The 72,089-nt window shown below is 33.5% G+C and overlaps 1 protein-coding gene across 2 annotated transcripts; it reads left to right on the plus strand.

The window, feature by feature from the left end:
* The first annotated feature begins 13,637 nt into the window (after window positions 1–13,637).
* LOC120350041 (uncharacterized histidine-rich protein DDB_G0274557-like) lies at window positions 13,638–40,703 on the plus strand. 2 transcript variants are annotated; one of them, XM_039422069.1, is made up of 4 exons: window positions 13,638–13,815; window positions 20,684–20,777; window positions 29,895–29,932; window positions 40,158–40,703. In XM_039422069.1, the coding sequence occupies exons 3-4, from the start codon at window positions 29,906–29,908 to the stop codon at window positions 40,380–40,382; spliced, it is 252 nt and encodes an 83-aa protein (XP_039278003.1). In that variant the 5' UTR covers window positions 13,638–13,815; window positions 20,684–20,777; window positions 29,895–29,905; the 3' UTR covers window positions 40,383–40,703. The 2 variants fall into 2 exon arrangements, with proteins under 2 accessions (XP_039278003.1, XP_039278004.1); XM_039422070.1 differs by lacking the exon at window positions 13,638–13,815 and adding an exon at window positions 19,880–20,134.
* Window positions 40,704–72,089: the final 31,386 nt, after the last annotated feature.

Here is a 72,089-nt window from a genome sequence, read left to right on the forward strand (position 1 = left end):
AGCTACATAATTCAGATAGTGTTCGTATTGAGATTAGGCTTGAATAACTGTTATAGGGCTGCATCGCTCAGATTTTGAATTTTATTTGAATATTTTTCCCCATAGCGGTACAGCAACCATTCCGTTCATAAAAATTCAAGTTGATTTTCACCGATTGGATGTGCGTATACACCGGTTGTTCGACTAGGTAGCATAATGTCGGAATAAATCAGAACAGATACTGCTGTGAATGACCCCTCACGAATGTGCAGCCTTAGTTTTGATGAGAGGTTATGTTGACTGTCAATGGCCTTATCATCTCAGTCCGAGTAAGGAGGAGAAGAAAAATTACAAGAATGAAAGATGAAGAGGAGGTGAAGGATGAGGAGGAATAGGAGGAAGAGGAGGAAGAGGAGGGAGAGGAGGAGGAGGAGAAGGAGGAGGAGAAGAAGATGATGAAGAAAAGGAGATATAAGAGACCAACGTCATCTGGTAACAACGCCAGGTATTGCATTAACCATTATTCTGATGGCTGTTTCAATTAGTTTTGCTCCAGAATAGCCTATACAGAGCTAACTGATGATTGGCAAAAGAGATAAACGAGTCTGATTAATGGCTGCTTGTTTTTGCCATGTTGCAGCTAGAGACATTTGAATTTTCAATCTGATTGAATGACACTGGAACTTGACTGTTAACTTGCAGGTTTTTTGAAATTGAATGAAATTGAGAAATGGATTGGTTCGTTCTCCAATATTGTGAATTGGACTGAAACGATTGTTTCAACATTAACTATTCTTGCTGATTTGTGAGGTCAGGTGAGAGTCTACATTTCCTTATGTTGCAGCTACAAGCATTTGAATTTTCAATCTGATTGAATGCCATGAAACACTGCGCAATTTGCCTGTTGAACTTGCAGGTTTTTTGGAATTGAGAAATAAATTTGTTCGTCCTTCAATATCGTGAAATGGGTTAAAACGATTGTTAGTATCATTAACAATCCAGTTAATAATATTCCTGCTGATTTGTTGATTTGTGAGAGTTTGGTGAGAGTCTGGTTGAGAGAATAAATTATGGAGTTTGAGTGTTCAAATTGTCGAGACGAAAACTGTCCAACTAGAGTTCAAATGAAAAACATTTGAGTTTAAAGGAACTATGTGGTTAAGTATTGATAGCCAATACTAAAGGTAGTATTGCTTACAATCATAAACCCATACATTTTTTCGATCAAATCATGGACTTATAGTAGATTGTAGGGTATTCTGAAAAGAGAAATAATCTCTGTAGAACTCTATGGACCGGTTGCACAAAAGCCTGTTGAATTTCAATCATGGTTAAATGCCACGAGAACTAATCAGATAAGGCTTTTCCAAAAGAAGCCTTCTCTAATTGCTTCTCGTGGCATTTATTCACGATTAAAATTTAACAGGCTTTTGTGCAATCGGAGCCAAGTGATTTACTATCGTCATTGCTTCAGGCAGTGAACCACCAATCCAAACCGAAATGATTTCAATTAATTTAAATTCAATAATCTGAAGTTATTATCAGGCTACTGCTTTCCCGGTATACTCTTCTCCAACCACATTGATAGATTGGGTACTTATCAATACCAATATTTTAACTATTTGAATTGATCTTTCACGTCAAACTATACTACAATCAATCACCTACAAATTTTTAGTGGTTTTTCAATTCATCCTATTCAAATAAACTCGGTCAACAACAGTTTACTTATTATTAATTTGAAGCTCAGTTCTTGCATGCCGGACACAGCAATGTCTCCCGGCTACATAGGCCAAAGAAGTTATCGACTCTTTGAATGTTTTTAATTTTTGTATTGTCCTATGAGCGCATATGCATATATATCTAACGACAGTAATTTATTGCAATTATTACAACCGATAGGACGTAACTAGAGTGGGACCTATCGATACAGTACACCCCGTTATAGTGAATTTTTTCTTCAGTCCCTTGAAACGGCCATATACCGTAGCTTTGTACCTTCATAATATGGTAGAGAAAAGATATCATTATGTTATATTTTCTCTATGATAATATTGTACACCCCGATCCAGTACAGACCACGTTATATAGTAAATTTTTTGAGAGGTCCTTTGAGGTGTACTATATCAGTCCACTGTATTAATGCACCATCTCAGTTTCACAATCATCCAAATTTCAGCTTCAGTTATGATGAAAGTTGAGTTATGGATTATCAAACCTATTCCTTCTGACTCTATTCCTATACTTCTTTCTGAAGTTCTTACTTTCCTACACTGTTAGCAAAGAAATAGTAATATATTATTCACATCCACTTCAGGAAAGGGATAGTAACCCCTTCACATTTGAAACCTTATACTTCAAATCACTTTCACTACTTTAGAATTTTGACCCAAGACTGAGCAAACTTGAAAAAATCCTGTATTCGAACTTGAAGAAATGAATTTTCTTGACAAGTTAGGACTTTAAATATCACAACACGTGACGTATGTATCGTCTATGAATAAATAAATGAATAAGATAAAAACCAATGTGTTACAATGGGCAATGCATATAGAATAGAATTTATTGTTTCTCATGAACAACAGTACAATATTACAAGAAAAAACACAACAAAGATATTAAGTTATTAGCCAAGTTTATTGAATGCTATGGCTCAAAAATATAACAATGTAAGAATACAAAGAAATATTGCTCATTTAGACATCGCCATATGCAATCATAACAATATAACCAAAAGTCATTAGCCATATTTTCCAACTACTTATGCTCAAAAAACTGATATTAAAAATTAATATTTCTTTTAAAAAACGAAACAATACATATAATATTTCTATGTTACACAATATATATTACTACATAATTAGCCTACTATACTGTACAAGAACGTGGTCAATATACGTGAAGTGATGAATTTTTTCAACAAGCTAGCTCTTCAAATATCATAACACCAATGTGTTACAACGGGCAATGCTTATACGTGTACAGTACGCGTTGAACATAAGTACACTTATGTTAGTCTCACAGACAGTGAACGAATGCGATATGAATTTTGAATGCAGTAAAAGATTGTGACATTGTGAGTGCATTGCTGGTGCCAAGATCCGATCCTTGAACAGTGAAAGTATGCGACGTGAATTCTGATGTGAGCAACAAGAACGAGTGCACCGTTTTTAGACCTTCACAATTTATTTACTTTGTTCATGAACTTACGGTCATATCCGTTAGGCTAGTTGACTTTTTTGGGAGCCCTCTTCCTAAGAATTGTTTTTGAAACAACCTGACGATATCCATGTATTTTATAAATGCTCATGACAATGAAGAATGATTTATCAAAGTTGATTTTTGTCAAAATGAGTTTTGAGTTTGTCAAAATGATTTTTTAACAATGACAAAGTAGATTTGATTTGAACCCCTCAAAGAAATGACGCAGTCTTCGCCCCCCCCTTGTAAGCCCCCCTGCATAAATGAAATCTTCATTGTTATCCCTCACATGTATTAAGATTTGAGTTTAAATGGGATTGGAACCTAATACTGTATTACTGAACTATAATAACTCGTATAAATAACATACTGTAAATTACATACTGTAAATAGGATCATCACAGATCTCTAGCTTACCGATGTAAGAATCAATTGTAATCAGTCAAGATAGTACAAATAGTAAAAAATGTTCAATTCATAAATATATAATGTATTAGAATAGAATAGAATTCATTGTTTCTCATAAACAACAGTACTATATTACAAGAAAAAAACACGACAAAGATATTAAGTTATTAGCTAAATTTATAAAATGCTATGGCTGAAAATTATAACAATGTGAGAATACAAAAAATATTTCTCATTTACACATCACCATATGCAAACATAATAATATAACCAAAAGTAATTACCATATTTTCCAACTACTTATTCTCAGAAAATTGATTTTAAAAATTCATATTTCTTTTGAAAAACGAAACAATACATATAAAATTTCTATGTTAGGCAATTATATATTACTACATAATTATCCTACTATACTATATGGTACAAGAAAAGTAGTACAAGAACGTGCTCAATCCTATTATATTAAGCGAGCAATTTCTGTATATATATTTATATCTGGTTATTTTTATACATGGTTATCTGGATATTTATATGGTTAGTTATGTTCAACGGATCTCGAAAACGGCTTTAATGATTTTCACGAAATTCGGAAGATAGTAGATTTATGATGTGAAAATTCGATTGCACTTGGTCTCATCCCTGGGAAAACTCGCTGAAGAACATGAAAAGGATAATTCATCCTTGGAAAAACAGATGATAATTTCGTCGTCTGTCGATAACAGAAGATGCGTGTGCCTGTGTGGGAGATCAGCTGTCTAATCAATTAGCTTACCGTATCTCGCGAGAAATCTAGAAATTTTAATTGAATCTATCAAAATAATCTGATATGTTGACATGAGATGGTATATCATAATATTCAAAGTTAATCATAAAGCTGCGTTTACACCAAAGTTATTAACGAAATGTTAATAACTTAATCCTGATAGATTCCATCAGATTGAACTCAACTTATAATACATATGATGAACATTTATGTGTTTGTCAAGTTACGTTCAATCAAATAGAATCTATAAGGATTAAGTTATTAACATTTCGTTGATAACTTTGGTGTAAACCCAGCTTTATTTCACAGTTCTAAGTGATAAGTGAGTGTTATTTTGTTATTCTATTTGGTTTGTAAACAATCTAAATTAGAACTTTTATGTTTTCAAACATTTGGACTGAAAATTTGACCTGAATGAATTCAAGTGTATGGAACATAACCTACTTTTTGGAATATATTTATAGTGTATAAATCAAAATTCGGGGAAGAAACAGTTTTGGGCTGTACCTGTTAGTCCTTCCCCAATCATTTCATATAATTGAGTTCTGTTTATCAATAAATAAATAACGAGCGAAGCTCGGTGCCCCGATATTATACGTGAAGTGATGAATTTTTTCAACAAGCTAGCTCTTCAAATATCATAACACCAATGTGTTACAATGGGCAATGCTTATACGCGTACAGAACGCGTTGAACATAAGTACATTTGTTGTTAGTCTCACAGACAGTGAACGAATGCTATATGAATTTTGAATGCATTAAAAGATTGTGACATTGTGAGTGCATTGCTGGTGCCAAGATCCGATCCTTGAACAGTGAAAGTATGCGACGTGAATTCTGATGTGAGCAGCACTAACGAGTGCACCGTTTTTAGACCTTCACAATTATTATTTACTTTGTTCATGAACTTACGGTCATATCCGTTAGGCTAGTTGACTTTTTTGGGACCCGTCTTCCTAAGAATTGTTTTTGAAAGAACCTGACGATATCCATGCATTTTATAAATAATGCTCATGACAATGAAGAATGATTTATCAAAATTGATTTTAGTCGAAATGAGTTTTGAGTTTGTCTAATTAATTTTTCAAACAATGACAAAGAAGATTTGATTTGAACCCCTCAAAGAAATAACACAGTCTTCGCCCCCCCTTGAGCCACCCGCATAAATGAAAGCTTCATTGTTATCCCTTCATGTACTAAGATTTAAGTTTTAGGGCCGGTTTCCGAGCTCGGGATTTAGGTAAGTTTGAACAGCTGGAGTCAGAAAATTGGCTTCCCGAAACGGGGTGTAGTCGCAGTAAATAATAGTTGCAGCAAAACAAATCTTTATTTTCTCGTTTCTATAATATTGGTAAAGATTTTCCTCGACGAAATGAAACATTCCTAAATAATTCAAAATAGCGTAAACTTTAGCCTACACTATTTTTCTGTTTATTTCATTTTGTGTTCAATTTTCTAGTTTTTTCTAAATTTAATTGAAACGTGACTTTGACTGCGACTACGACGACCAAAATGTTTTGGAAAGCCAATTTTCTGACTCCTGCTGTTTAGAGTCTAGAACTTACCTGAATCCCGAGCTCGGAGACTGACCCTAAATGGAATTGGAACCTATTACTGTACTGAACTATAAACTCGTAAGCTTGAAGGAGAAATAACATACTATACATCTTGGATCATCACAGAGCTTACCGATGTAAGAATCAACTGTAATCACTCAACGTAGTACAAATAGTAAAAAAATGTTCTATTCATAAATATATTTGACCGAGCGAAGTGAGGTCTAAGATTCAAGTCGACGGTTTGGCAATTCTCTTAATGTTTGAATGTTTATATGTTTATATGTTGTGCATTTACGGCGAAACGCGGTAACAGATTTCCATGAAATTTGACAGGTATGTTCCTTTTTTAATTGCGTGTCGACGTATATACACGGTTTTTGGAAATTTTGCATTTCAAGGATAATATATAAGTAAAAAGGAGCCTCCTTCATACGCCAATATTAGAGTAAAAATCTGACTAGAATTATTCATCATAAATCAGCTGACAAGTGATTACACAGATGTGTGGAGAAGCCAGTCTATTGCTGTATTTCCATAAGGTCTATAGTTTCAATCAGGTACTTGTGGATGAGAATACTGCGTGAGGTCTACTGTTCACAGAACTACTAGTATGAATAATTATTATTAAACGAAAATCGAAATAAAATGCTGTAATTCACCCCGAAGACTTCTGCTACTGCAAATATTGACAACAGGGTAAACAGCTAGATGGAAATTCGATGAGCGCTACTATTCAAAAAATATTTGTCAGCCCGGGGAAATTCTGTGTCCATCAGTAAATAGGCTGTATTATGTATCACAACGATGGCTATTTTAAACTCGATTGATTGATTGATTCAGTACTTTATTTATGTAGATTACAATATATACTGGCTTATACACTTATATACAATAGCTTACAATACAGCAAATTATAGATGAATTTACATAATATAGACTAAGAAAATAATTATTGAACTGTATATGATATGAAAAAGCAATTTGTAATATAATAACTATAATAATTATATTGTTATGCATCTAAATAAATTGGCGGAGCTTTGGACATATCAATGTCCATTCTTCGGAAAGAATATTAAAAATATCCTCCCCACTAACTCTTACCAAATAGCCTGTCTAACTCGATAGCATGTCATGTAGCTTATGTAGTATCTTTATTATCAGATTTTCCATTTACATTTAGTATTGTAAGTGAACTATCGGTGAAGAACCCATTTGATTTTTGTAAGATTCATTTAATAACTCGTATAAATAACATACTGTAAATTAAGGATCATCACAGATCTCTAGCTTACCGATGTAATAGAATAGTATCTAATAGAAAAATCTGTTGTGGTACACTCACACAACTTTCCTTGCTCATATTTGATCAGACTTTTGTATATGTGTATATATAATTATTTTCAGAGTACTTTTTCCTTTGTGTAAATTGTGAAATTCGATGATTTTTTTCAGTCGTCATTTTTTTAAAGTCGTCAAAACAGCTGTTCTACAGATGAAATATCTCGACTATGTGTTCTTTTTATGAACTGCTCTACATACCTACCTCATGCACGAGAAGGAGGTTACTAAGGCCATTTCTCGAGGATGGGGTGGACCCCCCATTAGTTTCCCAGAAAGGAGACTCATGCCAGTTAATAGAGCTGATAAATAACTATACAGAGTATGAATTTGAAAAAAAACGGTCAAGTTATTTTGAGAAAATCGTGAAAAACATGGTTTTTTTAGTAATTATCCGCCATTTTTCTCAAGTATATTACGGAGCTCCTGCAATTTTCTCAGAAATGAGACTCATGTCAGTTGATAGGGCTTATAAATAGCTAGCTATCCATGGTATGAATTTAAAGAAAATCGTTAGAGCCGTTTTCGAGAAAACCGTGAATAACATGGTATTTTAGTGATTATCCGCCATTTTTCACAAAAATATTACGGAGCTCCTGCAATTTTCCCAGAAATGAGACTTATGTCAGTTGATAGGGCTTATAAATAGCTATTCATGGTGTAAATTTAAAGAAAATCGTTAGAGCCGTTTTCGAGAAAACCGTGAAAAACATGGTTTTTAAGTAATTATCCGCCATTTTTTTCCGCCATTTTGAATTCAATTTTATTGAATTTCTTATTGTCAGATCCTCATGGTATAAGGACCTTAAGTTTAAAATTTCAAGTCAATCGGTTGATTAGGAATGGAGTTATCGTGTTCACAGACATACACACATACACACATACACACACACACACACACACACACACACACAAACACACACACATACACACACACACAGACGAACACCCAAAAATCATGTTTTTGGACTCAGGGGACCTTGAAACGTATAGAAAACTTTAAATTAGGGTACCTTAATTTTTTTTGGGAAGCAATACTTTCCTTACCTATGGTAGTAGGGCAAGGAAAGTAATAAAACAGTATGTAGAATAGAATAGTATGTAAAATAGAATAGTAATAGTTTGTAATAGAATAGAGTAGAATTCATTGTTTCTCATAAACAACACAGTACGATATTACAAGAAAAAACAAAACGAAGATATTAAGTTAAACGGAAGCTATTTTAAACTCGATAGCCTGTTATGTAGTATCTTCATTATCAGATTTCCCATTTGCATTTAGTATTGTACGTGAGTTATCAGTGAAGAACCCATTTGATTTTTGTAAGATTCATTTAATAACTCTTTTTGAAATTTAGGCAACTGCATGCGATCAATACAGATGCTACCTGCTCAATCTATATACGGTACCTTTATGAAAACTAATCATAAATAAACACTGCACATACGCACACAGCACTTTGTACAAATGTCATACATGAATGGTATGATATTTATCTATAACATCATCATCTTTATATCATCTAAGGTTTATCATTCACGAGCTACACAAACTTGTAGGATACTCCTCGTACATGCATTCATTAGAAAATATTCTATTTGATATTTCAGACCAATACGATGGTCACTTGTGTTATTCACAATTCAATTGAAGAAAATTGTTGCTCTTTTGAATCTCTGTACTATTAGATTATAAATAGTCTATTTGCTTGGATGAAAACATATGAAACTTAAATTATTGTTACTGGGACGAGATTGATAAAAATACCTGTTTGCTGTTTGGCAAAGCTGAATCTTTAGCATGATTTTTTTGATAATTCGAAAATGGAAACTTTAGAGGAGGTATGGGGAGGAGAGGGGGGATTAGACAGCGCATTAGGATAACGGATTTGCTGTCTACCCACGTTCGATCAACTTGAACTTCAAGGTCGACTTCTTTATATCGAAATACGCAGCAGCCGCCGTCAGGTCCCAAGTAGAAGATTTTCGGAGGTTCGATTCAACGTCTTCAACTGCTATTATACGCATCTTATCTTAAACAGTTCTACCTACAATTCTGCCATGCTACTTTAGTAATGTTTTCCCATTACCTCTGGTTTCTTCAGCTATTATCAGCATCTTATCCCTATAGGGATAACAGTTATACCTATAATTCTACTATGTTATCGAAAAATGTTTTCTCATTACCTCTAGCCTCTTAAACTATAATCTGCATCTTATCCCAAACATTTATACCTATAATTCTGCTATGTTGTAGGAAAATGTTCTCTCATTACCTCTGGCCTCTTCAACTACTAATATCAACATCATATCCCAAACATTTCTATCTATAACTCTGTCATGTCATAGAAAAATGTTCTCTCATCATCTCTGGCCTCTTTAACTACTATTATCAACATCTTATCCCAAACAGTTCTATCTACAACTCTGTCATGTTATAGAAAAATGTTCTCTCATTACCTCTAGCTTCTTTAACTACTATTATCAACATCATATTTACCTATAAGTTACCTACAACATTTCTACCTATAACTCTGCCATGTTATAGAAAAATGTTTTCTCATTATCTCTGGCCTCTAACTATTATCAGCATCTTATCCCAAACAGTTCTACCTATAGCTCTGCCATGCTACTTTGGAAATGTTTCCTCGTTACCTTCCCTTTTTGTCACAAACATGTTCCAAATTTACATTCAATTTGAAATTACACGTTTCAAATGACTGATGCTGTGAGACCCTGCTAAACTAGTAGCCGAGCTGTAAAAAGTAAGATTGCTACAACTTTTGTTAGGTAGGCCTACTCTCAGTAGTCAGTACACAGTTTTCAATATCATCTGGTTCAATCCTTATCGATGTTCTTATACACATACTACTGTATTTTCATCATTTCATCGCCACAAAATAAATTCTTCAAGTATTAATTATCAAATTTTAAAAATATTCTCAAACAATATAATATGGATTTAAGAGATGGAATGACACTCTCGAGTTGTAAATGCAAATCGAAGTACCTAAGAATGTGACGATAGAGATTGAAAGATGAAAATATTTGTCAATATACGCATTTCGACTTCTTAGTCACAAGAGTATGAGATGAAGAATTTATGTGAAAGTAGGATGAAGAGAAAGACGCCTTTACTTATGAAGCTGAATCTGATGTGGATGAATATTGTGTAAAAAGTGTTAGCCAATGATAAAATGTGTGATTGGAACAGAACTGAGTGGGGATCAGCATAACACTTTGTAAAATCACTAAATTAGAGTTGCATAGGATAGGATGAGATCTATTATTCAGTTAAGTAGAACATACAAAGAGAGACGTCTACCTGATTGAAGTACCCGTACTTTTGTTGGTTTTCGAGTAGTGGTAGTTTTTTATTAGCAAAAACACTGTCATTTGCCGGAGAAATTAACTATTCAAACCATTTCCCCCATGAGAGAATATTGTATTTGTTTCGATTGAAGACTGACAAAGAATGAAATCGATTCATACTCCGTGCATCTTGGCTCCCTGAAGTCTTGTAGAGGAACTTGAATCTCTGGTGACATCACAAATTTATTTATTCAATCATGCAGAATTACACAACTTACAGAAAAGTACCACAGGCTAAAGGGTTATAACACTGAATTCTCTCAAATATAGGAGATAGAAAATAAAGTTAGAGCAATTTGGGCGAATGTCTAAATTGTATATTCAATATGAATAATCATTGACAAACATGAATCTATGAAATTTGAAATCACTGATGATTTTCACCAAGGAGAAAACAAGAGTATATTATTCATTCATTCATTCATTCAATTCATATACACAAGCTCGAAATTAAACCAATGATTGGAAGATAATCAACAAGATAAACCCGAGCATAAACCTATGAAATTTGAAATGACAGAGAAATTTCACCAAGGAGAAAACTGGAGTATATTCATTTATCTATTTATTTAGCGTATGGCAGATACACAAAACAAATAATGCTCATGAGTCTCAAATGCCTACATAAACACTGTATATTTCCAATATCTTGAGATGTTGTGTAGTTTTTGGTCAGGAGAACATAAGTTTGCATTATTCATTTATGTCATTCATCTACACAAGCTCAGAATCAAACCAATGATAGCTAGAGAATCAACAGAGGCTGAACTGAAAAGTTGAAGCTCTCAAGAAGGTATGGGGATGAAAGATAGCTAAATGTTTCATTAACCGCGTTCCTTGGTGGGTCTTGAAGCATGAAAGCAATAGTCCTGATGGGTGGAGATCGGCTTGAGAATGGTTTCTCGCGGAGTCCCCGACATGATTAAGGGTGGGCGGGCAGCCCAAGTGGAATAATAATGGAACTGGATGCTGGAAATGTGGGCACTACGTGGCAGAGAAAGCAGAATAGAAACCAGTCCGACTCTGCTTCTCTCTTCTCTCCGTATAAATTAACGTTGGATATGATTCTTTAGTATCCCAGTAAGATTGAAGACTGTTAGTTAGACCTGGTCACAGAGATTCAACTTCTAAAGACTGCCAGTTAATATCGTAAGACCTGGTCACAGCGATTCAACTTCCAATTTGAATGTAGGAGCTGATGAGATATTACACTACATGAGAATTTTCTTGTCAACCCAACTTCCTCGAGATCGGAGGATGAAAGTTATGTGGTTCCATCATCATAATTTACGACAGAAACACTCATTAGCTGCTATGCAAGTGGTAAGATGGGATCGAATGTAATGAGAGAATAATCCAAATACTTTACATGATACGTTTGAAGCCCACTGTAAACGATCTATCAATAACTATACTATAGTAATTGATCATACTCTCAAGTTATTGGTCTCCTTCTGTATCTCTCTTTCATCTCGAATCAAAATTGAGTTTCCATAATATGTCATTAATTCTAATAAAGTACTTCTTGGAAATGTTAGTAGGCCTACTATAATTTTCCAATAATGTTAATGTACTTGAGTAGTATGTAGAAGCAACTACCATCTACTTATAATTTCAAAGAAATACTTCTTGAAACAACTACATCTTGAAAGGCATGATTATTATAAACTAGCTGATCGCGAAAAGTAGGCTAGTTCACTTCACTCTTAATCGAAAGTGAGGTAAAGTCTGGCTCGATATCTCCAATCATATCTTTGATCATTCTTCTTGGCTCCTCCTTAGCTCCCTACGTCATATACTTTTGCGAAGTATGAGTTGATCGAAGCAAACATTTTCGGCATCCTTGCCACTTGACAGACACCTGGGCTAGTAGGGAGTTTGTAGAATTAGCACAAATCATGTGGTGTTATCGGATGGGCACGTTAAATTTTCGGTCCCGGCTGATAACAGTCGTGAGGCCCATTGATGTATCAAATTATATACTCAGACGAGGTGGAACTTCCGGCAGGGACTCTCCACCAATAAACGCCATATGAATATTTTTTATGTGGTACTGATAATAAATTATTGTTGCTTCTCGAAGAACGATATCTGATAGGAAAGTATACAGAATGATGTCTTTGATGAGATCGAAGATTTTTGTACACACATAAAGTTACTTACGATTCCTGTTAAACTTCATGGCTTGATTGCCTGATGCCGTGCTTCTCAACAAAGGCTTATGTTTTGAAGAACTTCAAATTTAGTAACATATTACGTTAATATTTAGTAAGAGAGATGATGCTTATTTTGTGGTATTGTGATTGAGATTTAGACCTATTAGTGAGCTGATGGGGATTCGAAATACTGTACTTTGCAGCCCAATTTTACTAGGTTTATCCTACTTTTATCCGTATTTTTCGGTTCCATCCTAAAATACTTTGGCATTCAGTTCACTCCGGATCCCTCCCGTGTTCTCGCTCACTGGATTCATGAGATTCCTCTTTCACTTCCACATGGATGTTCAATTGGTTTTGTTGAAACTAAAATAACTTCTTGCAAGAATCTTCACTACTTATCATGAATCTTCGATGAGTGTGCATGATCATATGGTGTTATGAATCACCAATGAGTGTGCGACTCCTCATCGCTGCGTCATGCGTCAATGGAATACCAGCGAGTGAATAAGTCTCATGGACTCTGTTGAGCCCAGCATCCAGTCAATGAAATAGCAGCGAGCGGCCAGTCTATCACCTTTTGCAGACGCTTAATGCTTTTTAAGGTAGTCAACTTCTGAGAGTTGGCAGGCTGAGTAATTGCTATTCTCACAGGTTTTCGCAAATCTCGAGCATAGAATAAACAATCCAGGTATAGATATAAACAATCTAGGTATAGATATAGGTTTTCTCTGCCTCAAGCTTTCAAATTGGGTGGAAAATGAGTAGTGGTGCTGAGGGGTTAGGTGGAACCGATGATGTGGAAGGCAGCAGCAGAAGAAAAAGGAGTGCAGAGTAGTGGTGGCGGTGGCTGAGTTTCTGTTTGCTGGTTGCCTAGCCAGTTGGATTGTGGTGGGGTGTGGAGGCTAGACAGTCTTGTGACGTCAGCAGCAGCAGCAGCAGCCAGGTCCCATGGGGCGTCACCCGTCCACAACATCTCGGCTCTCCGATGCGACCGCCGGGTCCAGTTGTGTTTCTAACTCCGCCACATCACAAGGTAAGAGCTCGCTCGCTTCACACACATTCCTTCTTACTAACAAACTCTAAACTCACAATTCAAATCAGAGACTAACGAATATAATATTATTTCCTCTCAGCTAGAATCGAACCCCTTGCGCACTATACATTTTCATACCTGTTGAAGTCACATGCGGTTCTACAAGATTGTCCCAACCAGGCACTTCTCACTAAAGTCGAAACTCCTTGAGTATAGATGGATAATTCCCCTCATTTTCTACACTTTAAAATATTTTAAGTGTTGTGGGCGAAGTTGAGGCAATAAGATTCCCCTCTTCCACTTAACTCAAAAGTTGAGTATCCTAAATATTCAACTCCTCTGTTGAAATCACCGTCGTTCCTGACGTTAAAGTCTCTCGATAGGGTGGCCTACACTACTGAAATCGGTCTCTATTCCACACAACTCTAAATAAATCTACTTCTTTTTTCAAATGATCTTAGTTTTTCTAAAGTGTAGGCCTAATCATTATTTGAAGAAAGCTCCAGGTAAGTTCTGATGAGGATGGAGATGTCCATATGTTTGGTTTCGGCGAGTTTTCCTTGTCTTCCCCAAGTGCGCGTCAAATGCTCTTGGAGCAAAGTTTTCTAATAACTAAATCTTGTATTTATATTCTGTTCATGAAAAGGCCATTAAACTTAAAGGATATGATTATTTCATATAAAAAATGTGCTATTGAAGAGTGTTATTGATGAGATCAAGGTGTTAATAATGGTTATAATATTTGTCTGTATGATTTTCTTCAGTTGGAATTCCCTGTTTCTTGACCCAATCCTGATTATACTCAGTATCTTCTAATTAGAAGTGAATAGCTGATACGAAATAAATCACGCTCAAGCTCAGTCTAGAGTGATAATTTTCTTGATAATTCATTTGAAAATAATACTGTTTAAAAGTAGTTCAAGCAATTCTCCACTATATTCTGTATGATGTGATATTTTTTAATTTCCATTTAATTTGGATATGCTTATTGAATGTATTGTTGGTTTACTGTAACATGCGTCTTGTGTTGATTAGCTAATTTTTTTTGTGTGTTCTGGAATGGGGTACGTCTTATTTCTATATTTTCCAATTTATCCTCCTGGTCGGATTACATTCCTACAAAATACGCTTCATGCATATTATTATAGAAAGGCATAATTTTCTCAAGTACTTCCTTTGACAGTTATTACCCAGTCTGTAAAGAGTTATTATTTCTCAATTGACAATCATGGGAAACTCCAACTTTTCACTATCATGTTTATCAGTACGCTACTGATAAATCTAATTTATCAACAATATTCCAACTCAATCAATTTTTCTCCTCAGAAACGTGTCTGAGAGCTATATTTCCTAGCACTGCATCAGTATTTCAAACTTTTCTTATTCCGTCATAACATTGATCTCAGTGCATTTCACGCAATATTATTCCCTTAAAAATATACAACCGAACTCATACTCATAATAAAATTTGAGGCCCATTTTCGGGTCCTTATAATGTTCTATGTTTGCACGATACAACGTGATTATAGAATAGATATTGAATTTCATATACTGTGTTGAAAAAATAGTCATTATAATTTCAATGACATTACAAGTCATCAAAAGACAATTTCAAAAAGAGTTAAGAGCTGCAAGAGAAGTTCCAAGTTTTAAAATAAAACCACAAATATTCAATATGATAACATAATTTATAATAATTGAGAGATTATGATTTCCTTGATTTAATCCCTATATTACTTGAACGTTTAAATTCATAGTCGAGTGAAATGTGCATGAAGGTGAAACCATGGAGTATCATACTCTAGTTACACAATAAATATTTTATTAAACATTTTCGAATCAACTATTTCACTTATCATCGAACTGAGTTAGGAAGAGTAGAAACAATATATCAAATAAGGATTTCTATTAAAACTAATTAATTTGATGACAAATAAATATCACCTCTTCTTCTATCTGCATAATCGTGAATATATTAGAAATGTTTGTATTTCTTCTCAAATCAAAATACAGTATGCCCATTCATTTTTTCTAAGGCATCTCTTCTCTTCTCATTTAAAAGGAATCTTGAACCAATCTTTTCTTGATCAATATCACATTAAGCTTTTTCTGGAGAAATCTTGATTTAGAAACGATCCTATTGACGTGAATAATAATTAACTGGAATTACCGATCTCCAAATTCCAACACCTGCGCTGCGGCATAGGCTATAAATTGAATGTGAAAGTGTAGGATGAATGTATTTGAACGGTAGAAAACGTTGTATTTCGGTCAACATATTCAGTAACAGCAGCAGCTTTCCTGTTCAGGCGTCAGCCGAATATATGGCCACTTTCTCTGATCTCTGGTGGTGCAACCATAGCCACTGCTTTCGATGTCTGTGTGATTCACTAAACGAAAACCAGTTTATAAATTAATCTTCACTTTCAAACTACAGCTCAGGTAACTTACACAAGATTTTTTCATTTTTCCTATATAAACCAACATAGTTTATTTTTATTTATAAACCAACATAAAACAAAATGTCAATAATTAATTTTCTTATATTGTTTTTGAATGATCATTATTGTTCATATGGTAGTTATGATTGGTACAATTTATTGAAGCCTCCAAAAGTATTGCTTTAAGCCTATATGTTGGTGGAGAAACGCTTTCGAGTAGCTCCACCTCACCTTTTGCACCATTTAATGAAAAATATGAACATCCTAGTGAACATTCAAATGGACACCAAGCTATACCGGTCGGAAAATACAAAGTTGAAAGCCAGAACTTATATCCCAACCGTCACCCAAGCCTCATATTTAAATCATTTTCCAGCACCCATAATTTTTTAATGCATTCGCATTCAAATAAATTAATTGTTTCCAATGGAAATATAACGTTGGCCTTGTGTAATTATTTTAGCAGCTATCAGTATTCTAATAAGTTGGGTTAGGTATTTCCACAACCTTTCCACATTTTGTTAGTTTTCTTTGTAAGTATTATTCTACTTGGTAGAGAGGAATTTTCTCGAGGAGTCCGATGTTTGAATTATATGGCTTCTATTGCTCCTTGAACTTTTGGAAATTATAAATTCGATCTTCAGCCGATTCATATCTTGACGAATAGGATATGATTTCTCCAAATCCACGGAAATGTATTGTAAAAACTTGGGAAAAGATTGTTTGTTAGATTGACCTAGACCTTACGCCGGTATATGAGTAAAAAGTGAATAGATGAGGTGATGAGTCGATAAGGGAGCCATCAGGCACTTAACACCATTACAGAGTTGGCCTTCATGACCTTGCAATGTCATGCTCGAAGTTCTGTCAATAGTTACTTAGTCACGGTTGGGCCTAAATCGTCCATATTATTTTTATGCCTCAACTAATCTATTTACAGTAGCGCTAGATCTTATCATTTACTGATGAAATAACTTGTTCTGATAAGAGAGCATTCTTGAACAAGAATTCTCACTCTTCCATAAAATTTCAATACGGTACTTATCGTATTTCATATTATAGCACTTCAATTTCTTAGTAATTTATACAAGGAAAGATCTTATACGAGGTCTGTAAGAATGAATGATTATTAAGTCATACTTATTTCCAATTCCATTGACGTAGAGTATTTCATGGCATTGTTTTATGAATGAATGCGCAGTATGAATTACCTGTTAATTCTCGCAATACTCAACTTCCCAGCTCTAGGTACTTCTTTGTATCACTTTGTCATTGATCAAAATTCAGTTCGTGGAAGGGTGAAAATCTTCCAAACAGTTCTGATTAGCAATCATAACACTCAGACTCCCTCCCACTGCTCCAATCACTTCTTAATTGCGATAGGTTATGAGTTGTGAGGACTCAATTTGAGGCTCCTGGACTTCATCCTGTAAAAATAATATCGCCCTACAGAAAAAATATAAAAATATAGCCCTACAAATTGTAAAAATATAGCCCTACGGTTTGTAGGGCTTGAAATTCAGAAAAATATTAATAACTTGTTTCTTCCATAGATTCATTTTAATAATACTATATCAAAAATCAAATAGAATGTTATCTCTTCAAAAATAAAAGTTCACAAAATAATTAAAAATATAGTACCGTACATAACACACAAAATAGACAGATTTTCTATCCTGTCGTCTGATTAGAACTGATATGAGTTTACGAAATTTTTAGGTGATATGAGTTTCACGAATTTACAATATGTTTTTTGGAAGCTTCTAAGCGAGTATAGAAAGCATTTGAAAAGCTCATCAGTTTCAGACTGACCTTAGTGGAGAGCTTTTAAAGACAAAGGCAATAACTCATAGATACATAAAATGAGAGGTCGATTGCGGGAACAAGCATAGGTTATCCATTTTCCACCTCTAAACCCCCCCACCCTTCATCACAGTCTCTCACATTCTCTCCCTCACCCTCTCACTCTCTCTCCTCTTGGACAGTAAAAGCGGCGATTGCCGGAGGCGGACCTCCAATGTTTCAAAAACTAAAAAGGAGTAAAAGGAGAGGAAGAAATAGAAAAAGAAGGAGAAGAGTTATACTCCAGCATCCTTTATACCGGCAAAGCCTTTACCGACAACCATCAACTTAAATCAATCTTTATGACTGTTTTATAGCCCTGTCATTAAGCTGTCCCACAGGATCTGCTAATTTCACCAGCCTATTTCTTCTGTTTCTTACATATATAATATGTGTAGCAGCTAGTATGGTTTGATACAACGAAATTAGTTTTCTGTCAAGTCTCTGTTGGCAACTGAGCCCTATAAGTTAGACACAAACATCTTATTCTAAATAGCGTACTCTCGGTGGGCCAATTATTCTATTCATTATAATAATTATTTATCTTCAACATCAGAATTGAAATCTTTACAGTAAAATCATACTTCAGCAGTTGTATAATTTCTAAATGGAAAAACTGTGTTCATTTCAAGGTAAATTTTCAAAATTTTACTTCCAATCAATCCACTGTTAGTGATGAGTGGATAATAATGTGGATTTATACTGTAGCCTACTTTTGAGAGAATGTCGTAATTCTAACCGGAATTCTTTGAAATTATTTGCTGGGGATATCTGAGTATCCTACTGTTTATTCTAATTTTTAAAGCTTTAATTCAATTACCGTTATTGGAATAAATTAGAAGCAGAGACAAATGATTTAATCATTATTAAACAATATAATTAATCTTCACTCTATGTTAGAAGTTCCTGTTATGTCAAAAATACAGATTGTCTTCTGTCTCACCGCTTAGATAGTGAAGTATACTTTGTTTTGTTGATTCGCTAGTGCCTGGTGAATACTTTCGCAAACTAATTTTTGCTCAACGTGAATGTGTTGACTAGGTCACGTGACTAGACTTTTCGACTAGCACTTCATTAGTGATTCCTTGTACATGCATGCATTCTACCAAGCTGCCTCAATCTACTCTGTGCAAATACACGTGGCTGTATATCTTTCTTCTTTTTATCAAGTCATTTATATAGATGTACCAGTATATCAGCAATGGGATATGTGCGTACTACGTACATCCTTTTTTGTAGGATAGGTAGTCTTTGAAACAAAAGTCATGATAAACAATATTTTATCAGTCAATATTGTTATCAGAAAATATAATAGTTACTCTGCAATGAAATATAGGTTTTTCTGATTTGTATAAATTGTATCATTCCAAAGTTTACAAGACCCTATCCCATGAAGTTCAATAATTTGTGATAATAGATTTAATTAATACAATCTTCAATGGAGACTGCTAAACTTATCTTGAATTCCAATTATTCAGAATATTGCATTGCTGACGCAAACTCCTGGTGGACTTTTCTAGAATTTTGAATTTTGGCGCCGTTTGTTAGCATTATCATCTTTCTGTAATCCCGATACACTGTATTTCCGAATATTGATGTTTATCAGCTTTCTTCAAGAATATAGAATATCATTCATTCTTATTACCCATTCTCATCATTCATTCTTTTCTAAAATAATTCCTGAATAAAAATAGTTTTGCTTGAAAAGTGATTTTCTGAATATTCTCACTGCAACGTTGGCAATGATTCGAACATATGGAAGGAACGTTCGACTCTGAACGTTACTTTTACTTTGAGGTTATGTCTCTGGTTTCTGGTTTGCAACACGTGCTCATGCAGTTTTTAAAACTATTACTCCTGATTAATTAATTGTTTGACAATAACTCTTTGCATAAGGTTTACTATTTTGAATTAAATAATTTCGGCATTGGTATGAATAATATTTTTTCAGTATGCTCAATGTAAACTTTAAATGCTATTTTGCTCAACATTAGCTTGAACATAATATGCCGTTATGCAATAATTTGTAGACTATCGTGAGTATTTTTGCGAACTTCCTCCAATAACAGATTAGTTCTATTATATTTATTGTTCATTCTATAATTTTTAATTTTACAATGCCTGTGAATTTTGTTGAAAAAAATCTGCGTACATGCAGATTTTTTATTTTAAAAATGTACGGTAGTCTATTGTCAACTTACCAACTTTTTTCTTCTTTCATTCTATTACTATTCACCAAATCAATAAAATCACACGATTGTGTGACATCAGTTGTCATGTAACGAAACTATCAATATTAACAGCCTAACCTATCTAAACTTATGAAAAAATATTTTAATTTTATTCAATAACATTCATACATGGTGCCTTGCCTATGTAATCTTTTGGAAATCCACCATATCAAGTGAGGAGAAATTAACAGTAATCGGTAAACTACCTTTTATAGGTGATCAAAAGTTTTTTGTGGCTAAATAATATAACTATGACTAAGGTACTTAGGCCTATAGATAAAAAGAATCAATCCATGGTTCTCATTATTGATTATAAGCTACAGTATAATAAATAAATAATGTTTTTCCTTGCAGATAAAACTTGGATGACCACGTGGCGAACTTCTTTCCATTCTAGAAGGAATCACAAGTAAACCATCCATAGAAACAGCATGGTGTTGTTGACCAGGTAAGAAACTATCAATTCATTTTGAAATTCTTTGTATTCTACCTGAACTCAAAACCCCTCAGTCCATCCCAATTTTTTTGAAACCCACTCTCTTCTGCGAAACGTTCTATTTTTACTCCTAATGGCAGGGTAATAAATGGTTAGAGGTTTTTTGTTATTCGAAAGGGTCAGTTGTGTTGGAATAGTTCTCAATGGAAACCTTGAAGAGAAACCTTATGAATTGGTATAGAACAAAATGGAAAGTTCCCAATTTGGGTTCTGTCTATTCTAAACTTGGTAGGGTACCTTTAGCTTAGTATTATTTTGAAATAGGTATGTGCCAGTTTAAACTAAATTTCACTTCAAACCTCAAGTCTTGTTTGTTGTATTGTAATTCATTTCAATTTTAAGCCACTAGTCTACCTGCTACATTTTTCTTGCTCTTATAAAAAGTTTTTCATGTTAGAAATTTTAAACTCTGGTAAACCTACCCATATTTAAAAGCAATTCATGGCTTTGAATAAGTTCACTGTTACTATTGTCAACCGCATTCCATGCCTCATTTTCTTGTCTCATGTCTCAAAATCATCCCTGTTAAAAAAGAAAATAATTGAATAATCACTTAAAATAAACTAAGTCAATTATTTATTATTGTTTTATCACATGAATTATGAAATATATTCCCTCTAGGTCTCCAATTTTTTTTGCAAAACATGTGCACTGTAGTAGTCTACCTAACCTGTACCTTTGCTTCTAACATAAATCCAATATTATAAACAAATATTACATCATAACTGTATCAAGTAACTTTAAAGCATAATCTGTGATTGAAAAATTTCTTCAATTACACAAATTTAGTCCTTATTCCTCTTTTTTCAATCCAAAAATTATTCATTTTATAAGAAAGATTACTGCATTGGAAAGATTTCTTTCTCCCCACCAATACTTGAAATCTTGCTTGCATCGAATCACTTGTAAGTTATATTGATCGATAAGTCAAATTTTCGAACGTTTGCAGTTGATCTGCAAACTAATTTGGCTAGCTGAGGCCTATTTTTCCCTGATACACGTTATTATTAGGCCCTATGATGGTATTCATTATTTTCTCTCATAACTGCGAACAAGCTTGAATAAACTGAAGAACGCAATTTTGAAATGTCATTCGTCAGTGGCTGGACATGACTCAATGGTACGTGTTCAAACAAGAGTAATTGAAACCATGATGTTGCACTTGGCTGATCCAGTTCTTAATGATTGAGTTGAGAGTGTACAAAAGTGCTATTTAGTCTGCAGCGGCTTCAAGCTTACATTTAGCCAGAACAAGTTGCAACATTACAATGTAATTGCAACATAGCTGCAGTGTAATGGGCATGAAAGCGATCTGGTCATAAATACACCCCTCATAAATTAGATTGCGAGTGAGTAATGAAGGTGGCTTGGTTGAAGAGTGACAGAGAGGGATGATTGTTTAGGAAGGAGTAGTGAGAGTGGGGGTAAGGGCACGCGCCACACCGGAAGTTGGTCGATCGATGGTCGCGCGTCGGAAAAGCAACTTGTTTCATGCTTCGTCGACCGTTTCATCGACTACTTACCATGTAAATGCTCTCCATATTATTATTTTCCCACATCAATCAACCCAGGTGTTTCTCGCTCATTGTTACGACTAGAATATTTTCGATTCTTGTGGGTCATACGAATTAATTTATTAGAGATGATTTATATAGATTTAATTCAACATCCATTGATATTGTTCCTTGCTACGACTAGGCTTGTCGATTAACGTTTTGCAGTACGCTATGGCCCGGTTGCACAACAGCCGGTTAAATTTTAACCGTGATTAATTTCACGAGAAACAATCAGGGAAGGCGTTTTTGAAAAGATGGCTTCTCTGATTGGCTCTAGTGGTATTAATAACTGTTAAAATTTTACCGGCTGTTGTGCAACCGGCACTATATATTTTTAAAATTTGTCATAGAATCTTTCTAGCATGATACTATTTATGAATATTACTTGAATTTATATATTCAGAGATCATAAAATGTTGATAAATAAATGTAAATCTCGATGTTATTTAAAAATTGAAGTTTTTATTTTCATTGTTAGTCACTATGAATCGCTCTCACTATCTGTGCTGTTCATGGTCTATTTCAGATTGAAGATTTGTTTAGAAATGTTCTATAAAGATACTCTCATTCCATTATCCGATAATTCTAATTCATCTATTTAAATTTGAATCCTCTGTTCAGTCCACTAATGATAATACCCAAATCTTAATCATAAAGATGATTTTCCAAATTACAAAGAAAATCCAAAATTACCGAAATTATCAATAGTTACTAGAGTTACCTAATCACAGCCACTATTGACATTATATTAAGCTGTCCCTTGATTGTTATAAATGGTGGATAGTCGAGCTATTTCGATGATTCTAATATTTACTGTCAACGCCCGGGTGAAGCTTGAATTACTGTAGGTAGGCCTATGGTGAAACTGTAAACCGAGAACTTCATAAATAGATATTTCATGTGTCATCTTTACATCTTGTAGAGTCATATTTACAGTTTCTAGCTCCAAAATAGATCCTTGTCTTTTCAAAGTTTTATTTATTTATTTGCATAAATACACATGGAGACAACAGGTTATACCCTTATATGTCTCCTTGAAACATTACAACATTCTTCATTCAAAAAAAATTGATTTAAAATAAATAACAAGCTAAGAGTAAAACAAAATGAATTAAATAACAAAAACAAAGCGCCTTAACAATAGAAATATGGGGTTTTCTGTAAAAAAAATGAGTTAGTAAGCGTACAGTAAACTGCGGGAAAGAAGCATCTTTTGAGAATTGTTCATTCTCGAGATTGAAGTGCATTCAATTTTTCAAACCTGTTGCCACTACTATTATTTGGTAGCGGTTGACATTTAGAATCGACTGCTTGTCAAACATTGAAACAAGTTTAGGAGTCAAAGATCTTGTGCAATCTTTAGGCTATTCATCGTCGGCTCAAGGTTGTTATGTGGTAGACCAGCATACTTGACTAAATCATTGCTACACCAATACTAATATATTAACTACTTCATTACTGTTGATGAATTGTGTTTCATAAATATCACAGAAACATTCCTATTTAAATATAAAGGAACTTCGAATTGGACATATATTTTTCGTCGTCAATGTGTTATTTTCTGCCACTTTATTAATATCAGGATCAATAAATAAATGGCTTTTTACATTGGTCAGTTTGGTCTGGTCTCAATGCCATACTGTTTTAAATATATGAAAAAAACAGAAGGTTATTTGTCTTGATTTTTCGTAAATCATTCTTCTCCCAGCTAGGTATAAAATTACATTGAGAGCCCTTGTAGCTGGTAGCTTCATGCTCAATTAATTTTGATAAATTAATAATTACAAAAATAATGGTTTTCCCAGAATTGAAGCAAGATTGATTCCCAATCCAAAGGTCGTGTATCGAAAAAGGACATCTTGAAACAGTTTTTTTATTCAGCTTCTAAAATTTGAAATTCTCTTTCCTTTTTCACTAATAGCAATTTATCTCAAAATTCTTGAGATCGCATAACAATTAAAGGAGAAAAATTGAGAGTATTAAAAATGTTTTATTCTCTCTTTGTTTTGCGTTTTATCTTGGAAAGTTTGTGGAATTCCCTTTATCGACAAAATTATATTTTCATAGTTGAATATGTAAATTTGTAGACTGATCTATTTCAAATATCAGTGTAGATTGATCTGTTTATTTGATCGAATTCATTTATTGTTTGATGAAAGTGTAGTGTTGTGTTCCATGTAACAAGTAGGCAGCTGGGTGTGTGCCATGTAATGGATTATTGCACCTATCGTTCTCTATTTTTATTCTTATTCTTTGACTGTTGCTTTGAATTTGAAGACCAGTGAGTAGTGAGTGACTGTTGTGAAAGAGCACGAGAGAGTGAGTGAGTGAGACCACGCCTGGTGTGGCTCTTGCCGTCTGGCGTCTCTTCGTCATGATGTCTGTCAACCCACTCAACTTTCTCTCACGTGATTCAAGATGGCGTCGTTGACGCAACACATTGTAGCAGCCTCACTAACTAAACTGCTATTAAATACATTTTGAAATATTCAAATAGAGACGATCATATTCCTCAATAATTAATAGGTTATGTAGTTTTATCTTGCAATTAGTAGCCTATCCCAAGAATAGTATATATAGAGAGAATTATATACTATCCTTGGCCCATCCCAGTTATTCAGTTCAGTTTGTGGCTCTCATTAGCTTAATGGTTCAATTTTATTTTTCTCTCCGAATTCGATTGTGTTGAACTCATTCAAATAATAAATAATTCCAACTAATAGTATGACTGCATGAAGCTCAATACCGTACTTGTATCATTTATACTCTACTAGTACAGAACTATCGACTGCTAAAATATCAGTAATGAATTCAATTATTGTCGAAGTTATTTTAAGCTTTTATTTTCTATCGATTTAATAGAAGCTTAAGAAAGCTATATAAAAGTGGGAAATAATTTGTAATGTGTGTTTAATCAACTTACGGTTGACTTGGTTGGATCAGAGAAGCGACTTTTAGATAAAGATACATGCTGCCTATTTTTCATGCAAGAACTCTCCCCCATTCACAGACGTATAGTCTTCTTGGGGGAATTCCACGCCACTGTATAGTAACATTAATGTAATAATGTATCATTTCATATTTAAATCAATGTATTCTATTTATAATTGAATTTATGTAATTTTACATGATTATTAATTGTAATGCTGTGTGAAAAATAAATTTATTTTATTTTTTTTAATTTTCTATTTTGCTAGAAAACATAGAATTGAACAGTGCAAATATGGTATCTATTAGTTAGAAGTTACCTCAAGATGCATTACACATTGTATCATTATCACACAACGTAGGTATGATGACTTATCATGTTACTCCGTGAATAATATATATTTAAGAGAATTATTCTTAATCCTCCCAAAATTTTTAATTCTTTTCCACTGTAGTTTGTGATTTTACATTTAAAGCCAATGCAGTAGTAGGCCTATACATATAGAAAATGCTTTTAATTGTATCATAGATTAGTGATTATATCATTTACTTCACAAACTTGAAACATTGATACTTGAGGCTAATATATTTTAAATCTACAACCTCATTAGTCGAATCCAGTACTCATCAGTTCGGTCATTCTATGCATGTGTTCGGTCATTTTCTATTATACATCGTTTCTGTCCTATTACTGTTTTTTCTTTTGTTGTCCACCTTTCGTAGGTGGACATCCTACGGGTGTCCTCCATTCTATGAACTCCGATAATTAACAATAATCTTTTGTTATTCTTTGCATTTTCGAATAGAACACCATAGCTCTCACAAAGCATGTGGAAGTATGGTGAAAGCTTTGCATAGAAAGCCCTTTGAGAATAGTCTTGAAAACACCAATCATGCTGAGGCTGTCAGAGCTCTCACAAAAGACATTTCACCTGCAATCTTTTGAAGGGACAGTCCCAGTTTTTGGGGGGACTATTCTGTGTGTGAACAACCCTCATACATTCGAGAAATTCTCACGCCACGTTAACTTCTTCAATTTGTATGGAATTCAATGACCGAAGTTAATGGACCTTCACTGTCTACGGGCAGGTAACTTTTCACAACAGCACCTGACAATAATGCACTTGTCCTGTGGATCCATCTACAGTAACTGTTCTTCACCCCTCGAGATTTCATCGACAGTGCTCAGTCTCACTAGACGAGCAGATCGCAAACAAGAACGTGAAGTAGGCATAACCAAAATTCCAATTCTGGAGTCAGGAGTTCCGTATGAACTTACAGTATCACTTTTGCATCAGGAGTATAAACTTACCGAACCGATTTTGCCTCTATCATCCACTTATAGTAAGTTGTAATCATATTATCAATATAGGTAGTTACAGTTATTTTTAAATTTATTTACTTAATTCTCTTGGCCTATCCCAGTTATTCAGTTCAGTTTGAGGCTCTCATTAGCTTATTGGTTAAATTGTATTTTTCTCTCCCAATTCGATTTTGTTGAACTTATTCAATAAATAAATAATTCCAACTAATAGCATGACTGCATGAAGCTTAATACCGTACTTGTTGTATAATTTATCACACTGTACTTGTAGTATGGAATGCTAAAACATCAGTAATGAATTCAATTATTGACGAAGTTATTTCAAGATTTTATTTTCTATTGATTCAGTAGCATTGAACTGAACTGTTTATCAAACAACTGAATAACTGGGATATGCTACTAATTTCATGATAACTACATAACCTATTAATTATTGAAGAATAAGATCGTCTCTATTTGAATATTTAGGGGCCGGTTTCCGAGCTCGGGATTTAGCTAAGTCCTAGACTTTAAACAGCTGGAGTCAGAAAATTGGCTTTTCAAAACGGGGCGTAGTCGCAGTCATTGTCATAGTCACGTTTGAATTAAATTTCAAAAAAACTAGAAAATTATATACGAAATAAAATAAAGAGAAAATAGAGTAAAGTTTCAACTATTTTGAATTATTTAGAAATGTTTAATTTTGTCAAGGAAAAACGTTTCCAATTATAGAAATGAGAAAATAAAACTGCACCGTTTTGGAAAGCCAATTTTCTGACTCCAGCTGTTAAAAGTCTAGAACTTAGCTAAATCCCGAGCTCGGAACCCGGCCCTGAATATTGATTTAATAGCTTATAAAACCTATAAAAAAGTAGGAAATAATTTACAACGTGTGTTTTACTTATATAGACTTGGTTGATCAGAGAATAGGCTATTAATTTCTATTTTTGCTAAAAAAACGTAGAATTTATCGAGATGGAAGAACAGTGCAAATACGGTATTTATGGAGAAATTGGGATGTACGATCTCACTAGGCGTCAAATCTGCAAAACTGTAGAAATAATCTGAAAAAATGCAATAACTAATAATATTCTACATCTATTTCGAGTTAGAAGTTACCTCAAGATGCATTGCACATTGTATCAATCACACACCGTAGATATAATTACCAACCACTAAAGCTACCTTATCTTTGTTAATAATGGCCCAATCTCAAAACATCTGGTACCAATCGATAGGCAATTAAATTCACTAAAAACAGTTATTCTTGTAAAGTTTCTGTAAAACCAACGGTTTCTGAGTTATTTAAGAAACAACATTTTAAATGGCCGCCATTTTGTTTTATGAATTTCAAAAATTATAATTTTTTTCTAGCTTTGTCTAGTTGCTATAAATAATCGTGCAAAGTTCCAATTTCGTATGTTTAACCATTATTCAGATAGAAAATAATGAGTGAAAAAAGCAAAATGGCCGCTGTGTGAGTAACTGAAGACTTCAGGACAATTTAAATATGATATTTAGATATGTTTTTTACCCAGGAACAATGTCCTAGAGTATTGGTAGGGAGCTCGTAAACACCCTGTATATTTAAGAGAATTATTCTCAATCCTCCTAAACTTTTTGATTCTTTTCCACTGTAGTTTGTGATTTTACATTTTAAGCCAATGCAGTAGTAAGCCTATACTTATAGAAAATGCTTTGAATATTTGTCATAGATTAGTAAAAGGAAAATTACTGAGGCATTATAGTAGTATTTATTTCATTTTGTTCAGCTTTATTGATGTATTTGTTCTTTATGTAGCAGGTTCTTTATTTATTTTTTCTTTCTTTGTTTGGTTTCCAATGATAATTGTTTTCACAAAATTTCGAATTTCTTTTGTTTTTGTAGAATACGCCTACCAACTCTGGCAGACAACCTTTATGGTTATGTCAAGTTTTTTGTCTCGTGTTTTTTATTTAGCACAATCATTATCTTAATTATATAATTTTAATTGTTTATTTTGTAACATGATTGTAGTCTTATTATTTTTATTTATATTGAATCTATAAATTTTCTATCTATCTATCTATCTAGATTAGTAATATTATATCAGTTACTCCACAAACTTGAAAAATTGAAACGTGAGGCTAATATATTTTTAAAGTCTTTAACCTCATTAGTCGAATCCAGTACTCATCAGTCCAGTCATTCTATGCATGTGTGAATTGATTTTCTATTATACATAGTTTCTGTCCTATTACTGTTTTTTCTTTTGTTGTCCACCTTTCGTAGGTGGATATCCTACGGGTGTCCTCCATTCTCCGAACTCCGATAATTAACAATAATCTTTTGTTATTCTTTGCATTTTCGAATAGAACACCATAGCTCTCACAAAGCAAGTGGAAGTACGGTGAAAGCTTTGCATAGAAAGCCCTTGGAGAATAGTCTTGAAAGCACCAATCATGCTGAGGCTGTCAGAGCATTCACAAAAGACATTTCACCTGCAATCTTTTCAAGGGGCAGTCCCAGTTTTTGGGGGGACTATTCTGTGTGTGAACAACCCTCCTACATTTGAGAAATTCTCACGCCACGTTAACTTCTTCAATTTGTATGGAATTCAATGACCGAAGTTAATGGACCTTCACTGTCTACGGGCAGGTAACTTTTCACAACAGGACCTGACAATAATGCACTTGTCCTGTGGATCCATCTACAGTAACTGTTCTTCACCCCTCGAGTTTTCATCGTCAGTGCTCACTAGACGAGCAGATCGCAAACAAGAACGTGAAGTAGGCATACCAAAAATCCAATTGGAATTAGGAGTACCGTATGAACTTACAGTATCACTTTTGCATCAGGAGTATAAACTTACCGAACCAATCTTGCCTCTCTATCATTTACAGTAAGTTCTAATCATATTATCAATATAGTTTGTTAAAGTTATGTTTGAAGCTGTAATTTACTGTCTTTGAAGGAAATTGAAACTAATGAGATGACTGTGAAATAAATGTTTTCAATCATGAAGCGTTTCAAATCACTCATCAGTTGAATAAGTTTGCTATTCATTGCCAGCAACTTCTCTTTGAAAATAAACCATATTCCAATAACGTGGAAGGTCCATTTCACTAATATCATAAATCGCTTTTTGTGTAGTTGAGAAGTTGATATTGTGTTAATTATTCATATTAAATGAAAAAGACTAAGAAATTGTCAAAAAACCACAGATTTAAATCTTGACAATTTCTTAGTCTTTTTCATTTAATCGTGTATATCATTTCTAATAGATTTCATTTATTTTTCAGATGAGAATAACATGCTGTTATTTGGTGCAACTTGCAATGTGAGTCTCATTCATTTTCGATCATAGTTTTATTTTGTCAGATTTTGTAACTGGTTCTCCGTATTCTTAAGGTGCGTACAGATATACGCGCCGCGAACATGAGCAATTCACTTTAAATCAACTGATGCCAAGCTTTTTATAACTGTATCTTACCGTTTCTGTAAAAATACAGATATAGTCAGCTGATTAAAAGTGAATTGCTCATGTTCGCGGCGCGTATATCTGTAAGCACCTTTATATACCATTTTCTATTTACTGGAAAGCTAGTTTATTCAATTTCATCAAACTTGTTGAATTCAGTGTTCAAGTGAAAGAAGTCAAGTACACTATGCTTGTCATATAACTCAAATTCAAAAGTGGCATATATTTCTAATTATTTTAGAATAGTTTTATCTTTGTTCTTTACTTTGTTTCATAGTTAGTAGAACGTCGAGCTACTTTCCTTGTATATTCAATAGGTATCTGTTACTAACAAAAAGCTATGAGGTTTTATTAATTTTATTTAATCATTTAGTATTACACAACTTACAGAAAAGGATTGAGTGATTGTGCTCAAATACTAGTCACTTTAATTACTGAGTTTTTTATATATTGATTACTTTATTTCTGATACCTGCTGTAGGTTATTTATTGAACGAGTTTTCATGAAATTGTGTTGGTTTTCTGTTTTGTTGATATTCTCAATATCTTGAATTAGTTAGAAGTGGTACAAAATTCACATTCTATTTATTCAGTCAATTTGATAATACAGTGAACGTCTCAAATAGTTCATAATAAATAACATTCTTTGAAACTAGGTATCAATATATTTTTATTAATCTCAATATGGCATTGGGTCAATATCGTATGATAGTCTTATCCTGCTTAATGTCCTTAATATTCATTCAAGTTCTAATAATATTTAAAATAATTAGTTCTATACATTAACTTATTCTCATTACAATTTCATATTTATAATCACGCCCTGCATTAATTTCATCGGTCGATTGAAAGAATAATGTTTAATACTATTTCTCATGTTATTACTTCTGTGAAATCTTTTTATATTATATTACTGTTTATTTCACAATAATTTCATAATACAATATAGATGTAACAATATAGATACAATATAGATGTATCATGCCTCATGCTATTATAACTTCCTTTTTCAATTATTTATTTTTATTATACCATAAGTCATAAATTAAATCAAGTGTGTTTCGTAATATGTATAATTAACTTAGTAAATTATTATCATTGATAGTGAAAGGTGTGATTGATTTAATTTTATTTTCAGATTTTTCTTAAGTACCGTACTGTCATTAGTCATTAGTGAGACATTTGATAGATATACATAAACTGTATGGATAGGCCTTCATCTATATCATAATATTTCTTACATTGCGTGTTACATTTCTATTGGTGAAACTTAGTTCAGTCCATGTGGAAGTTTAGTTTATTCTGTTGAAAACAATGAATAGTTTTTGTATTTTCATGCATTTTCAACAATTTTGATCATCATTCATATTTTCTTTAAAAAAATATGGAAATCTCCCCTTCAACTCAGGCTCATGCCTAAGAAGGGATACATCCTGTAACTTTAAAGTAATGTAAAATTTTTCGTATTTATCTCTAAAGGAAATAGACTGATTCTGATTTGATTTGTTACTACTGCCCAATAATTGTGTGATGTGAATCTATTCATATTATACACTAATAATTCGCTCTCATTCTTTTTCAAACTATTCGTTAACTCGATTACAAAGTATAGTACGTTGGTATTAAACTTATCAACTTCAACCAGTTGCTATTATTCTAAATTATGCGATTCATGATAATTCAATCATATTTATAATTTTCGAATATTGAATTGATTATCGCACGGGAGAAATCAGTATATATTTTTTATTGATTGAAACAATACGTACATCATCAAAATGATAGGAAGAGAAAAAATAAGATAACCTTGTGCTAGTTCTCTCCCAAATTTAGATAAGGTTACACATAGTCCGAAATATTACAGTAACTTTATTAATAATTATTACTTTATTTGTAATTGTATCTACTAATAAATAAATATTACATCAATATCAGTAGCTCCATTAATATCTGCGATAGTAGACTTTGATATCATCATGGCGATGGCTGAAGAAAACGACTGAATCCTTCAATCTTCAAGAAGGTGCTGACGCTTTCTTTGGTTATCTAGCTGTATGAACGTTCGATATCATAAAGCTAGGTTACCGAAGTTATTATCAGCATCTGATCTCTGCTCTACACTCACACAGCGACTTCCTTCTTCCAATCAGGTCACACCAGAGGATTTTTATTATTTAATTACCGATTTTGTAATTACTAGTAGACCAGTTATCAATATTGAAATTGTATCTTGCTTTGTTCAGCATCACGATTCAATAGCATAATTCAATATTTTAAATTATTCATTATATTCAATTATATCTTCATCCAAGAAGAAAATTTGTTCTAATTATAATGATTGTGAATGGCATGAAACTTTGACTAGATAATAAATACTCTTAGCAATTTTGAAATAATTTGTAAACCAGTTATCAGTTTATATCATATCATGCTTATATTATTCAGCATCACTGTGAAAAAATTTTACGTTTAATCATTATATTCAATCATATCTTCATTCAATAAGAAATGATTTGTTCCAATTACAGTGATTGTAAGTGGCATAAAACTTTTACTAGATGACATAGGCTAATAGAATTCATTGTAGTCTTAGGTTCGGTTGCACAAGAGCCGGTTAAATTTTAATCGTGATTAATTCTAGGACACCCAATCAGAGAAGCCTTCTCATCAAAAAGGCCTTCTCTGATTGGTTCTCAACTAATCACGGTTAAAATTTAACCGGCTTTTGTGCAACCGGGCCTCAATCTTACATATTATTTTATTATTACCTTAATAATTGTTCATACCTCAATCTATTTAATTATTAGTGTCAATAAAAAAGTGTATCATGTAGTTAACTATTGTAAACTCATTGTGACTGAAGTTGAAAGTAATCTCTTTGTAGTTAAAAGTAACTCATTGTACTCAATTTCATAGCTAGGCTTTGAATGTTTTTTAAATTATGCTCAAGTAATATCATGTTGTTGAAGAATTGTTATTCATCTATCTAGCTTTTGGAATTTGAATCTCATTTATATAATCTACTGTATATTTGTATGATTAGCCTTTAATTATTTTAAGTCACATTCATACAATAATCTTACTCCGATTTTTATAGGCGTATTTATAGGAAACTTATAACTTGCAAATTTAGAATGTTGTTCCGACCTGTACTTTTAGCTGTAAGGAATATGTAATATAACTAATTTACCTAATTTACTAAGTTTTTTTTTTAAATAATTTTAAATTATAATTTATATTTTATGTTTTCAACACACAAAGGAAGGATGTAACTAACATACATGCACTTAACATAATATTTTTATGAACTTCAAATACGAGTTATACGAGATGTTATTGGTAAATGAGTGTAGTTTATCTTCTTGAAATGTATGAATTCAGGGCTACTTTCTTGTATTTATAAAATAGGATTATAGTACCCTTTGAAATCAATGAAATAGAATAAGAATACAAATTATAACTATAATTCCGGTGATCACACTATCGTCAGGTTATAAAATAAATGAGTAAACATTTATTTGATATTTATTTTTACAACCTGACGATGACCGAAACTAGTAGTTATAATTTGTATTCTTATTCTATTTATTAATTTCAAAGGGAACTATAATTCTATTTTATGAATAGAGTGTAGCTTAGATGAAAGTTACGAGTAAATACAAGCATTTATTGGGATTTATTTAATGACTTTATATAATGTAGCCTGATGAAAAATATGGAGGTAGTTGGACTAATAATTTATTACAGTTCCTCGCAGTTACTCTATTCTATTTTTATGAGTTATCATTTTTATACTTTATGCTACACTGAACCACATACTGCTCAAATTATCCTTTGCTAATTATTATTTTTTATCTTATTGTACTAATTATTAATCAGATAGTAAATGAAACAAACTGCCTGATGATAATTTTGATCTTGCAGAAACATTTTGATCTTTGACAATCATCCTTTATAGGCCTAGGATTAGTTCAGTAACCCTAGTGTTAGTTCAAAAATTCTTTGCACACATTAAAAATTGATTCAAGGAATACTGTTTAGATTACATTACCAAGTATGAATTCTATGTCTCTTCTAGTGGAGAGTGCTCTACTGATATATCACTATTTCATAATTTGTCTTTCTTTTTCTTAGCCTGAACACAAGTTTAGCTCGCACGGTACTGTATTCTCAATTTCAAGCTAACTGTTGTAGTTCTGTTATCAATGCAAATTAGTGAAGCGGCTTTTACATTAGTCAAGTTTCTTTGAATTCAAGAACCGAAACTTGAATCCACTATACCAATGTAGACCCTTCATCAGTTCGTTAATCCCAGTTTTCTTGATTCAAGTAGGCCTACAAGTAATGTTGAACATGTTCGCCTTTTAGGCTCAGCTCACACTACCTCGACTCGAATCGTACGACTCCAGTGGAGGATACTCCAGTCTCTCGACCTTACGACTTTTTCGCTTATCGTCACTACTTCAGTTCCATGCTACTCGATTTCTAACCTCACATTATTAAAAATATGAGATCCAATTCGTCATTTCTGCGCAAGTGACAAATTTTATAATAGAATATAAATCGTCTTATCTAATTCTCATTATTGTCTTATCTAAAATGATAAAACACCACTTTCATAAAACATAACCTCACTCTCATTAAAAATGCACGGTACTATGCAACTCAAGTCGAGGCTCGACCAACATGTCGAGTCGACGCTCCACTCAGTTTCAAAGTCGTGAGGTCGCGGAGACTAGAGTCGACTGGTCTGAGTGACACAATTTGAAAACACATGCTGCGTCGAGAAGAGACTAGAGTCGCAGTATCTTCTCGACTTGAGTCGCGTAATTGTGAGTTGAGCCTAACATTCAACTTGAATCATGAAGGTACAATCCATACTACAAATGGGAAAATGAGAAAAAAAACATTTGTCAGTCATTTAGAATATTTGAAAACAACAAAATAAAAAGATTACCTACCATGCAGATGAATTTTTAAATTAGATTTTTAGTTTTGAGGTTATGAAAACTTGACTTCAAGTTTGCAAAAATTGTTCATTCTACTCAAACGCTTTTTCTACTCAAAAGTTGATTAAAGTTAACTAATGTAAACGTAATCGGCGATAAAGTACATTTCAGGGGCAAGATAGACTACCCTGGTTATGCGATAGTGTAATAAAAATAATGTTTTATCCCATAGTATAATAGTTATCCACCACAATACAGCATTTTCATAGGCATACTGAGCTATAGCCTACTTCTAATAGAATACTGAATTTTTCAAATGATATAATTAATAATTGTGCCAATGCAAAGTCCTCAGTCCTCATTAAAACCATCTGAATAATACCAGTTAGATTATTTAAATGGTCGTCCATAATTCCTGTAATTTCCCAATATTCTGTAATGTCAAGCTCTTGTAATTTATAGAAGAATTCTTTTCATTTTGAATTAACAAGTTACAGTTGAAAATTTATTGAGCGATTAGGCTGGTATCTCATTCCTCAGATTAGATAATATACGAGTTCATGATCGGTTTCTTATTTCTGTATTACAAAATCATTTTCCAGTGTATTGGAACCTACTAAAAACTCTGGGCTCATCACAACTTCGTTTATTAATGCACAAGTGTAGGATTTATGTGTCGTCCGATGAGCGATCGGGGAAAAAATAGTCCACTGAGCGATCCATTGTTCACAATAACAATAAGGATAGACAGACGCTATGAATTAGGTGTCAATAATCATCAGGGACAGTGACGGAGGAAGGCCACAAGCGTATGTGTATATTCTGATGATGATTGAATCAGTACACCTACCACCCCCCATAAAAATGAATCATTCGTTGAAGAATAATTGTATCCAATAAACAATATTTTAACAAACTTACAAACTGTAAAAAAAATCGATTTGGGTTTTATAAATTTATCAAAATGAAAAAAAAACTCGGGAAATTTTTTAAATTATTAATTTTTGAGATTTGAGTGCCTAAGTTTAAATGTAGATTTTGAACTCTGTTGTGGAATCTGTTATTTGAATAAAATATAGGAGCCATTTTGCTTTTATATACTAATTATAACGATTGTAGATTGGCATGAGACTAAAATTTGTTATTGCTTGTAGATGTAGATTGCTTCAGATGTTGATCTTAAATCTTCTTGATATCTGTGAGATACTTTATCGCTTGTAGCCTTTCTCTGTCACTGTCCCTGATTATTCATGCCACTCAAGTTCTCCCATTCATAGCGTCTGCCTATCCTTATTGTTATTGTGAACAATGGGTCGCTCAGTGCACTGCTAACCCCCAAAATCGCTCAACGGAGATCGCTCATCGGACGTAACCTAGGATTTATGTAAACTTCACTTACGGCCCTTTTCATTAGTTTATGTTATTTTCATCTATATCAAGACCTTGCATTGATTTTTTCCAATTATAAAATTGGCAATGAATAGCTTTGCCAATTCTCTGCCTTGTCACTGCCTTCTATAGAGGATTGCTGATATCTGCATATCTGATGTGATATTAACTGTTCATTCTTATTGAAAATATTATAATATTCATCAAGAAAATATTATTTTATATGTTTTAATAATAACTTTCCATAATTGGATTTGAAAATTTACTCAATTATAATTATAATTACTCAATTTTATTTTGTTCAACATTGTAGAAAAACGATCTGGCAAAGTAGCGGAGCTAGAAAATGATAGCGCTATTTGCCAAATGATAGACAAGGCTAACAAGACCAATTTTAATCAAATACTGCCATTACAACGTGGACCTCACCAAAGTTGATTTTGAGCATTAAATTACTTGGTTTCATAACCTATCAAAATTTGTCTTGTTACACGTTTCTTTACATAATTGAACAGGAGATTAGTTGGTATTAATACTAGTTAACATGCATGTTATCATCCTATCAAAAACGTGATCAAAGTCTTTATTATTATTCCAATTGCTGAATAGTCGTGAATGTAGCTAATTTATACTTTTGACCTTTCGAGTTATTGTTAATCCAGCAAGAGGAAACTTGTTTGAAACGTTAAGCTGTAAGCTGTAACTTTCTCTTTCATACGAGTGAGATTTGAAATACTTCATTCCACGTTCTACAGCCTCCAGGTGTTCTAAAATTGTAACAAACAACTCTCTATCAAGCTATTCACTTAACCATAAAGGCTGAATTGTTAGAGTTTAGGTACAGGTGATAAATAATATTGGTTTCTTTACAATAAATTATGGACCGAACTTAGTGAGGTCTATGTTTTAACTCGGATTTTCTTTTGTCTGTCTGTATGTTATGCGATTACGGCCAAACGCGTTGATAGAATTCGATGAGATTTGGCCGGAATATTCTTTTTGCAACTGCGCGTCACATGTATAGGCCTACACAAGGTTTTTTGGAGTTTTGCATTTTAAGGATAATATGAAAAGAAAAGGAATTTCTCCATACTCTGATATCACTATATATATATAGTACATAGTTCTATTTATCAATAACTAATTAACTGATGCCCCACAGCTCCGTTTCATAAAAAGAAAAATTTCTCATATAGTAATGATAATAATAAAAATAATAATAATAAAAAAATAAAACAAAATATTAAATTTGTTAATAACAATGAAAAAATAAATAAAAATGAATAGCGAGCATCTGCGATCTGTAAGGAAGCTGTATTGCAAACGATGTTTATAGTAATACAGTATTACGGTAATTTTATGGTTTTTGCTGATGAATGCGAGAGTCAATCAGTCAGTCATGATCAGTTTTTATAATTTATATAAATAGATTTTACGCTTACCCTAGTATATGCTGTGTTGTTTATTGTAGTGCAACAATATATGGTTTCTTTGTTAGACTGATATGTGTTGTACTGTAGTTTTATATTGTTCTAGTTTCTAATACTTTTGTAATATTCTTCTCTCTTAAAGTATAGTATTCTCTCTTATAGTATATTCTCTCTTAAAGTATATTCTCTAGTATAAAGTATATTCTCTCTATAAGTATAAAATGCTTATTTTAAGTAACAATATAGGCTATTATGCCTATATTTAAATAGTATTGGCTATTTTAACAGACTCCATGTACCACACACAGGCTCTGGCCTAAGTGGTTGTGATGCATAATATTTTTAGAATTTGTTCTGCCTAAAGTATACACTGTTTGTAAAATTATGTTATGTTATTGAGTTATAAGTTTTTTCTTGTATTTTTGTTATATGCAAAATAAAAGCCAATTTGATTTGATTTGATTTGATATATATATCATCTACTTTGAAGATAGGATTAATCAGGCTATAGAATTATTCATAATAATTAATCAGCTGACAAGTAGATTATTCATTGCATGCATTACACAGAATATGTCTGGCGGTGTCTATTTCTATAAGGTAGGGTTTCAATATTTTTACTGATGCGTGATCTTCAGTATCATTATTCTCACATTTCAAAAACAAATTTAATAGGTGATTGAAAATAAAATAAAAAATTATTGAATGAACTAAATAATGCTGAAGAAATTACAATATTCTTGATTGAAAAAAAAAATTTGAAATGGCTGAGAAATCTATATAAATATAAAATCGAAATGGCACTCACTGACTGACTCACTCACTCACTCGTCACTCGCTGAACTAAAAATCTACCGGACCAAAAACGTTCAAATTTGGTAGGTATGTTCAGTTGGCCCTTTAGAGGCGCACTAAGAACGGATTTGAAAAAATTTTCAAAGATACGCCCAAAATCTGCGTTTTCCAGCGTTTTTTTCTTTTTGCTTTTTCTAAGATTTATCGAGAACAAATGAACAGAAATTGTTCAAATTTAGTACAGAAGCTAAGCTAGGGTGTAATAATGTTGTGTTAGAAGGAATTCGAAATAACGCCAAAGAAACGCACAAAATGAGCGTTTTTTTGCGTTTTCTCAGTTCTTTCATCAAGTAATGGACAGAAAATGTTCAAAATTCGTACAGAGGTTTAGCTAGGGTCTAAAAATTTTGTGATGAAGTGACTTTAATATTTCATCAAAGATACGCCCAAAATCAGCGTTTTTCTTAGCTTTTCTGCATTTTCTCAGTACTTTGACTTTCTGATGGAATGAAGCATGCTCAAATGAAAAATGCAGGCGAGCGAAGCGAGCCCACTGATCTCATTTTTGGACGATCCAGTCGGGGTCCAGGGGGCGGAGCTCTAGCATGACGGCTAGTATTTTTATAAAATGGAAAGATTATCACGGAACTGGATAAATTATCATATGGGATACAAATTCAAACGTAATCTGAGATTATTAACATAAGTGAGTTTTTGATCTTGGGGAAAACAAATAATAGTTTTAAAGAGTAAAATTATGATTCAACTGTGAATTGTGATTTAACTGAATCAACTAGAACAGGTGACATCAGATACTTGTGGATGAGAAAACTGCGTGAGGTCTACTGTTCACAGAACTACTAGATTCAACAAAAACAACAGTAATTAAAATGTTTCATGTTTCAAGTAATGCATAGGCATTCACATTCCATTGTAAGTTTTTCTCATAGAAATTTGATATAAATGACTTAGAACCAACATTAACTGAATGAAATAAAGTGTAACAGACTCTAACTCAGTCACAAGTCCAAGGATCGGTTTGTAATGGCCACTTCACCCCTTTTTTTCTCATGAAAATAAGAATTGTTCTGTAATAATCAAATTATAATAAATTGACAATAATTAAATTTGAAAAATTGAAAAAAAACAAATTTGACCAACTTCTAAACATCTGTGTTTGCAATCTGCTCTCATTACACTCTTGGATAATACCCAAGTTTCGCTCTCATATAGTATTGTAGGAGCCACAGAATTTATTCTTGTTTCTTTTTTTTGGTAATATTCTTAGGAGTTATATATATATGATTATATGTATATTATATATATATATATATATATATATAATATATATATATATATATATATGTGTGTATGATTATATGTATATAATATATAACTCTTAAGAATTATTGGAATAGTATTTTTAAACCATTTTTTCCATTGTTTATTTCATTTGGGACATAATTATTAGTTAGTAATATTTTCTAATAATTCTGAAATAACATTTTGTTTTTTTCTCAGGAAAATGGAGCCCACGACCAACAACACCACCACCACCAACACCACCACACCCCCGCCGACACCACCACCCGGTGCCTGAGGAGGCCCTGGGCTTCAACTGTACGTGAAATGTTTGTTCCTCAGGCACCCCACCCCACCGAGAAAAAGAAGACTCCCCCGCCTACCCATTCACTTCTACCACAGTCACATCATCACCACCACCACCACCACCACCCCCACCGTTGAACACTCTATATGAATCCCTGGATTCATTACCAGGGATTCTCACACCAAACCCCCCTCCACCCCTGCCACTATGTTTTATAAGATCCCCCCTATCATCCTCCATCCTTTACACAACTCCCACCAACAACACCACCAACATAGTGATAATGGTGGAGCTCCACCACTATCACCATTACCCCCATCCACCTTAGTGATGATGATGGGGGTAATGTTGTGAATATTGTATAGTCTAAGTTATATATAGTTTTCTCCAATAATTTTTTTTTATACAGAAAAAATTGTTGTTTCTTTGATATTTTATTCCAATGAAATATAATTTGATGTTGTTCGTTTTTTATTCTATCCCAAAAAAATGAAATTCAACACATACGAGGTTTCCCTAAAAAAAAAACCAGTGACAATAAAAATTACTATAGAATTATTTACAGATAGTAACTATTCAGCAGGTTGTAGGGCTTGGCACATAGGAGGTTTGCAAGACCAACGACACAATGTTAGTAAGTAAAAAAAAAATAAATAAAAAACAATCCACATTCCACATCTCATCTATACACATCAAGTTCTAAACACACTGATCACACACACACACACACCACTTGTATCATTAATTATGTTTCCTATTCCTATTCTATGAGATTAGTCTTGAAAGTATGTTTGCATTCCTGGTTCATGTTGTGATAAATAAGGTACTGACAGTATCGTACTATAAATATTTACTGTATTACATCGTACTTGCTAACTTCTAAAAAACAATACGTCAACTCTTATCTCATCATTAATATAGTACTTGTTACTCATGACTGTAATTCGTTGGGTCTTTCTATAATGTAATATTATTAAAAATATCACATCGAAATTGGAAGTGTTGGAATTTTAATGAGAAAATGATGATCTCTTCTGATAGAATGGATGTTTCAGAAAGTAAGTTATCAGTCTTAAAATCAGAGTGCTACTTAGTTTATTGAATGGGAGGGATGGAAAATCGAACGTGGAGTCTGACAAACTTACTTCTTGGCTCTACAACCCATTGAGGGTTTTGGCCACACGCAGTATGTCTCTCCATACATCACGATTATATGCTTTTCTTCTTCATCCTCTGATGCCATCTGTCTCAAGTGGAATCTGTCAGACTTCCACTAAAATGATGGTTCATTATTTCAAATTATTGTAATGTTAGTAATGATAATGGTACAAGAGATTGCAATAGATAAATATTGCTATTCAGAAGATGATAATTAATTAAACTTGATTCCAATGTTTTAAACTGAATCTCCTGTTTAATTACTGAACCAAATATTCTATTCATCAAGTTATAAGTCACTGATTGAACACACTTATCTATCGTGAATGAATCAATAGAATTGTAGGGAATCGATTTTTTATCGATCGAAAAAATCAATTTTTCGATGGTTTCTCAAAATTGGAATCATTTTTAACTTTTTATGATGCTCTGTCACAAGGACGCCCTAAAGGTGGGTTATACCCAGTGAGTATGGAATATAACATAATTACTTTCTCTGATGGTTATACCTATATCAGCGGGTTTTGGTCGGTCCATAGGTGTTTGGACGCAGACTGCGTCCTTGAAATTCTTGGGGGAAACTGAAAATCATATCTCAAGGGGTCCCAAAAACCAATCCAGTAGTGATTTATGACTACTGACGACATTTTCCATTTTTTGGGTTCCAAATTCACGGGAGTGGGATAAGAGCTGATTTTTTTTTTTTCAAAAAATGAACGGGGTGTGCGTCCATGAGCTTGGGGTGGGTGGCACCCCTGCTTATACCCCTATATGTACTATTCTTGGGTCTATCTACCAAAATCCTGATTCAGGATCAAATTTGACTTCAATTGAACACAGTTTTGAATAATATGTTTTAAAGTTCCCAACTATACTGCCATCCCCAATTTGAACTCCTATCCTTTGATACTATAAAGTAATATCTCAATATCTTTTCAGGATTTACTAAGAAAGTTGGAAGAAGGATACCAAATGATTTAGAAGGTTAAGATGATGAATTATAATTCTTAATTTCAAATATTCCTAGTTTGCCAAATGTTGATCATTTATCTGATGTTAAAATGGATCACAAAATCTATAAAAATAGGCTACTAAAGCCTGCATGCAAGGGAGATTTTTGCGTGACGTTTAACGTGCGATGTTCTCAATAATTCAAAGTATTTTTATTTTATCATTTATGGGTAGCGCATGAGATGGGAGATTTATGAGATATGATTTATGATACCTATGAGATTTATGGGTATCATGTAGGTAACGAAATGGCCCCCGGATGCAAACTGAAACTATGAAAACCATGGACCATCTCGTTGTGCTCTACCGGACTGTATCAATAATATCCAACCATAAGTCATCAAGGGGGCCTAAGAAGGTTCTATAACAATTAACAAATAGCAAAATATTAACATGAACCTATTATTTAGGAAATTCATCAGAATATCTCCGGTTCAAACTTAGATAATGTTTGTCTTACTGAAAAATATACTGAATAGGCAATAAGCTGAGGTTAGTAGAGTTTTGACATACTATACTCAATACTACTAATTTTTTTTTTTTTTTTTTTACTTTATTCATTTAGGCCTATTCAATCATGAACAAAACACAACTTTGAGGAAAGTAGCCTACCACAGGCTTAAGTTCAAACTTTCAGAAAAGTACCACAGTACATATAAAAGGACAAATAAATTATGCATATTCCCATTGATATTTCCCTTTAGTTTTCTCAATTTTTACTTTCCTTGCCCTATTACCATAGGTAAGGAAAGTATTGCTTTCCGAAAAAAATTAAGGTACCCAAATTTCTATACGTTTCATGGTCCCCTGAGTCCAAAAAAGTGGTTTCTGGGTATTGGTCTGTATGTGTATGAGTGTATGTGCGTCTGTGTACACGATATCTCATCTCCCAATTAACGGAATGACTTGAAATTTGGAACTTAAGGTCCTCACACTATAAGGATCCGACACGAACAATTTCGATCAAATGCGATTCAAGATGGCGGCGAAAATGTTGTCAAAAACAGGGGTTTTCGCGATTTTCTCGAAAACGGCTCCAACGATTTTGATTAAAGTTATACCTAGAATAGTCATCGATAAGCTCTATCAACTGCCACAAGTCTCATATCTGTGAAAATTTCAGGAGCTCCGCCCCATCTATGCAAAGTTTGATTTTAGATTCTCAGTTATAAGGCTTCAGATACAATTTAAACAAAAAATTTCGAGTGGAAAAGATTGAGCATGAGAATCTCTACAATTAATGTTTTGTAACATTTTCACCTAAAATTAAAAATAAGCTCGAAATTCGAGAAAATGTGATTATACAATTATTGCAAACTGTTGGCAACTGTTGATTCTATTAAATGATTCACTATGATGAGATAGCAGACCTCGTGTCTCCAGCGTTATTGCCCTGTCACCAGCTGGCTCAAATCTTTGAATAGTAGACTTGAGATGCGCGGGAACACTAGCGTCAGGTGATCAATTTTCATAACGGCGAGGAAAGTTGTGTGAGTGCGCCACACCAGATTTTTCCTGTGATAAACCAACTATAGTTTACATAGTAACTAAAGATGATTCACATTCATTTCTTCTCATATTATCCTCCTCAAGAAAATAAAACCTTATTGGAATCGTATTTTAAAGCTTCGGAAATGAGCTAGCCATCATATCGCGTCCATGCCAAAGATTCATCCTCCATTTCCATTATGATAATGCCAAGGTGGAAAAGCATCCTTTGCCGAGATTTATGGCATTGCGTTTTGCAATTCACGTTCCACTATTTTATTTTAAATTGAACTGAGGATTTATAGTTCCAATTACTGCTAGGAGGGAGTCAGTCGGCGATGTCGAGTGTTACAGCTGTTTCTATCAAAATGAAAATAATAGCAATGGCCGAGGGCAAGCAAACCAGCAGTGCAGTCTCAGAGATTTACCTACAATCTGCACTAGATATATAACTATATCTAGAGAGATATAAATACAGTCTGCACTGGAGATATAACTATATCTAGAGAGATATAACTACAGTCTGCACTGCGCAATTCCGATATAAGGAGCAACATTCTATATAAAGACTGGCTCGAGACTTTTTCGCTCTTATTATAGAACAAACTTGTTTCTAGATATTGCGAAACATGCGATCAGCTCTGGAAAAGTGTGAATTGCTTCATTCAGAATAGTCTGTCCATCCTTATCCTGTCACACAGCGAAGTTTTATTGGGAAATTCAAAAACATTTTTGTTGCTTTTCAGAAACGAATTTAGTATTTACTAATTCACGATTATCAATGACTAATAAGCTGTTCACGATGTAGAAGGGCGTGATTCGTATGAATGATTACATGGTACAGGGTAAGGCGTGTGTAGCCCATAAAATTATATGAAATGATAGTATTTTAATAATGTAACTCTTTGTAAAATCATACAATTAAATGCTTAAGATTTTTGTGGTTGAATAGTGAGAGTTGATAATGGTTATTGATAATAATTAATATTTGAGTAACACTACTTCAACCCTCTATTCTACTTAAAACCTCTTACTTAAAGCCTCGGTACTTCTTACCTCTTCTAGTCCAATATTTGGAATTAAGAATTTTGAAGGCATATTTTCCCTATTCAATTGTTTTTTTTCAAAGATTTATACCTTTATTCCTTTTGAGAGTTCTGAGTATAAAATTATAAATTAATTGATTTAATTTTTTTCATTTTAATCATTGATTTTGGATTTTCAAATGCTTCTCGCTGTGAAAATTTTACAGGATTCTTGAACTCAGCAATCAATCTTTCCAAAATGAGGATAAAATGATAATATTCTTGTTTAAAAGATTTGCTCTAAACATTCCAAATCTCATATCATTATTCGTTATTTGTTCTCTATCGTAGTGGAGGATTAAATCTTTGAAATCAGTTGTCGAAAATTTGGATGTAATTCTCCCTTACAAACAGAAGTGTTTAGTAGTGTTAATGTTTTCAACACTACATAAATCAGTATTATATTTTGTAAGCAGTGAGAGTTTCCCAACCTTGACTCTAGATTTATATCTTGGACATAAATTAATTCTAAATCATAACTCAAATTTTACCAAATAAAACTGCTTGTATGCTAATGATTTCTTTTGAAGGGAGCTTGGAATGAATCCAAATTATATCCAGTTTTACCTTGAGAGCTGTTGAACCTTTCATTCTTTCAAGCATACTATTCTTAGTTTTCCTCTTTCTCCAAGGCTGCTCGACCCAAAGTGAAACCTGTTTTAGAAATGAATCTTTCCTATTCGGTAAAATGTAAATGAGATCTCAAATTTCATGTGACAGATATTTCTCAAGCAATCAGAATGACCACAAACATTGAAGAAGATAATCTTCCAAGTTTACCTTTATTGGATTTAAGTTGATGTTTGAGTCATGCTTATATGCTTGAGACAATCTCTTGTAACATGTCATTAGAGGCTTATTAATTCACCAGACTGTCACTAAACGTAATCAGCTGATTAGTTTCATTTGATCTTCGGACACACGGGCAGTCGAAGATCAACTGAAATATTGTTTCATGGATAAGTTACGTTATTGTCCATATCAAATTGATGTTGAAATTGAAATCCTGCAATGTGTAAATCCTGCAACGTCCCAAGCAGAGACAGATTTACCTTTTTGATGCTTCTAGACCCAATAGTTTTTGCCATTCCCCAATAACTTCGAGAAATTACTCAAGAACGTTCATTGAAGAATTTCTGTAACTATATAGTAATATAACATGAATAAAAATATTATAAACTCAAGTACCCTTTTAAAATTGTTCAATCACGACATGTTTCGGGTAATTTAAAAAGGGTACATGGATTTCTAATTTTTATTTTAGAGTAGCCCTAAAGAAAAAAGATAATATAACATGCTATAAAGGTATAATATATTTTTTGCTCCACACATTGCTAACACACCACTCTCCGATTTTATTAGATTATTGATGTTATCTCGTGGATGAGATCAATTTTTATGATTATCCTTTTGATTTTATCAAATCAATCACTTGAACAGCATTTTTACTCTCACAAAAATATTTACTACTGTCAATCTACTTTCACTGTCCCATTCAGCTATTTCTTACCAAGAAGCTGTTCTTTCAAACCTGATTATTCAATTATTGAACAGATGTAATGATTATTAAATCAATAGAAAGTGGTTGTGATACGTTCAAGACATCTTATTCAATTATAACAGTATTTTGCAAATGCTAGAATGAAGCTAGACGCTTGTGATTGGTGGAAGAGTTGTTGAGCATATTTGGACGTAATATTGGACTTGTCCGGTAGATGGAAGTTGATTCGATGAATTTGTTATGTTCTACAAAAAGTGTACCGTGATTGATTTTGTTTATCGAATTACTGTACATATCCTATTTCTAGTTGCAAATACTGTTTTATAATTTAATTTAATATCGTAAATTAAGCTCAATACTTCAAAATTTCAATTTTTCTGATTTGATTCTGAATCTGGAACAATGACATTCTCTCAATTATCTTTAAAGTTAATTGGAAAATAGTTTCACACTCTTTACCAGCAATAGATTGATTGTTCCAATGAACTTCAAAATTTGAATGCTGTATTAGCCTGATTTTTCAATCAATAAAATTTGAAAATATGCCAAGTTATGATTATTTATTTTTATTTATAAATATTTTTATCTTTGCTGTGCGCCCGCTGGGAGTCTGTGCTCACAGGCCCGGGCATACCCGGCACTATTGGAAAATTGAGCCCTGGTCCTAAGGAATTCCAGATTTGAAAATGGATCTACTAACTCCAAGTCAATGATTAGGTACTTCAATGAATTCATTGGTTGCAATTATTTGAGAAAGCAGATCGTTCATGATGTCAGAGGTTGGCTTGCACTTGTTTTATAAATAGACCTTGTTTTATTAAAGATCCTGCTTATTATCATTTTTTTATAGTTTGAATGAAGCAAATTGATTTAAGGACAGAGAATAATTTTGTAAAAGTATCGAGACTGACTTTATAACGTGAATCTCACTATAGATCTAAGTTTGCAACTTAGTATAGTACTGGAAGGTCAAGTCTCGGAAGAAGGGAACCACTACTCCGTTTTCTCTACTCCGTGGTTAAGTGTAAGGGGGTCGACTGCACTCTAGCTTCGCCGTCCTATGCATAAAATGAGGGCAGTCATTCAATTCAATATGTACTCATCATGCTAATAGTCCATAGCTAGAAAATAATTCAATAATTTGAACAATAATATTTTTCCAAAGAGAATTCTTCAAAAGCATCATTCCAATTTCAATATGACTGTAATACTATAAGTAGAAATAAAATTACTGTTGAAATACAGTACTAAAGCCCAAGCCAAAACCGTATTCACAAGTAAGTTCAGTATCGAAGCATACTGCGATCACAAAAGTCAGTTTGGAATGCATTTCAAATTATTCTAATGAAGAGAGGAGCACATATAGACGAGTGTATTTTCAGCAATAGAAATTTTTCAGACTGGAGAAAGACGACGGGGTGCCTTCTTGTAGCCTGTGCTCTGATCTGAGCCTTGTGGCCGGTATTGTAATCTGATGGGTGGCGTGGTGGTGGGGGGGAAGAGGAGGCCAACTAGTTTTGCTGCCTATCAAGAAAAAAATTAGAAGATGGAGGAGGAGGAGAAGAGGAGCAAAAAGAAGTTGAATAAAGAGAGAAAATTGATCAGATAGTATGTAAGAAAAAGGACAACGATGAGGCCGGTCGTGTTATAAATTAAGATAACTTTCCCAATTTCAAGCCGTAGGGTCAGTCTTGTTGCAAACCAGTTGTCAGGCCAGTCCAGTCTCCAGTGCCAGCGTCGTCCACTCAATGCATGTTGCACTCCCACCTCCACACTGCTCCAATCGCACCACACCATCGTCTCCGATAAATTCAATCCTTACTTGCCTCTTATTCTTGCTATATTTCTTAAAACTTTCCTTATTCAGCTTATCAAACTTATTCAACTATTATTCAGCACAATATTTTTAAAAACTATAAAGCTGGATTCGCACTAAACAGTGAACAGTGAAAATATAATTCCTACGAGCTCTAATTGGACTATTAGTCCAGGCAATGAATGCTCAAAAAAAGGTATAGAGGGAAAAGTGTGGAAGCAGCTCTTTTAAGAATAGTAAGGGGGTAAACATATCAAAAGTCCTTACTCCTACCCCCTGTGCTAACGGGGTGGGGGTGGTTTAAATGTACATTTTTTTATTTTTGCACGTATCTCGAACAATATGCGTCTTTCGGGAATTTTATTAGATTAGAAAATTAAAGCTTATAAATTAGCCTACAAGTTTCATTTGTAACATTTTTCTATATCTCTCATAGTTTTCTAGATAATTATGAGTTCTCGAAGGTGTCACATTTTCAAGAAAACCCTTCCGGCTCCGATTTTTCATCTTTTTGGCCTTATAACTTTTTACTATTCATTGGAAAAATCCGTGCTAATCATGAGCTCATAGAGCATCATATTCTCTCCATTTTCATGTATTACTTCATTATTTTACGCATCTCCCTACGATTGTTGCAGCCGTTATAGTGTTGAGTGTAAAATCTTCAGTTTAAAAACAATACATCAATTGACAGGGGAATTTGGAGGGAATGTTTGGAACACAATTTTTGACTTCGCAGCGTTGTTTGGACTACTTAGAAGGTAAACATATCAAAAGTCCTCATCCCTACCCCTTGTGCTCAAAATGAGGGTGGTTTAAAAGTTGGGTTTTTTCATTTCTGGCTTACACGCATGTATCTTGAAACAATGCATTTCAGCGACATGAATAACTGAACAAAAATGAAGCTAGATAAATTTCCTACAAGTTTTGTACAGTGAGGTTTTGTGATATCTCCTTTATTCTTCGCTTTTAAGATTCAAACAAACAGGGGGTAGAAGTGAGGACTTTTGATATGTTTTCCTACTTACTATCCTTAAAAGAGCTGCGGGGTCAAAAATTGTGTTCCAAACTTTTCCTTCTATAATCTTTCGTTGACTGCAGTATAAATCCCCACTCAATCGAGTGAGTATGAACTTATAATATTAATAAAATTAGAACTCATGGGGATTATTTGTTCACTGCCAGTGTTGTGTGCGAGTCCAGTTTCAAGCTAGATCCTCATCTGAGTCCATCTTCCGTGTCCGTTCACTGAAAATCTTCTACCTATGACTTCTGATGGGACTATTCCCACTCAGCTCAGCCTAACGGGTATGACCGTGTTATTGGATGAGCATGTTAAACTGTCAGTCCCGGCTGAAGTATGACAGTCCGTAAGGCTCATAAGTGGCTTAAATCATGTATTCTGGCGAGGTGGGACCTTCACGCAAGGGACTCCCCACCAACAAAAGCCATAAGAATTTACTATGAATTCAGTATCCAGTTAACATTTGAGTTCTATTAAAACTCATGGGATGAATATTATTACTGAAACGGACTCTGATACTGATAGTTGATAATCCAGCTTACTCAATCGCCAGGTGTAATTTCCAAACTATCCAACATTGTGAAATATTCTAAACCTTGCCTTAATTTGCAACTTTCGAGGCTCAGTTCAGAATGCTGGTGAGATGGGATCCATGGAAACTGAGAAGTAAACACCATCTCCCAAACGAACTGAAAAATGAAAATTAAATTTATTGATTCCTTTTCACAAAAAACATAGCAAACTTTATTAATCTACTTAGTATTATCATATTAAATTGGCTTACATTCTCATATTTGAATCATCCAGTTAGAAAATCTTGAATATGATTTGACAAGAGACAACACTCTGTACAAAATTACTTCTGACTTGGAGGAATAAGCGGCGCAGAGAAATGGAGGGAGATCAGCCAATTACAGTGATGGATAGAGTCATAGGTAGAAGCGTAGTTGTCGATTAGAGTGAGTCGACTGAATGCTTCTAGAGAGGAAACTCCGTAAGTTTAACATGAGCGCTTGAATACTCACTAGAAATTAGAGAATGCTGGCCGGTTCAGAACGGTAACTTCGCTGTCGTTGTTGTATCCCTACCTCTGTATGCCTTTTCTGCTGCGCATGTCTCTCCCAAGTCCAAAGTAATTTAGTACTGAGTACAGTCAATGTATATTGGATATAATCGAGAGCTTACAATTAATCCATATCATGCTCTGAAATCCTGTTTGATACAAACAATAAATATATGATCCTTGAGTCTAACCAGTAATTTTATATGCTCTGGGAAGGTAGCTCAATCACATTGTAAACCTTCAAATTTGCCTGCAGTAGCTGCTTATCAGCAAAATTAGTATAATTCGTGTCTCCAGTGTCTCCATGCAGAGCCTGAGCTTGAGGTAAAATATTAGTTGTTGATTTTTTTTCATACGTTTGTATCTTCAATGTATTTTGTCTAGGCTATTGGTAGTAATTTCTACATCAAATAAATTTGATTTCATCTTTGTTATTGTGAATTGTATTGATTATTTCATTTTTATCTGTGAATTTAAATAAATAAATGTATTTTTCCCCAATTCTCATTTTTTTGAAATTTAAGACCTATCTAAGTTTACACTATTTATTTCGTTTGAATCAAAATCTCTTTGATAGTTGTTTCTCTGTTTTTTAGATGAGTCAGCACGGCATGACAGGACAGGAAGCTCTCCGATTGGTTGATTTGGTTAACGTATCGAGCATTAGTCAATCTGAGAGATTCCTGTCCTATCATGACCTGCCGCCGACTCGTCTGAAAAAATGCCTCGTGTGCTCAGCGTCGCCTTGCTCTTAGACTCTCCAATGTGCAGTAGATTAGCATTATGTATAGAGCACTTGTATATGTATAGAGTATATGTATAGAGAAATTCGGTGCTCACTCAGTGAGAACTCCCCAACACATCCAAGACTTATTCTGCTTGAGTATACTTTCTTCAAAACGGCGAAAACATCAATACAATCAAACTCTACAACTAGTTTGGTTAACTTTAACATCTTTTGGTTAAGTTTTCAATGTTTCTATACAATTGTATTGTTTCTTTGAAATGTTGAAACTGGTTTTATGAGTTACGTCCAATGATTTGGGGGATAGCAGCCCAGTGAGGCTGCAATCCATTGTTTATAATGACAAGGATATGAAGATACTATAAATGGGAGGACCAAGACGTCATTTATCTTCTCATCCAAGTACTTGAATTTTTCATTCCCTTCTCGTTGAGCTTGTGCATAAAGTAAAAACCTTTTTAGCTCAAATGTTCTCAAACCTTGAAGAATATGAAAAATGCAAAAAATAATTTAAAAAACATTAATATTGCTCATGATGTGAAGATCTCATAAAGCATTGGAGTTGGTGCTTTTCTCTCTTAAAGTTCGATCATCTTGAAAGATGAGCATCTCCGTCATAGATAATCTGTAATAAAATTCATCATGGAATATTGAAAGAATAGCCATTAATGTCCCAAATATGTAACTGATTGTAGTGTGTCCTCAGATGGGATGATTAATGACGCCTGAGTTTTCTCATTTATAGCGTCTGCCTATTCTATACTACTTTCACCATGAGTAGTGTAAACTTGAGAGTACAACATCAGGCCAATGGGAAGTGAGGGCCTATTAGTTGTGAATCAATGAAAACAATATGGACATATAAACACATGACCATTATGCACTAATAGCCATGAAAATCTATTAAACCCTTCCCATGTATGTTGTCACGTGGTATTTTAGCACAGGCACGGCCCTAGGGACTTTGCCGCCCTGGGCGAGATCGGCAACTGCCGCCCCCCCGCAAGTATCCCGTCTTTAATTTGTTAATCCCGGGTTCCACCCCTCCTTGAGCGATCGCCTAATGCCGGTTACACATTGGGCGGTTTCTGCCGGGGCGGTAATTTCGCCGTCGCCCCCGTTCCCAGCAGTAGTCTATGAACTTGAATATTAGCTTACACACTGGGCGGCAGAAACGCCGCGCGGCTATATTGCCATTGGCGGCAGCTGTGCAGCCGTCCACTGCCACTGCGGCTGGTGGTGTTTTGCTGCTCTTGTCTACGCAGTGGCGTACGTGACCAAATGGGCATTAACAAATTTGGCGGTTGTCTACTGTCGCCGCTGATCAGTCATCTTTCCCAGTTGCTCCAAGTCAGAGGTCTTTGAAAATCAGCCTTTTAATTTGTGTCTTGTTGTAAAGTTTGTAAGTTGTTTATAACATTTATTTATTGTTTCAAGTGTTTGTGGTTGACGAGTGTGAGAAAATGAGTAAGTTAATAGACAATGAGTTGTTAATATCATTTGTAGAACAGAGGCCAGTTTTGTGGGACAAAACCCTCGACATATTTACGGATCGACATGCAACAAGGAATGCGTGGAAGGAAGTGTGTATGGAGATTAGGGGGGATTTTGAAACTCTGGATGACAAGAAAAAAACTGTAATATGTTGTATATCGCTGTCGATTTAATAAAAACGTTCATTTCAATGAATCCAAGCAAGGCGATTTCTCTGCTGTCTTCTTTTCCTTCGATGGCATAACAAAAGTGGGAAAAGTTGTTGCCTTTCCATTTTAAGTTAAACACTTAATAATATATACTTTTGGAAAATGTGCAAAATACAATTATTAACTGAGCACTCATGAAACAGTGAAGTCACAACACATTTGCGATGAAGAACTACAACAATTATTTTGGCTACTGATCATATGATCATACTGATCATACCGCTCGATGTTTGGCGGTATTTTTTCCGCTGAATGTGTAAGCTTGACTTTTTTCGAGGCTGCGACGGCAGTTTCGCCGCCACGGCAGAAACCGCCCAGTGTGTAACCAGCGTTACCATTGTATCTCCGCTGTGATGCGACACCACAGAATCTCAGTAAACTCTAAAAAATTATGTTTAACACTAGTTATTGACATTTAAACAAATATTTGACAATTATAAATATTGGGGAACAGTAAAGTCCAGTCAATATAGACATAAAATGGGGGTTTGCTTGCAATTTATATCGTAGTTCTGATTTTTTAATATTTTATTTGGATACATGAGAGAGGTTCAGAACCAAATTGTGCTAATACAGAGTGGCCCAAAAAGTTCGTATTTTAGGTTCATTTTCCAGTTTTCAGCTATTTCCAGCAAAATCAGTGTTCGGACAGAAAAATTTGCTCTTGCCTTTTTTAAGATCATAAAATTCTAAATGAAATGAGATCATTCTGAACTCTCTATCTCCAATGAGTACTGAGCTATGATTTTTCAAATATGAGTGATATTTTAAGGAAAAAATCAATTTTGATCATATTTAGTATTTGATCAACAATATATCCCGATTACAATCTAGATGTAAAATTCAAAATCCCTCTGGGCATTTTTAGCTTCAACCATCATCACCATCTATATTGTCCTCACAGTGATATTTGGCACAATGATATAAGCTCATGAGATCATGTTCTATGAGAATCAACCGTTAGTTGCACTTCATTTCAGTATTTCCTAGTGGAGAGGCGCGCGAGGACACGATCAAGGATCACTTAAGGATCAAGCTATCAAAATGATAAAGTTTTCTTTTTTCAATCATTACTTTCTGAGACATGAGCGCCTAAAGTTTAAAATTTTGGGACAGAACATTTCAAATTCGGTACGAGATGAATCCATAAAATTCAAAGGATAAATTCTTCATGGTATTTTTGATTTAATAAAACAAAAATTTTCTGAAAATTTCAATTTTTGAGAAAGTTTTTCAATCTACTAAAAATGACCAAAAATAGTGTTGAGTTTTTTTTGTAAATTGAATAACTTTTTCAAAAAATGATATTTTCAGAAAATGTTTCAAAATTTTCTTGTTTTATTCAATCAACAATACCATGAAGAATTTATCTCTTACCGAATTTGAAATGTCCCCAAAATTTAAACTTTAGGCGTTCATATCTAAAAAAGTATGAAAACCAAGAGTACACAAAGCTCATATAAAAAATTAAATGTACACTGCTTTATAGTATCGTATATCAAGATTTATTTATTGGAATAATCTAAGACAATCACTCCATTTATTTATATAAAAACTTTTTATTTATCTTTCTATAACAAAGTTGGAGAAACCCTGAATCTGAAGTAACCAATTGCATTGAGTCTTACTAAAATTAGAAAGCCAATCAGAAGGAAGCTTACAAATCGTTCAAGGAAGAGATGAAATTTTTCTGAAAATCATTTCTCTTTGGCTTGTGATCCCGATCTGTGAGGACACACATGGAGATTAGGGCCCTTACTTTCTATTACATTTTAAAATCATCAAGCCAATCCCTTTTTTAAATGTAAAATATTTGTAATTAATTAATGTTTGATTATTTGTGAACTCAGTGTTACTAAAGAATTCTTAATTGTAATCTGTTCCCATAAATATATTTTAATACTGAAAGAAATTTATAAGAAATCTGGACCACACGCAAGCCCAGCAGAGATGAAAAGGACCTGCCCAATTAATTATTGGAAATAATTAACTTACTTTACAAGACCTTCAAGAACATCATTTTTGTGAGTGCAAGAATTTGTCTTAAATGAGCTCATTTTTTAAGGCCTTTATCAGTGAATTGGGGAATTAATTAAAGTGCTATACAAATTTATTCAAGTTTAAGAAATTTGCATGATTCAAATATTGTTTTTTCAATTAGTTCCAAGTAATAACACCTATATTTTTTATCAATTTCATTCAAAAAATAGTTCTTATCAAATGAAATAGAACCCATCACCAATCTGAAATTAAACATGAGTTGTTAGTAACAACTAATCTTCTTCTAACCCACTCTCATCACCACAATCTTTTAGAAAATCCCAGATAAGCTCGTTTAATTGATCATTTGTTGAATGTATATTTTTCTCTGTGATAGCTTTTTTAATTCAATCAATACTCTCCAAGATGTCCACAATCACATCTGACTAAATGTGGCCAATTCTCCTCCCTGTAAACATTATAAATTGTTTTATATAAATCACAAACTCCAATATGCTCATATTCCCCACTATACCAAACACCTAATTTTTCATAAACTCCCACAAATGTTATACATTTTAGATTTGTCCATCCTTTTTGTGCTAGATGATTCAATAATTCTTGATGTGTCTCCAAGAGTTTGGTTAGTTTTCATCAATAACTCTCCATTTTCTATAAAGAAACAGAATCATATTTATATAATTCATTAAAATGTCCATTTATAATAAATACAGAGGTTACATATCCATCAAATGATTCCATTTGACAGGACATATCTGAAAACACATTAAACTCTGAGTTGGGAAGGTATGATCAGCACATATAATCAATTGTTTAAACTTTTCATTGAATGTCAAAATATTTAAATATGAGTATTACTTAGTAAGTAATTGACTCTTATCTATCCAAGATGGTTCACTAAAACCAAGCCACTTTACAAGATAATGTTTACCAACTCTCTTGAATACTTTCTCTACAAGATAAACTTGCATTTAATCTAAAGTTAACTATGATTCCTTTAATTCTCATTCATATAATCTACCTAAGATTTTTTCATGACTCAAATCTTCTAATTAGTAGGAGAGATGCTTGCATAGACTGATATAACTTTATAAATTGCTAGACTCCAATTAGTAGTATAAGATTTATCAAATACAGCTCTTTGTTTGCTAATTCTCACTATATCATTAATTTGTGAGGTTTGATTGTCTTTTTACCCTTCAAAGCTTTCAATTTTTGTCTATTCAGCTCATTAAGAATTTGATGTTCCTGCTTCTTTCCAACTTGTGAGGGCTTCAACTTTATGACAGAATGTACTGTATTATTATAATTTTCAACAATCTTATCTATAGAGTCAATCCATCTTAATGATTCACTTATAGTAAAGTTTTTATACAATTTAGACGAAAATAGTCCTATTTTAACGTTCTACTAATGCAGCTTTTACATGGGAATAAATATAATAATGATTAATTTTATATTTTTCAGTAAGTTTGGAAACCTTAGCATTGGAAAACTCCTTCCCCATATCTGTCTGAAAATTTTTCAATTTAGGATTCTTTTTAAAAATAAATTCTAGTGTTTTACTTAACTCTTCAGTGCTCTTCATTTTTAATTTATTGCATAAGCAAATTTAGTAAATGCATTCACAGCAGAAAGAAAATATTCAAAATTATCATTGAATCATAAAGGAATCATTTCTATAATATCTGCCTGGATAAGATCATTGATACTCTTTATTTCATAACTCCTCTGAAAATTTTGATGTGCAAGCCCATGCAATTCATCAGCTAATTCACTATGAATAAGCAAGCTCATTACAAACCACTTTCAAAGCAGGATATAAACCAACTTATACCATATATACTAGGTTAGATTATTCAACAAGGTTATGAATATGCTTATTTCAGTTAAGGTAGACTACACCAAAGACAGACTCTCCTTATTTTAACTGTTTTTGAACTTGCTCTCTCTTCTTATTTCTATACATCTACTTCCTTTCAGCAAGGTTATATAACTAACTGATTTCCTTTTTTTGAAACTAGTCTAGTCTATATTTTCTGTATCCTAGCCTACCTCAATGCATGAACCATCTAATTTGTACTGTTCCATCAATTTCTTAATATCTTTATGACCCCAAGATTTACTTTCAATGAAATTTGAAGATATAATAAATCTTTTATCATCAAAAGGACTTGAACTGATTTTTGATTGTTTTATTTGATAAATATTATGCTTGAACAATCTAATATTATTAGAAGTTTCATATTGTGTCTTTCTATTGAACAAACAATCCTTATAGAGCTGAGAATTTAACCTTTGTGCTATGGTAATCTGGGAAACTCCCTTAGCCATATTTTTCTCTTTCAATCTTAATACCCCATCCTTGTCTATGCTATCTATATATTTAAAACTATATAATTTTGTCTTTAATCCTACAAAATAAATTAGAACTTTCGAATTGAGTTCATCCTTGAATTTCCCAGGCTGCTTCTTATTTTGAGTAGAATAACGAAAATATGAAGTAGGATAATCAGAAGTTAGTATCAAATTGATATGAGTGTAACTTCATATCAGCATATATATTATTTCTGGTGTGATAATTTGATAGAGAAAGCTGTCAGTATATGTCATTAGTAATTGTATTTTATCATAATTATACATTTTAAGCATTGATTTATAATGTAACTCATACATATTCAGTTTACTCAATTCTAAAACCGTGAAACTGGCATAAATAGGTTTATTAAGTACTATATTATGTTTTTTAGATTCAAATGCAATACTATTTTCATTGAAAATCATCCATCTTTTAACTAGCTGTTTACATTCAAATTTTCTTTTGTCAGTAACTAATTGAATATTTAATTGCTTATATTGATTCTGAAATAATTTTCTAAAAATATGGCTATTTATAGCCTTATACAGTAACAAGTCAAAACCATTAGTTGATTTTTGTTTTAGTTTTGTGTTAAGGTCAATATAATCTTTTAGCCATGACCTCTGCCTGAATTTCATAATTTTATGTATCCTTTCTAGCTTCATATCAAGTTCTTAGAAAAATTTTAAGTTACAATAGTGTAAAACATAATTCTTATGATAATAAAGATGAGCTAAAAGCTTATCTTGTAGTTCCCTTGCTCTCTCTATCACTCTCTCTCTCTCTCAATAAAATCAATCAATCAATCTCTCCCTCTTGCTGTGTGATATAGACTCATCTGGCAACTGCCACTTTGGTCTCCACACTGCTACAATGTCTCTCTATTGATCTGGTCTCTCTCTCTCTCTCTCTGTATGCTAATGTTGCTGCTGCTGCTGCTGCTGATGATGATGATGATGCTGTTGAAGATGAGGAGCTCTCTCTCATACAATGGTCACTTTTACTTGAGAACAGCTGTTGATCTACATTAATTGTTCTCTTCTCTTCCTTCTCCTTCTCTTGTATCAGTCTGAAAACAAAATATATAAAATATGTATTCTATGTGTAACATAGTAAATAATAGTAACATTATTGCTATGCTGAAATAGAACATGCATTTTCATCTCGTTTATCAAAAATAAACGTATGGTTCTGTAAATAGGAATTGAAATGGTGTTTGAAGATAATGCTCCTAATTCAACTACAGCATATTGTATTTTAGTAAGTGATACAATAATGGAATATGGAGCATCAAGTGCTTGGTTTGCAAAGTTCAGTGATTTGTCACAATAATGTGTTTCTATCAAAGTATATAAGTGAGTGTGTCATAAGTTGAAGCATCCGCAGTGGCGGCGCTTCCATAAGGGCCAAGTGGGCTGGGCCCTCTCAAATGAAACCATAAAATACATTTGAGAATGCTTTAGGTTATGTGGCTAATAATTATTATTGAATAAAATAAAATATAAATCAATTTTGAACTGTCAACTGGTAAAAATTCTCCATTGTTGAAATACCATGCAAATGCATCTGTGGCCATCATAGAATATGTACGAGTTCAAGGATGGCCATGAATCATTATGTAGCACATTGAAGGGCCCCAGAATTCAGGCCCTTCTAGCTCTCATAAGAATGTATTGGCAAGACACCGCAAGCTGGCAGCGCTTGACTGGCTGGGAGCAATGCATTGATATAAGGAGCAAGTGGGCCAGTTTTGGCCCACATTGATTCACACTATTCTCGCTCAGACTGCTGAGCGCTAGTATAACTTTGTTTACATGCCAGCCATCATGTGAAATATGAATTGAATCCAAATTGGCAACAGGTTTTTTATTATTTCATTATTTTATAAAGTTAACAAGTTAATACTTTCAACTACTTTGTGCTAATATTTGCATAGATTAATTAGTAATAATCCAACTGTAGTGATTGCGGTTGTGAATTTAAAGGTGTGATTTTATTGTGTAGTGCTTTATTAGTATGTGGTGATCATGATTTAAATGAGGTTAAGTCTACTTTGACAAGTCTTTTGGTGAGTTGGATATTATGTTGTTTTAATTGAGTTTATAGAATAATTTAGTTTAGTTTAGTTTTTCAGAAGAATGGGCTGTGAGGGTGGTCTTGCTAACTAACAATGGCATGAGATAACTAATTGAATTTACTCAATTGAAAAAGATCAAACATATCTTCTTTCCTCCAAATAGGATAATAAAGTTTAGTTCAGTTTACTTTAAACTTAAGTTTAGTTTATAGACTACCTGCATAACAGCTTTTAAAGTTGAATATGCTTTATAAAGTCCCCCCCTTTCTAGCAACACCCCCAACAATTCCCACTACTGGCCCACCCAACTATTCAGGTCAAGCACCATGTTTAGTTGTGATGGTTATGTTCTGATAGCTTGGATATTAATGGGGATATACCACCCCTGTTATAATCATCATCATCAACATCCTAATCTTTATCATTGTCTAAAGAAAACTGTGATGCATTTTCACTTAGTATATGTGGTGAACAACAAAAAAAGGGACAGAGAAGGTGTGAGGAGCAGAAGATGGTTGAAGAAGAAGAAAAAAATCAACAGTAATAGATCAAATAATGTAGCCCAAGATATTGGCATACAATGAGATTTGTACAAGGATGAAGAACAAACAAGGATGGAGAAGAATAAAGGAGGAAAATGAGTTTTGGCAGCAGAAGGACCTAAGTGGGATGAGTCTTCTATCAACGAGAGAACGAATGATGATTTTTCTTCTTATGCTGTAGTTGAGTTCAATTTTTTATAAACTGATGAAAACTGTTTATCATTAGAGAGGTAGCCATAATCTATTACAAACATTGACATATTGTTCTACACTTCAAATTGTCATTTGCAAAGTCACTATCAAGTATAAAAATGAATGGCAATGTTCACTCAGTTTGAGAAATAACATTTCAAGTGTTTATTGTAGATTTAATTTAGAGCGAAAGTGTATAGTCTAGCATGTGAAAGTGGTGGGCAGCAAGGACTATCAAAACCAATAAATTTCACTATTTTAGTACCACTCATTTAGTTGTAGTTGGAATGTGATATGTGGTACTCAATATGAATCCTGAAAAGTGGACTTAAGCACCTAAATTGTTAGAAAAATAATTACAAGACTATATTGACTAGTATGAATCATTTGAGAAAGCAATACAAAAGGAAGAAGAATGAATAGAATAAAATGGAATCATTCAGAACTCTGTATCTCCAATACTGGGTTATGATTTTTCAAAAATGAGTAATAGAAAAAAATTCTGATGGATTTTAGTTTTTGTTATGGATGTATATTATTTTGTGCTATACAATCTGAGATCGGGTAGATCACTCTATCTTTAGGCCATGCTTGGTCTAAATATTAGCTTGGTGTTGTACTCTCAAGCTTACACTACTACCTTGATCGCTCATTGGTCGACACCGTTTTTATGGAACTGAAAATGCATAAATATTTATAGATTAAGAATTGCATGGTGAATTTGTAGATATGGATTTCTCAGTGAGAACTTGTTATTGTGTCAAACGATCATCAGATTCTGATTGAAATTCGGAATTGAAAGTAGAAATCACTATAAGATCTCTCTCTAAGATTTGCATGAATCGCATGGTGAATGTGTAGATAATGCATTCTCAGTGGGAATATGTTATCATTACATTCATGTCAAATGCTGTGAACTACGCATATCTACAGTATACTGACAAAGAATGTTACAGATAATCATATTTCTTGGATTTTGACAATTGACAAGCCATACTGAATACAAAATTAAAAAATCACCAATACCAAGGAAACTCACTCATCACATCACCCGCATAGTGTTTGCAAGCAATGCCAATGATGACCTACACCAGGTTGAATCATCACTGCTAATAGGCCTAGTAAGTGCATTTTTCACTAATAAGTGTTTCAAAATCCAAGTTTTTTATCAATACCATGAAAACGTACTCATCACCCCCATGAAGTTCGCAAGTACCCAGGGTTGGGCACGATGCTGAAACCAGTGCGTGCACTTACATTAGCTTGTGTCTGGACCCTGGAGTGCAGTTCTGGGGTGCTGGTCGGTGGTGGCTCGCATAGAGATAAGCTTAGTCGGGCCAAGAGGTGGCGGTACGGTAGATAGAGCAGAATGTGGACAGGATACCCACCGCGAAGCGACCCAACAGTCTCACGGCTCATGGCATCCCATCCTGCGTAGGAGTCTCTTTCCTCTTTCTCTTTACCTCACTATTACTTTTCCTCCCCCACTCGCCTTGTCTTCATCACCTACAACGAACGAAAGCCGAGCTAAATGGGAACACTGCGCTGTACCAACCCCCCCACGGATCACATGACTCTCCTTCCCCTTATCCTCTGACAACTGAACTGACTCTTGTACCCGCCGACGTACTCCAACATAAATAAAACCGATCGACAGTCGTGAGTTATATGGAACCGGTTCCCGACTCTCTTTGTGTCTGTACAATATATATATAGATACACACCCAATATATACATGTAGTAGTACCATCCCCGGGGAGATGTTGAGATTCCCCCTTCCCTTCTCCTCACTACACAACCAGTTGCACTCAGAATGTTTGGCAAAGCGATTAACATACCCGATAGCATCAGTCTACTCGGGTTTTCCCGGTGCGTGAAAAATGTCGCAATACTGCATCGATAATTATAAATCGTACATTGAAATTGCAGTCTCCGTTCAAGCAGTTTGGTCCTGATGACCAGGAGACGTAACAACGGAGCCTCCTTGGCTTTTCTAAACATACTATCTTATTAAAATTGGGGTGTATATTATAGTTACTTTTCAATACTTAAGTGAAGACATAGCTTTCTAATTTTTACTTTCCTTGCCCTATTACCATAGGTAAGGAAAGTATTGCTTTCCGAAAAAAATTAAGGTACCCAATTTGTAAATTTCTATACGTTTCGAGGTCCCCTGAGTCCAAAAAAGTGGTTTTTGGGTATTGGTCTGTATGTGTGTGTGTGAATGAGTGTATGTGCGTCTGTGTACACGATATCTCATCTCCCAATTAACGGAATGACTTGAAATTTGGAACTTGAGATCCTTCCCCTATAAGGATCCGAAACGAACAATTTCGATCAAATGCAATTCAAGATGGCGGAAATGTTGTCAAAAACAGGGTTTTTCGCGATTTTCTCGAAAATGGCTCAAACGATTTTGATCAAATTTATAACTAAAGTAGTCATTGTTAAGCTTCATCAACTGCCACAAGTCCCATATCTGTAGAGATTTCAGGAGCTCCGCCCCATCTAGGTAAAGTTTGATTTTAGATTTCCAATTATCAGGCTTCAGATACAATTTAAAAAAAAAATTCTAAATGGAGAAGATTGAGCATGAAAATCACTACAATTAATGTTCAGTTACATTTTCACCTAGAATTCAAAATAAGCTCGAAATTCGAGAAAATGTTATTATTTCAATTGTAAACTGTTGGCAACTGTTGATTCTATTAAATCATTCACTATGAAGACATAGCAGACCTCGTGTGTCTCCAGCGTTATAGTCCTGTCACCAGCTGGCTTAGATCTTTGCATAGTAGACTTGAGATGCGCCGGAACACTAGCGTCAGTTGATCAATTTTCATAACGGCAAGGAAAGTTGTGTGAGTGCTCCACACCAGATTTTTATGATTGAAAGCCATCAGCTTCTACTCAAGTTTGTGGAGCGCTTTTGGACGCCATGTCCATTTTCAACACTGAAATTGAAGAGTATAGTATTATAGTTCTCATAGATCAATTTATGAAACTTGATGGATAAGCTATAGAAGAGTACCAATTTCTCCTGATACTTGACGATTCCTATTCCTTTACAGAGATGTAATTAAATTATATGATAAAATTTCCTAAACATACTAGACAGTACTTACTGAATAGTACGGCTTTGTGATGGTACACGCCGGTACGCTGTACCTCTTGGGACAAAAAATGAAAAACAAAATATTTTGTAACATTTTTTTGTAACACCCGGGGTGGATCCACTTCTTAGTACTTCCAGACAACCTTTCCCACCCCCTGAAACATTGATTACTGGAATTTAAATTTTTACATAGGAACAACAGCTCTGACTATTGATAGACTTGTACAAATAGTTCACACCAATAACAGAATTATTGAACAGAGAACTTATCCCACAAGAAGGAATTCATTTTCATAACATTTAGAAAGTATTCTAGAAGTAGATGTTTCTGTTTACTGTTCAGTCCTAAAAACGAGTATATGAGTTAAGTTAGTATAAAGTGAGTTTGTATACCATCAAGGTGAACGATTCATATCAGTTTGATTTCACACTCGGAAAAATAAATTTTTAGCATTTTATAGCGAATTTATTAACCAATGAAAGTAGGCTGAGTACTATTATTTGTTTTTGATGTTTTATCATTGAAATACAGATTGAATATACGTTTAAAATTCTATAACTTTTGAGTATGATTAATGAAACTCAACGAATGGATAATGATCGATTTGTCTTTGTATAAGGCATCATTCCGTGAGTTTCAGACGTTTACTTAGAATAAAATAGATGGGTAGTTCGTACAAATTTAATCTTAATCAATTCTGATTGGATAAGAAGTGATTAAAATCAAAGTTCAATCAGAATGAATTTGAAATTGATCAGTACCGAACCTTCTCCACCATAGAATAAGATGATTGAGATTTCAATGTACTATTCGGATATAATAGTGGAATGATTATAATTTATTATTCCCGCAAAAATAACTCAAACAATACAGACAACTTGTGCAAATACAATAAGCAATATTGTCATAATTTAAATTTTAAACAAGGAACTGTACAATAATGTATACTAGTTGATTGTGTAGCATTATTACATTGATAATCTACCCAGAGCTCGTAAGCCGTAAATTATTTCGTCCTGGGGCTTCTACGACAAGTTATTTGTGAGGGTGCGATGAATTGGGTATGCGACGTTGCCACTTTGCTGATGACACCTGTTCCAGGTAAAAGATAATTCCCACGTGCAGCTTTATATGTGATTTTGTCACTTTTGAAACCACCTGAAGGTGTGTAGAAATCTATAAGATTTTCCATTCTGATAAGACACTACTCTATTTCATATTGGAAATCGTATTCTTTTTTATAGGAGCAGATGATAGTACTTCTATTTGATTCCGTAATAAAATACAGTATAAAGAACAGCCAAAACCTCCTACCCCCAAAATTTCTTGACTCTATTCCTAATGTGATTCATGTAATACAATATTGCTTTGATAAGATCACTATGAAATATATAATTGCTGAATCCTTAAGAAGTGGCATTGAAACTTCTTGACTTTCAACGCATGAATTAAGCTACAGATCCATGGATTCAATCTTCAAATCTTTAAAGTAAATTTGTAAATACTGAAAATCTTCTTCCTTTCAAGAATGAGATGTTTAGTATTTGCTAATTTCATTCGTAGGGTTTACGAAAATCCTTCAAAAGTTATATTCAAACTTCAAAGTCATCAAGTGAATTCGTAAATACTGAACATGAGAGAAATATGGATTGTTAATACCTTGTAGATTAAAACCATAATCTGGCTAAAATGTGTGTGTACTTATTTTTTCTTTTACTATCATTCAGAAACATATTTAAATGGGTCCATCAAAAATTTCAAGTAAACATCGGTGTGAGGATGTTCATTGTTGTAGCAATAAATTCTAAAAGGTATTACATTATCGGTTCTAGAAGTAATACATAGATTCTAAATAGTCAAAAATCAAAACAATCGCATTTAAATACGATATCGTATATTCCATATGATACCGCATTTAGATATGAGATGAGAGATACCGTACTAGTTAGTAGAGACAACGGGCAACCGTGATATTTCATTCATCATTGAATTTTCATTTACTCATAAATGTTCATCGACTTGTAGGTGCTCATTTTCTGGATACCAAGCATGTTTTGTGAAAACTATATTTCACTTAATCACAGAAACGAACCACACATTTCAAAAGTTATGTTAGTCCAGGCAGAGATAACCGAAATCATTTTTAAATATTTCCTTCACGTGTACTGATTCTCTACAGTACACGTATTGATTATCAATTTTTGACACTGAAATGGTGACTTGCAGATTATATTAATTGTCAAAAATATGAAATATTTACTTACTGATTGGAGTAAGATTTCAAAACGTATGGGATTCATTATCAGCACTGTTTACAATGAATCACATACGATTCGAGAGCTCCAGTCAGTGATTAAATATTTTATTATTTTTCACAATAATTAATTTATTCTGCAGGTCGCCATTTTAGTGTCAAAACGTGATGAAACATACAGCAGTTCGTAATGGATGAAGAAATGCAAGACTTCAATTATTGATCATATAGTAACTGTTCAGTTATAGATTATGCTCATCAATATAAACGAATTTGGGAAAATGAGAGAACCGACTTTGGTTGAATGACTAATAAAGGCCGCCTTCTCGGCCCTTGTGCCCAAAATCGGAAACAACGAGGTCGTTTATTGACGTTGACACGTGTTGCAGCGATTAAAAGGCAGAAGGTGATTTGTGATTGGTCAATCGCAGCCAATGTCGACCAGTGTGACGAGAGCTCGTCGCATCCCGAAAATCGACCAAGATTTTAGCATTCAAGATCCGTTCGTCGCTCGGCTCACAAAGACAGAACTCTGACAGTCCCAAGAAAAAATACTGTCCGTCGAAGAAAAGGGCCGACCGACCAAACGTCTTTCGCGGAAATTGGAAGACTGGAGACCGGTTGGACAGGGTTCTCAATTAATCCATTGTCTCTGAGGGTCCCTCACTCACCTGTCATGTCCCCTTGACAACGGCTCCCTCATTATCTCCGGATTCCTCAGGTTTTGTTCAAAGATACCTGCCAAATTTACAAATCAATGAATCTTAGACAACAAAAACCACCACCACCAAAAGTGCATTGGCTTCGAGCATATACAATCCCAGTGAACAATGCTGATAAGTCCCAATTCAGTATCATGAATGAGATCATTGTTCATTCCAACAGAATATTCTTAGAATAGTATACAGAACACAGTGTTCAAGGCATACATTTTTCACAATGCTGCACACTTTTGTAATTTTTGATACACTCTCATTCAAATACTTCTTTAGTCATAGTCTTCTCTCATTGAAAAACTTAGAATGAATGTCAGAAAATGTAGCCGAATTTTGACTTCTGAGTCAAGCCAGTCGAAAACGGGAACTCTCGTTTCACGAGATAGGCTAGTATTCTTAATTCAAGACTCTCTTTTTAAATTTAAATGCCTACCAATTCCATCATCCTATCACAACACTCATCCTTGTCTATCAAACTGTATACAACAATAATACTTTCAGAATCGATACCACTTTAGTCTTTTCATAGCCTACTGTTTCATAATTCAAAAACTGAAAGTGATTGAGAGTATTTCAAGCCTATTTCTCAACACAATGAGAATAATTCTATTCTATAAATTGTATCGATGCTAATGTCCATACAGTAGGTCCACTCTAGAAATTCTTCATTTGCGAGAAAGTGAAACGATAATTGAGGTTCTACTCAGTAGATGATAATTTTACACATGAATGGCTCGAATAACTTTTGATACATTATACGAATGTGTACATGTCATCTATAAATCGATTTGAGTATTGCAATGTTTAATATGTTAGAAGTAGTATTTGTTTGATGAATGATGATACAGTATTATGATACCTTTTGGTTTATTTAAAAATAAAATTAAAATTTCATTTCTAGTCTGTATTCTTAGTTTTCTCCCATTAAAATCAACCATTACCGTATCATTAAAAAGATAGGTACCTATGTAGGCTAAGCTATTACAATATACTTTTTTATTGCGGATGATGCTCACATAAGCTATTTGCTTGGGTAATGGGAAGTGCGTTGGTGGATTGATGAGATGATCAAACGTCCATGTCATCGGCAGGATTCGAACCCACGAATCAGGCGGTGCTAGCAGACCAAAGTGTGTAACGCTCCTTACCTCTAGACCAACCCGGTCGGCTATGAATACTACAATTGAAACTCTTATACACTAGTTCCTGATGAAACAGAATCTTGTGCTTATGGACTATAATTATTTGATGATTGAAAAGTGTTATAAAAATAACTTTGGCTTTGAAATATTCATGATCACTATGTACTCAGAGTTTGAATACACTTACTTTCTTGGGATCCTATCGAAAGTTAATCCAGGATGACCGTGAATCTTCTAAAGAAACGAAGATCTTAATTTTTTTTTTCATGAGATGTACTTTTCTTTCAATGAGAAGAACCCTCTTCCTTCTAATGAAACGAATAATTATATCCATCCAGTGCTTTATTGTGTTTTTACAGTTTGTAGGATCTCTGTTGTTCTAGTATTCAAACTTGGATGAAATATTACATCAAATACAGAAATGTTAGCTCAAGGTGATCATGCTCGTTTATTCAAGGCTATTAAGTTGATAAATTTCATGTGGATTTTTGGCTTAAGTTCAAAACGCCAAAATCTCATATTCGAATACTCAGTTTCAGCTACTTTAGCCTCTATCCTTACTATCATGATAAACTATACTAATTTGTTTAGATTTTTCATTGATCATCCATTTATTAGTTATCCTTGAATCTTGGATTCATAATTTACAAATAATTTTATTTTGAACATTTTCAATAGAAGAATGTATCGGATAAGAGTAGATTACAGTATTTCATGATGATAGATATCCCACCGATTAGTACTATCAATTTCGACCGATGAATATACAAAAATATATTTTTCATCAATTTATTAATTGAATAGAACCAAATGAAATGGAATAATTATGAGTCAAAATAGTTGATTTGGCTAGTAAGGAGTAACTATTTCTCTTCTTGGAATGGAATTTCTCCAAGATAATAATATATTATGAGAAAGTGGTGTTATTCGCTTGAATAGACATTCGAATCTTCTAGGCGTTTACCTTTTCATGCGCTGAGAATTTATTTCGCCCGATGAAGTGAGCCATAAACAACCAACAGACCCAACATATATTTCTTTGTTCGTTTTATTTACAACCAAACCCACGTTCGTGTCATTACAGTCTGGCTCACAATACTCCATTTATTTCACTTGCAAATTATCCATTTATGCCATAAAAGCTAATTTACAGCCCCAGACAAACTTTACTTGGATTACGTCATATAAGAGTTTCTTACAAATTTCAAAAGTTGAACTCATATCTGTTATTGATTTGAGTTACTATGATCAAGCTCATGCTATTTTATTCAGAATTTTATTAAGTCTTATTATTGGAAAAGTTGTCCTATGGTGTGTTAATTGAATTGCAGTATGAGAACGAAAATAAAATAATATTCCTTAATAACTTCTTTTTTCAAAATGTGACCATCCAAAAAATGCATAGTTGAATATACATTTTTAATGCAATTATGCAAGAATACGAAACCAGAGATCTGATAAAAGTACCTTATAAGCATATTTCCTTCGGTAGAGACAAGTATCTACAGTGAGGTATACGTTATAATGTTAAGTATTTGTTTAACATTCGTGTTGCTATGATTCGACAAAGTAGATAGCGCTATCCTTTTCTAGCTCCCCAAAGTTGCCAGATAGTTTTTCAACAATAATTTAGAAAAATAATTAATTAACAAAATAATTCATATCAATTATGAAAATGTATATTATCTGAACACTGACAAATATATTTTTTGACGGATAAAATGTAATTGATTATTTTAAACAAGAATATCATCAGTTGATATTACATCAGATATACTGGTATCCTTTATAGGAGGCAGTGGCAAGCCAGAGAATTGTCAACACTGTTTTTATATCTTTTCCCACTGTTATTATAACGTAAACCTCACTGTAGAGAAAAATTCAGTATCATGTGGAAGTAAAACGTAATATTCTGAGAATAAATTGAATAAGAACTAACTTCAGTCTGTTGTTGATGAAAATTTTTCATTTATTTCTATGTCCATTTTCATTGTGAGAAATATTATTTCATGGTTCACCTATCCAGCCATCCAGTATTTGGACATGATATTATACATTTAATAATAAGTGTTATGCCCTATATCACAGGTCAGAGTCAATCCCGACTCCTACTATAGTGGATCTGCTGTACATAGTTTTCTGTCGCTTTTTTCAAGAAATTTATGTAGCCAGCATATTTTCATAGTTCGTTATTTTTTAAAATGTTATGAATACATCAATGAACTTCTATGAAATATTGTGCTGATCCCTATTATTCAGGACCAATGCTGCATTTTATTATGGAGATATTATTTAATATGCGTTCTTCATAATTTTGGAGCAGACAGTAGGCAATTGAAAGCAGCGTCTCCAGTGGAATAGATGTGGTTAGTTGTGGGTTGTGGGGCTGGAAATATACCTGAGCACCTGAGCAACTACATTCCAAAGGCGAAGCAACAAAAAATCAGGAACCCTTCCTTCGCTCTTGTAATCTCCACCTCCCTCCACCTCCCATTGAGAGCAACCCTTCCTAATCACCTCATTCTCCACAGCATGATAATGCTTATTCTCTGAATTCTATTATCGGTGAAGTATTATCATATTAATACTAGTAAGTATGATATTCATGATAAAGTAGTTTTGAAACATTCAAATCTCTGAACCACTTTATGGCTATTAATTTTAGTGATTGCACTATCGAAAAATATAATTGTTACGGAATATGATAAATTGTTATAAATTGAACCAAAATATTGTTATTTTTAATCTATTACCAATCATGGATATTATTCATATCTTGTGAATAATGAATCAGGTGTGTACTAAGCTATCAGATATCTGAGTAGCGGTATTATCATCACAGAACAGACTCAGGAAAATGATCAAGAACGTGAAAGTGACTGAGAGATTTGACTTTTTCAAAACTATTCATGATATAGATACTAGTATTGATATGATATTACCTCACTATTACCAAGAGAAGCTCTAGTAGCTATGTTCTAATAGCTCCGTTTCTATAGCTTTGTCCTATGCCTCGAACAGCACTAAAAACACTGGATAATTAAGAATAGAGTTAATTTCATGATGTAAGTTTGACTAGGGTTGAAAATGAATGTAATCACAAATTCCTTTATCCTTATCAAAAGCGTTGATGGTGCAAATCATTTTATTTATTTATCATTTACAATCAACTTAAGGACAAAGAAACAGACTACAGTCCAAAACTTCATAAAATAAATTGTCCAAATAAAGGTTAAGTGCGACTTTCCAATTCTTCACTAATTTCCACATTGAAACAAAACACAAACACTTGAAACAGTTATTAATTTTGAATTTAAAAAGATTAAGATCCGAGTTGATAACAAATTCTGTCTACTTAGTACTCAAAACTGTAAAATTTTAAGCTAATCTCTCTATGAATATTCTCAAGAAGCAATATTTTCATTGCTCCTTTGATTTTAGTTTCTTTCGAAGAATATCGTCATGAGAAAACGTTTCACAATTTCTCGAAGTCTTCGGAAATAGTTCAATTCAAATAGACTACTGGAAGACTAACTGTATAATTGAATGTTTTAATATATGAAATTAGTTGAATATTAGAGTGAAATAGTCTATGAAGTTGTGAAATTATACAGTTTAGGAAAATTGATAAGGACACAAGATGTAGTACACTTCTGGATGTATTTCCATAATGGTTGATAACGAAGATTCAAAACGAAACTTTTATTGATTTCATGAACAAAAATATGAAGAGTCCTTGAACATGATCAACCACCATAATATTTATATTGTTCCTCTAGTTCAGAAGTGTTATTCATGCCCTGAAATCATGGCCAAATTCATCAATATTCATAACTTTTACTAATTTCGTTATATTTCAACTTGAAGAGTTATCTCTATTCAATATTGAAACTTCTAGTAGATGGGATATTGACAGACCTCTAGAACGATGGTAAATTAAGTAGTTATATACTGAACGGGTTTGTACGCCTAATCCTGTAATGAAGAAGATATTGAGACTTTTGTTTTTCCAATTGAAGGGACAATAGTGCGATAAAATTGAATTACCTTGTGTCATATTATTTCTTGATTTTTGTGTTACTCAAATTTGTACAAGACTTTTGAATAAGGAAGAACCTCATTATTCGATTCTCACTTCTTCATTATTCATTATTCGCTTCTTCTTTATTCATTTTTGTTGAAGCTGATCAAAATCTTATATGCATATGAGTTCTGTAAAATGGGTTTTTATTAGCATACTTACCCGATTTTTTCTCTCTTGTATTGTGTATCAAGGAGAAAGATATAATGAATGTTGCGAACATGCTCACCTTGCTGTGGGAATATGACCGAGTTTGAGCTCAGTAGAGGGAGTGAAGTTTGAGTTTGAGCTTTGAACATTGAGCAGGCTGCGAGTGCGAGGCTCATTTGAGCCGTGTCTTGTTTGGAGCCAGCAGCAGTCCAAAGAAAAGGTATAGTGAGATCCACGTTATAATGGCAGTAGCCTATTTGATTAACATTGGTATTGCTATCCTTGTTTATCATTCAACAAAGCAGGTAGCACCACCTTTTTCTAAGCTCCACAACGTTGCTGCATCGTTTTCTCACAATGTAGAAATATAATTGATTCTCATAATATTTAATCTCAGTTATGAAAATTTATTATTTAATCATCGAAAAATATAGCTTCTTGACGAATGAAATGCAATTGATTATTGTTAAAAAAATGAACAGTTATAATCAAATCAGATATACCGGTATCAGCTATCATCTATAGAAGGTAGTGGCAAGGCAGATAATCGGCAACGCTGTTCTCCTATCTTTCTCCACTGCCATTATAACGTGGACCTCACTATAGCAGCACCCCGGTTA

This window comes from Nilaparvata lugens, chromosome 2 (assembly GCF_014356525.2).
Source record: "Nilaparvata lugens isolate BPH chromosome 2, ASM1435652v1, whole genome shotgun sequence".
Taxonomy (NCBI): domain Eukaryota; kingdom Metazoa; phylum Arthropoda; class Insecta; order Hemiptera; family Delphacidae; genus Nilaparvata; species Nilaparvata lugens.

Excerpts from the sequence above, each read along its gene's own strand:
- LOC120350041 (XM_039422069.1), top strand. The coding sequence starts at position 29,906 with ATGCTGTTATTTGGTGCAACTTGCAAT. Across the intron at positions 29,933-40,157 it reads TATTTGGTGCAACTTGCAAT|GAAAATGGAGCCCACGACCA; the intron begins GTGAGTCTCATT and ends TTTTTTTCTCAG.